A 60,786-nucleotide genomic window follows, 5' to 3' on the forward strand; every position below is an offset into this window, starting at 1 on the left:
CACTCGACTACACACTCCCTGAGTGTCTGGCTTTGGGCAATTACCTCGCGAGCCTCGGTTTACTCATCTGCAGAATGGAGTAAATGATTCTGTTACACACTTTCGGGGCTCCTATGGGAAATTAATAAAATAACGTAAAAGTCCGACGCCCTGTGCGGCCTTGTGATATGCATGAGCTCAAAGACCATGTGGGCAGACCCCGAGAAGTGCACACAACGCGCAGCGACCATGGATCAGGACCTTCAAGATGTTCTTTACAGAAGATTGGGGGAGCAATTCCCCGTGGGCAGAACAACTGGCTGTGGGGATACCTTCCCAAAGGACACACGCCCCGCCCCAACTACTACCGGCCCCTCTGTGCAACCCCGAGAATTTGGGGTCACGTAGGGGGCGCCAGGGGCTCATTTCCGAAGCTTAACCCCGCCCGAAACGGCAGAAGCCTCAAGTCTGCACGTGGGGCTCCAAAGTCTCGCGCTGGCCGGAACCTCGCCCTGTTTACCCGCGCGCCCTCGGGATCCGGCTTTCCCCCTCCCTCCCCCCGTCGGAGGCGCACACCCGGCGCGCGGACCCCACGGGCGGCGGCGGCGGCGCCAAGCCCCGCCCCCGCCCCCATTATCATTAGCAGATATTACCCTAAACACTTGCTCTTTACCTCCTTTCTCCCTCCAGGCATTGGCGAGGCGGCCTGTCAATCAGCGCTCGGGCGGCAGCCCCCCGCGCGGGGGCTCAGCTATGCCAGCCTCAGCGACAGGCGGCAGTGGCGGCGGCGGCGGCCCAGGCACAGGCACACACCCTCCCACACGCGCGTACTCGGGCAGAGCCGGCGGGCGGGAGGCGGAGGCACCCTCGGAGCCCGGCGCCCGGCGGGGAGGGGGCGTGCGACCGGGGACCGGCCCCGAGGCGCAGGATGGAGGAGGAGATGCAGCCGGCGGAGGAGGGGCCCAGCGTCCCCAAAATCTACAAGCAGCGCAGCCCCTACAGCGTCCTCAAGACGTTCCCCAGCAAGAGACCGGCGCTGGCCAAGCGCTACGACAGACCCACCCTGGTGGAGCTGCCGCACGTCCGGCCGCCGCCGCCGCCCCCGCCGCCTTTCGCGCCGCACGCCGCCGTCTCCATCAGCAGCAGCGAGCCGCCGCCGCCGCCGCAGCAGTTCCAGGCGCAGAGCACCTACCCCGCCGGGCCCGGCCGGGCAGCCGCCGCCGCGTCGTCGTCGTCTCCATCGTGCACGCCCGCCGCGTCCCAGGGCCACCTGAGGACTCCGGCGCCGCCGCCGGCGTCCCCCGCCGCCTCATCATCCTCGTCCTTCGCCGCCGTCGTCAGGTATGGCCCGGGCCCGGCGGCCGCCGCGGGCAGCAGCAGCGCGGGCAGCGACGGCGCCAGCCTGGAGCTCAGCGCAGGTACCAACTCCTGGGCGCAACTTTCCTTCCCTCTCGGCCGCGGGGAGGGGTGGGGGCCCGGGAGCCAGAAGCTGGGCATGGCGGACACCTTTTCCGCGCGCCGGACTGGCGGGAGGGTCGTGAGGGGAGAGCGGAGAGGTGGAGAGGGGCGAGTGCAGTCCGGGCCGAGAGAGAGTCGGGCGTCCGAGCGCACCCCTGAGGCCTCCACGCGCGGGCAGCAACTTCTAGAGGATTCCCCGCCGCCGCCGCCGCCGCGTGCGGAGCTTCCGACGGCGCGCGCGCCTCCTAACAGGTGGCTCCGCGCTCGGTTGCGGCTTCGCGCCCAGGAAGCCGGGCTGTGGCGGTCGGCGGCAGGGGTCTTTCGGGCGGGGGTCAGAGAAGCAGGCTTGGCGCCGAGGCCGCGCGCCGGACACCCCAGGGTGACCGCCACGGCCGCTCCCGGAGAGGCTGGGGCTGCTCTGGCGGCGCTCGGGGACGCCTTCCCTTTATCCTCGGCTGTTTCACTTTTTCCTTCCACTTCTTCATTTACCTCTCTTTCTTCTCTTGTTTTTCCTTCTCTCTCTCTTTCCTGGCCTTCTGATTATCTTTTTAACCACCTCTTTGGTGCACTATTACTCTGTCGCGGTCCACTCGGCTGGCTCTTGGGTTCTTTTTTTTTTTTTTTTTTTTTTTTCTGTGCGCTTGTGTTTCTCATGCGCGCGCTGTCTGCTCCCTCTGCCCCTCTTTCCCCACCCACCCCAGAGTCCCAAACCGTGTCAGACAGCGGGTTCCTCTGCACCAGCCACGCGGGTGGACCTGACGCTCGCCCCTTAGCGGACTTTAGGGAGGGAGACGTCCCGCCCCTCCCCCCAGCCCAGAAGATTCCCCCACCCCCACCCCGGGCTCTCGGGGCCCGCCGCTCATACCCCTTCCCCACCAGGAGGGTGGGGGCTGCACCCCGGGATCGCGAGCCTCCCGAGCATCTGTCCTGCCCCTTGAAGAAATGCCTCTCCACCGGGAGGCTGCAGGAGGTCCCCTGGGAAAAGCCAGCTCTCCTGCGGGTTAAGCTCTGGGAGGTGGGCTGGTAGAAAAGCCGTAGCCTGGGGGCCTGGCCCAAGGGCCCTCCGCGTTTATCTCGCTTATCAGAACTAAAAGTTCCTGCTCAGGCCTTTTTTGGTATTTCAGAACCCCCCAAATTCTGCATATCGGTGAGTCCAAGGCTTTTGTCCTAATGAAAATGTGAGCATTGTCTCTAAATGAGTTATAGACGCCTATGCTAATGTTATGTTGTTTGTCAATATTTTGACACATGAGGGATTGGTTTTGAGAAAGAAAATCAAATTACAGGTAATAGTGAAGACTTCCTGTTCTGTCACATGTCTCACTGATTTGGAGGTGTTTGTCGGCTTTGAGTGGGGTTCTTGTGTAGGTGTCTTATTGTTGGTGGGGTGGGTTTTTTTATTTTCAGTTGCCCTTGACCCAATATTCTCCTGTGTTTTTATATTCATTGTTAGGCTACCCACTTCCATTTTTCTCATTTTTCTTCTGTGTTCTCCCCTTCTTAGTAGTAGGTTTGTGTTCTTTCTCTCTGGGTTTGGAGTCTTATTTATACTACTTTTAGTTCATGCCCGTGTTTATTCCCTAGTTCTGCTTAATTTTTATCTTTTTTTATGTTCTTTCTCAGCAGTTTGGGTTCTTTTCCCATGTTCTGTATTTGTTTACTCCCTTGCATAACCTTAGTTCCACCATGTTTACTGGGGGAGGGTTCCCCTTTTTTATCTGCCTGTTCAGTCTTTAATCTCATCTTGCTTTCTCCTTTTAGTCTTTGCTGTCTTTCAATCTTTTATTTCCTTTTATACACTATAAATCTGCTCCCTGATTGCCATTTTCATCCATAGTTTTAACCTTGCTTTTTCCTGCTATTTTTCCTGCATTGTTTCTTTTTTCTGCACCAGCCACTTGCTGTCCTTTCCATGCTCCTTCCTACTCTGGCAGTGTCCTTGCTGTCTTTCATTCACAAAGAGTTTGTGGGTGTTGTTTTCCTTTTTCACCTTGTTGTAAATGTACTCTTTCAGTGTTTCTTCTTAGCTAATTTTGTCTCCATCCCCAGGTGGAAATCACAACATCACTGAATCTAAAAGAGTGAAAAGGGGCTTTGTTTGATACCCCTGAAACTCCCTATATTTTTTATTACCTTTTATTCTTAAAGGCTGCTTGCTTGCTTTCGTTCGTTCTTTCTTTCTTTGTTTCTTTCAGGTCATAAAGAGTAAGCTTGATAGCACCAAGGGCAGGATGCCATTTGCTTGTTGGAAAAATGGGAATTGGATAGTAGGTTTCTTCCATGCAATGAAGAAAATGGTCTGGCAGCAAAAAGAAAAAAAAAAAAAAGGCCATAGTACTAGACATCCTGAATTGTGGTCATAATATTAATCATTGATGGACAAACCCATCTCTTAACCCAGCACAGAGATGTGAGTGGCCATCAGAGGGACAGTCACCTTAAGAGCTGATTGGCTCTTTGAGGAACTAGTGGTTCCACTTTGAACCAATGAGCATGTGTGTACAGACAGACACCACTTAAGCATATTGAGGAGGGGGCTGGAGGAGGTGGTAAGTTGCTTGTTGCACCCTCACAGAAGTGTTACTGTAGCCTCGAGGGCCACCTGATAGACTGAAAATAGCCAAAACATTGATGTGATGAAATGAGTCAAGGACAGAAGAGATAAAACTGAGTGTCCAGCGTAAAGGCAGTGAAAAGATGAAAAGGTTGAAGTGAATCTTATTTCCCATTAAAAGCCATAAACCATTGAGAGGAGAAATGTGATTAAAAATAGATTTTTCAGCATTCTTATAAAATCTCATGAAGAGTATAATTTTCCTTAAAAGGGGTAATATACCATGGTTTTAAAAGCGTATTTTTCCTCTGTGGGAGGCTTAGAGTTAAAACCCACGTAGATCTTGATATGCAGCCTAAATTTGGCATCAGGAAATGGGAAATTGCATCTTTAAGCAGAGTACAATCAAAAATGAATTACAATAAATCCTATATAATTGCATAGGTCATTCTCTTTAATGAGATTTTATTAACCTGACTGTCAAGCTTTTGAGTCAGGCAGATATTTTATCTTCTTCAACTGATAAAAGTGTCAGCTATAAACCACCATATAAATATTCATAAATCTACACATCTGTGGCAGCCTATCAGCATCATTCTTTTGGACATTAAAAGCATTCTAATTACTTTCTGTCTAGCAGAGCTGAAATGCTGCCTGTTATAGTATGTGCTTGGCAGGCATGATTGCTTTTGTTTGCCATCACAAATAGCAGCATCCTATTTTATATACCGATGGTCCAGAAAATATTCAGGGATTGACTGAGCAGGATGAATATTAGGAAGCACCATCTGGTTTTGATAGCACCAAGTATATTAACTCATCTGTTAATTTTTGACACATCATTGATTTATTTATTTAGAAAAATTGCATCCTGTTTTGCTGTTTTGATGTTTGCCATTATGAAAAAAAATTGGATGGCATTTTTTTTAAGACATAGTTCATTGATTTAAGACGAGGGTGATACTTCCAAAGATGCTTTCATTTTCTAACTTCTATTTTCTATGCCTTGAAGTCTTCTCTTAAGAAGTTATATTAATGTTTTAAGGAAATCATCTATTTTGAACTAGCTGGAAATCCTTTTGGTAGATATAATGTATGGATACATGATAATAGGTCACAAAAAATTTTTTCTGCTTCTGCATTTTTAATATTAATATATTTCACCCTCCGCTGGGTTAAAATCAAAAGGTTACCACTAATCTCGATGGCTGTGATCTCCTTCATAGTAACAGAATACTCTTGGGTATGTGCTGTGATGGGCAAATTCCATTCAAGGCTTTACTTACAAAGAAGGACATTAAAGTAAGGCGCCTGTGTTTGATTGCCGAGTTCCCATCCCTCTTCTTATTCACTTATCAGATGTAGGATGGCTTAAACCACTTACATTCAGAAGAATTTCTAGAAATGAATTTTTTAATTAAAAATAATCACGGGTTCAGATTTTGGAATCAGACTAGGCAAAATTTCCAACATGATACTATCCCAACAGATTGTGCAATAGAGCAAAATAAATTACAAGTGGTCACTTTATAGTGCTTCGTGGTTGTCCTGTATGAATATTTTGTGGTGTTTAATTTTAGAGAAGTTAAGAATAAAGTAGGTAGTTTTAAAGCCCCTTTGTAAACTGTTGGTGTTCTTCCCCATCTCTTGAGTGGAGCATTCTGTAACTAGGAAAAAAAAAAAACAGTTAAAAAATTTCAAAATACATGTTCATACTTTGCTCAATTAAGAATCATGGGTCAGTGACCATTCAATTGTGTTCATATGAAAACAGAACTTTTCTCCATTTCTTAGCGATAATGAGCATTGCACAGTACTTGCATTTCTAATTATATTCTGTCTGGAAAGCTAAAGTATTGCTGGCTGCAATATGTAGTAGGTAGAAAGATTTGCTGTTTTCTGCCAAGTGTAATAGTAATATTGTTCATCATATCTTTCCGTGTATTGACGTTAAAACAGTATTTAAATATTTCAAGGTACCAAAAAGGAGAAATTCAACTTTTTATGGTCGTTATTTTTGCATCTATCAATTCTGAGAACAAATTCAGAATGAAGCATTTGTAAAAACTGAAGGCAAGAAGTGTTTTATGGTTGTAGCTATTCTCTGATACTCTGGGTACACTTTAATACATTATCTTCATAATGTAGTGTATTACATAATGATTTTTTCTCAGCATATTACAAACTTATCCTTCAATTAAGAAAACAAATCATGCTTGTCCCTAAGTCAGATTTTTTCCCTTAAAATCTATACTCTAATGTGATGTATCAATATGATTAAAGCTACTGAGTGTGTTTTAGGACATTGAACAAATATATTTGAGCAATTCTTTATAGCCACTTCTATTTTAGCCTTTCTTTGCATATTTTGTTCCTTTCATCAAGGTTATGTTAAAGGTGTATAGGCTGTAAATCAGTTAGGGCCATGCTGATTAAAATGCAAACAGTAAATACAACTTCAGGTCTAGAATGGGATTATAGGATTAAAATGAATGAAAACTGCCAGTGTGCTAGAATTGAAAATTCGTGATCAATAACATTCTTTGATTTTACTAATAAAAGAACAAAAACCCGGAAATGAAGACCACTGTGCAACATCTTAAGGCTTCCCACTTTTATGGTTCAGCTGTTTACTTTGTTTATTTGGTTTTGGTCAGTGTAAAGAATTACTACCCAAATATTTAAGGTCTTTCCCCATTACCTTTTGGTTTAAATCAGGGGCTCAGTCCTTCCCTTCCATCTGGCAGGGGGCAGAGGCATCAATTCCACTGTTTGGTGTGTAAAAGATACTTCTTATATCCATCTCCCTTTTCTCTAGTATAGCAAGTGAACTTTGTCCTGGCTGCTGCTTCAGTGAAGTTCCCAGCCCATCAATCAATTCTAGCCTGAAACTATGCCTGACATCTGGTTTTCTTCTTCAGCACTCAAAATCACTGTGTAAAAAACAGGCCTGTGCCTAATATTTGTGGGATTTAGGACAAGAGTACAGATGCAGGCCTACATACCATATATCTAAATAATTAACAAACTGTTAAATAAAATATGTTCCATCCACCTCCCCTGACAAATATACCTTAATGACCAGATCTGACTTTGGAGTTTTCAGCCAGCCCATGGCCTTCTCTCCCCACCCCCAGCTTCATCTTCTAATAGGAGGAGCCTCACATACACACGAATGGATGCCCCCGTCCAAACTTCCAGGCTCTGGCACCATGGTCTATCCTTGGGAGAATGGCTCAGGGAAGAGTCCAGCACAGGCCCTCGAAGCAGTTTAAGTAAGGAATTCCTGGATCTTGGGTACCTTACCATGGGGAAGGGAAGGGATGGAGGAGGATGATTAGGGCAGGGCCCCCTCCCTGTGTCTAAGGGTGGTACTGCTCCTAAGCATGGGAAAGCACCATGGCAAGAACAAAGTAGTCCCGTGGACTCTCAGCCTACCCAGAATGCAGCCAAAGCAATGTCCAGTGTTACAAATGAAGATCTGTATATTTATGAGAGGACCCACATGCATTCAGTAAATATTTTGTTGTTCCCATAGAAGCCCTCAAACATTTCACCATTTTTCATTTTTAAAGTTTTTTCCCCTGAGAAAAAGATAGAGCCAACATTTTCAGAGACAGTAGGTAGCTAGTTAAATTTCTATCATAAATACTTATTGGCATCTAAAATCTACAGTATTTTGTTTGTTGCCATTATTCTGGATAGGGAAGAGATGAAATGAGAGGCATCCTATAGCTGTATACAAGCCCTATAAAGTATCTCTGTATATTTATAAATAGCCCATTCTGGGTGGTAGTCCAGAAAGAAGAGGCTGCACCTCGTGATATTTGCATTTAGGGTGAATTTTCAAGACCCAAGACTGACAGAATTAAATCACATTTGCACAATTTTTGAGGTGTTTGAACCGATTGTTTTCCATTTGCTTTTTATTTTTCACTGATTGACAATTAGTATGCTTTAGAATACATTTATGTCAACTAACCAGCAGTCTGGACACATGCCATTTAAAAGATTTGGCAACCTAATGGAAGAGGCTCATGGAAGAAGCACTATTGCTTTTTACATGATACTTGTGTGGATTGGCCTAAATATTGGCCTTGACAAGAAATCCAAGTTCACAGATAAATGAAGAGAAAGAATAGTGAACACAGATGTTGGATAACACAGTTTTGGTTTTGGGCTCATCATCTTTTGCCTTATAGGCCATCCTTTGTTTTACTTTAGATGTCTAGTGAGCTCTTCAAAAAGACTTATCTTTCTTCTCCAGTTTGCATCTGGAAGCAGTGTACTCTCGTCAGGGATTGTATCAGCTGATTAATAGCAAGGGCATGAGGGCACTCCAGAAATAGAAGTAATGATTGCTGTAAGCCCTCCTATCAAGGAGGAATTGAGTCTGCGGTAGCTGGCTCGATTCGTTAGAGTAAGGATCTCAATGAAGCCAAAGGTGTGAGTTCAGACTTGTACAGGCCAGTTAATGCCACAGAGAGGGAAATCTTTCTGTGGTGCCCAAAGTCACAGTGCAGCCATTTCCCAGAATGAGGGACTGGGAATGACTCTTCAGACACCCCTCTGGTTGCAGAATGACAGGAAGCTATGCATCCTACTAAAAGTACATTCACTGTGTTACCTTGGTTTGGGATGGAGAGTAGAAATACATAATTTTAACATTTTTGAATGTTAACCTCAAAATTGAGGACCTTACTTACCCTTGTCTTTGGCTGTCCGTCTCTGATGTGTTTTTTCATGTGTTTCAGAGAGTCGTATGATCTTGGATGCCTTTGCCCAGCAATGCAGTCGAGTTCTTAGTCTCTTAAATTGTGGAGGAAAACTACTGGACTCCAACCATTCTCAATCCATGATTTCTTGTGTCAAGCAGGAAGGCTCGAGTTATACTGAGAGACAGGAACAGTGTCACGTCGGGAAAGGGGTCCACAGTCAGACGTCAGATAATGTAGACATAGACATGCAATATATGCAAAGGAAACAACAGACTTCTGCCTTTTTGAGGGTTTTCACTGACTCCCTACAAAATTACCTGCTCTCGGGGAGCTTTCCAACTCCAAACACCTCATCAGTCAGTGAGTATGGCCACCTGGCCGACGTGGATCCTCTGTCAACCTCCCCCGTGCATACACTAGGTGGCTGGACCTCCCCGGCGACATCCGAATCCCATGGTCACCCGTCCTCTTCTACACTGCCCGAGGAGGAAGAGGAGGAGGAAGAGGAAGGCTACTGTCCTAGATGCCAAGAGCTGGAGCAGGAGGTTATTTCACTGCAACAAGAAAATGAAGAGCTCAGACGGAAATTAGAGAGCATCCCAGGTACTGTGCCATATTCCTTGCAAGCTAACTGCAGATCATTCCTTCCTGGTGTCTCTGTGTGCATCCGTGCATGCACGCATGTATATGTATGGTTTTGGCCAGTGAGGTAAAAAAGTTGAAAAAACAGGCATGCACAGGGTGTCCTTATCCTTCCAGTACCACACAGAAGTTTCAGGATAAACTACTAGCCTTGTTCTATGTTTAAGTCCAATCTTAAGAGATATAGGCCTGAAGACCACCACCCTATTCAAAGATGTCTCTGTCCATATAAAAAAGATTCCAGACGTGGTGCAATAAGATTGAAATAGGCCAAGTACCGTGAGCCTGAGTTTTCTTCAAAATGTGGCCCTCTTTTTTAAAAGCGGCTTTTGTATTTTTAAAGATTTTGTTGTGTTTTATTAGTTAGTAATAAAGATGAAAGTGAACTGATACCTTCGGTGGTTGGACTTGAGTAGTACTGAACAAGTGGTCTCTTCTGTTCCATTCATTTCTTGCCATTCTTGTTAAGTTTCAATAGGTATCTTCTCTTTTTAGCATGCAAGCTCCCTGTTAAATGAGCAACTGTAAACTGAAAGGAAAAGATCAAAGACAGACCAGTAATTAAGCAGATCTCAAACTATTTGTGCCCCTGGCAAAGCAGGCATTTCCTGCCTCTTAGAGACATTAGATTTGCTGCATAGTAAAGTCATCTTTATGGCAAGATCTTCTCTGGGTGGCAAAGCCATTTTTTTTTTTACTATTTGAAAAGGTACCAATTTTGCTTATACCTTTGAATTCATTCCTGCATATCTGTGGCTTACAAAAGATAGTGAGATCGTTAGCTAGAGCAATATCTTCAAATCCTTTTAATCGTGCAGCCCACTGATAAAAAATTTTGAGAATGTATCCACCAATGTACACGCTTTTTGGTTAACTACATACATGTCCTAGTATACTAATAAAGTATATTTCAAAATAAAGCATATATAGCATGTTAAAAATTTTAAAGGCCGATACATAAATATAAATAGAAAGTATGTTCGTTTCCTAACTCAGTGTCTTTGAACTGCCCAGTTTGGCAACTGACTTAAAAATAAGGAAATATTGAAGAACATTACCTACTTGTTTATTAGTTCCCTTAGGAAGCAAAAAACAAGTGTTAAGAATTGCCAGATCAGAAATCTATTTTCTTTCTGTCCTTTCATTTAAAAGCATTACTCAAATAGACCTGAGGTTTGGTTCAGAATATTTTGCAATTAGGTTTAATGCAGTCATGTTGTGGGGGAGTCTTGTGTGCAGGAGGTGAAGTAAATTCATTCTCTCTCTGGGGCGCCTGGGTGGCTCAGTCGGTTAAGCATCTGACTTTGGCTCAGGTCATGATCTCCCGTCTCGTGGATTCAAGCCCCGCATTGGGCTCTGTGCTGACATCTCAGAGCCTGGAATCTGCTTTGTATTCTGTGTCTCCCTCTCTCTCTGCCCTCCCCCACTTGGACTGTGTGTGTCTCTCTCACTCTCTCTCAAAAATAAATACTAAAAAAATGTAAGAAAACATTTTCTCTCTTTGCAGTTGAGCGTTGGGGTTAGATAAAAGGGCCGTGGTGTCTTCTCAAGTCAGGAAGGCAGGGACCACAGGAGACACTGGGTAGAGCTCAAAGAATACAGTGGAACCATTGTTCCACTGGGTTCTCCATGGCAGAGAAAGAGGGGTATAGCTAACATGCTGGGATTTTACAGCTTTCACAATTCCATAAATTATGGTCAGTTAATTATGGGTTTGATCCGACCCAAAGGGGTGTTTTCCATCTTACTCCCCACCCTCCTCTCTGCCTTTCTGGGGGAGAAAATACTATCCTGGAGATCAGTCAATTTTAGATACTTACATCAGCCATTCAGAACTGTGGGTAAGAGTTTCAGAGCGCAGGGACAGGTGACACAAGTCCAGAGTGGTATTGTCTAATTCCCAGTCCTAAATATTTGACCTTGGTAAATATCAAGCAAATTTGGGGTTTAGTCCTCCCATTTCCCAAACTGTGCCAGGTGGAAGGGCTGTGTCGTGGATATAACTAACTCACTGCTGACCTGCCACTAATCACCGTCTTTTTCCATTTCCAGAAAGATGAAAATGCTGAAATTAATTGAGCCTTCTTGATGGTCCAGTATTGAAGGACACTTGTTGAAATTAGGGTGTGGTCACCACTGTTAGTGCAAACATTCCAGCTCTGTTGATAGTCCCCTCCATAAACTTGAATCAATAGCCATTTCATATGGAGAACCATGATTGCTATAATTCATACCGAAACTCAACTATGTAAATAAAAATCAGTTTGTCAGTTATGAACAGAGAAAACTTAGTGTAAAATTGAAGAAAGATTAGCTTATTTAACACATGTACTCATTACCTAGGGACACCTTAGTATTGGGTGTCCAGTTGAACGTGTCACTTTGCAAACCAGATAGTGATCACCTAAGAATCCACCTTTCACTCCATTAGCTACTAATTTTGTGGGGGAAATCTGTAACTTTTAGACAGTCGTTTGAAGAAAAGTGCAGCAAGTAGTACACTCTGGTTTTGCATCTAACAAGAGTATTTTGTAAGCAGTAACTCTCCTGTGGAATTTGGGATGGATTTTCCTTAAGTATCATCACTGTTTCCCAATGTCTTCAAAAGACCTCTGTTGTTCCAGAGGGCAGTGCATTTCCATGGAAGCACCTGCGACCTTCCTATAGTAGAAATTACCCTTATGTTTTGATATAACTGTATTTACAGCCAAGCAGGATGGATGAGTACAAAGGAGAAAGCATTCAGAGCGCCTGGGTGGCTTAGTCGATTAAATGTCCGACTCTTGATTTCAGCTTAGGTCATGATCTCATGGTCTGTAGGTTCAAGCCCTGAGTTGGGCTCTGTGCTGACAATGTGGAGCCTAGTTGGGATTCTGTCTCTCCCTCTCTGTCTCTGCCCCTCTCCCGGGCATGCATGCACGCTCGCTCTCTCTCAAAATAAAATAAACTTCAAAAAGACACAAAGCATTCAGAGGAAATAAAGTTAACAAGAAGATAGGGACACCTGCCCCAGGTCAGAGCTGAGACCCTGTTTTAGTTCCTTCTCTGCCACTCCAGAGTTGTGCTATTGAGTAATTTTGAGATTCCTGTTTCTTTATTTTCTTTTCCTGAAATAAAGCATTCATATCTAGGAAGGGCAACTATAAAAGAGGATGGGAAAGTGCAGACCTTTCTAAGGAAGGAAGAGTTTGGGGAAGGTGCACCTCCAGCACCACCTGGGAGGGCTGGGTAACTGTTTTATTTTTGAAACATTCCACAAAGTCCTGTTGATTAATATCAGCCACATGCAAGCAAGGGGCTTCTGGAGAATAATACTCTGACTTCCTGTCCACAGTTACTTGCAGATATAGGCGATTAAATATTTTATCCCAAGGAAAGAGCATTAGCACTTACTCTTTGGTGTTAGATGATCACACTAGAAATTAAGAAAGTCAGTTGAAAAGTTTAATTTTTTAAAGGCAAGAAAGCATAGATGGGTTAAAAGTAAAAAGCCACAGAAGAATTGATATTTAGATCAGGAATACAAAAAGTTGAGACGTTATTAAAAGAAGGAAAATGTTGGGAAAACTTCTCACTGGAGAGGGTGTCAGTTTAGAGCTGGCATGTTTGTTTGTTGGGAGAGCGCGAGCAGGGGAGGGGCAGAGGGGGGGGGGACAGAGGATCTGAAATGGGCTCTATGCTGACAGGCTGAGGGCAGTGAGCCCAATGTGGGACTCAAACTCACAAACCGCGAGGTCATGACCTGAGCCAAAATCAGATGCTTAACCAACTGAGCCACCCAGGTGCCCCCTGCATGCTTGTTTAGAAAGCATACAGTCAACACAAGATGAGAGAACTCCTAAGGGAGGATAGATACAAAATACTGTATGTCATCTAATTTAAGACCCATTGGATGCAAGATGTGCCAATATTCTATGTTCCACTAAGAAAGAAGGAAAAAACACTGTGAATCATAATTGCATCTTTGAACAAGCTCAGAGATTTTAAAACACGAAAAAAATGTGGGTCTTAGGATCATAAAATATGGTAATTTAAAAAAATAACTTCCAAAGTAAAATAATTATGACATATTAAAAACACCTTGAGATTGGGGGTGCCTGGATGGCTCAGTTGGTTAGGCGGCCAACTCTTGATTTTGGCTAAGATGATCTCAACAGTGTGTTGGATCAAGCCCCACATTGGGCTCTACCCTGACAGCAAGGAGCCTGATTGGGATTCTTTCTCTTTCTCTCCCTCTCTGTTCCTCCCCCACCTGTGCTATCTCTTTTTGTCTCTCAAAATAAAATAAGTAAACATTTTTTAAAAATACCTTGGGATGTTCTAAGTGCCAGATAGAAGTACACTATTAATGTTATCAAAGAATTTTCTACTTTTATATTTGAATGTTTATTTATTTTTGAAAGAGATAAAGCGTGCGTGTACAAGCAGGGGAGGGGCAGAGAGAGAGGGAGACAGAGAATCTGAAGCAGGCTCCAGGCTCTGAACTGTCAGCACAGAGCCCAACACAAGCTCAAACCCATGAACTGTGAGATCATGATGTGATCCTAAGTCAGACATTCAACCGACTGAGCCACCCAGGCACCCCAAGGACTTTCTACTTTTTTAAAAAATACATTTATAATTATCAATTTATCTTCATAACTCCAAACAAATATTACTATTCCTATTTTATAGGCAAAGAGGTTGAAACCTGGATAGGTGAAGTCTGTGGCAGAGCTAGGATTATTATTTTTTTTTAAGTTTATTTATTTGACTTTGAGAGAGGGAGCATGAGCAGGGGAGGGGCAGAGAGGGAGTGAGACAGGGAATCCCATGCAGCTCCACACTGTCAGCACAGAGCCCAGTGCAGGTCTCAAACTCACGAACCTGGAGATCATGACCTGAGCCGAAATCAAGAGTTGGACACTTAACTGACGAAGCCACCCAGGCGCCCCCGTGGCAGAGCTAGGATTATAATCAAAGTCTCTTGATTCTAGATCTAGTGTATTACCCTCTTCCACCCTAAAAATACAGTCGATTCTTAGTATTAATTGTAGTTATGTTCTATAAAGTCACCGTCAAGACTGAATTAGCAAATACCAAAGCGTTACCCCTAGGAAAAGTACAGAGCTATGTTCCTGAGAACCTTTAGTCACATTTTTACCAACTGATCAATGCATAACCTTATTTTATGTATGTTTTTGTCTAAAGAGACTTTAATATATAGCATTGTCAGATTAACATTGAACTCACAGCCAACAGCCCTATAACTCATGCGTGAATGAAGCTTATCTAATATGTATTTTCTCCCTAAGGCTCATCATAGCATTCCTGAACTTAGGAACTCTAGACCGCACTTCAGCTCTGTGTTTGGGGTACCTTTTAAACAGCAGAATCACCAAGAAAAAGCACAAAATATGAAAAACATGGCACGTGAAGAGAAGAACACTTGTTACCCTGTGAGCTGAAACAAACAGCCGAAGTGTTAAACCTTGTTCAGCCATAGCTGGGAATGTGTGCATTGTGCAACCCAGGTTTTCAGTGATCTGCAAAAGTCCGCAGATGACTGCTAGAGCACCAGGAAACATGGATTTGACAGTTACAAATACATTTTAGCAAGTTGGCAAATTTGAAAACATGTGCTCTGCAAATAATGAGGGTGGATTGTACTTACTCAAAAGAGTACAAACCAGAAAACTCACCTTGAATTATGCACCACTGATCCTATTAGTCCACAGTTGTCATTTTCTGAGAATATTTTAGAAAGATAAATCAGTAATGTCCGTTTTTTGGATAATTTTACAACAGTAAAAAGCCCCTGGAGTGAGTGTGTTGTGGATGTCCTGGGGCCCTCTCGGCAGCCTCCCACTTACACATGCCCAGAAGTGCCTGTGCAGGAATGTTCAGGGCGGCTTCTAGTCCTCAGAAGCCTATTGTCCACATTTAGTGTGGGGAGTTCTAAGGAGGATGAAGACCCGTGAATATATCCTGAGTAAAAACTTAGAGCAAATGATAGGAACAGAGAGGTATAAAGGATTTAGTTCTTTTACTTAGAAATTGGTAAAAGTCCTCATAACTCTTGCTATGGCCATGAGATTGAGAGAGACAGAATATGATAAAAGACAATGGGTTTGGAGTCAAACCTAGGTTTGGATTTCTGCTTCTGCTATTTGCTAGCTGTGATTTTTGGCAAATCAACCATTCTGAACCTCAGTTTCTTTCTGTACCATGAAATTAATAATACTATTAGGGGGTGCCTGGGTGGCTCAGTCGGTTGAGCGTCCGACTTTGGCTCGGGTCATGATCTCACGGATTGTGAGGTCAAGCCCCGCGTCGGGCTCTGTGCTGACAGCTGGGAGCCTGGAGCCTGCTTCAGATTCTGTGTCTCCCCTCTCTCTACCTCTCCCCTGCTCACACTCTGTGTCTCTTTCTCAAAAATAAATAAACATTAAAAAAATTTAAAAAAAATACTATTAGAATGTTGGAAGTATTAAGTTCATTAAGCAGCAGTTGGATGTCTATTAGTTCTTCCAGTAAGTGCTCAATAAATAGCAACTTTAAAAACAGAGGAGGGGAGCCTGGGTGGCACAGTTGGTTAGGCGGCAGAGACTTGGTTTCGGCTCAGGTTGTGATCTCACAGTTCGTGAGATCGAGCCCTGCATCAGGCTCTGTGCTGACAGGTGAAGCCTGCTTGGGATTCTGTCTCCCTTTTTCTCTGCCCCTCCCCTGCTCGCTCACACTCTCTCTCTCTCTCTCTCAAAATAAGTAAACATTTTTAAAAAAAGAAAGAAACACAGGGAAAGTGTTCTGTGCCTAGTAATACAGAAATTTTAAGTGTTTTTCTTAGATTGTAAGTGGTATTTTTGTTAATTTTTTTAAATGTTTATTTATTTTTGAGACAGTGTGTGAGTGGGGAAAGGGCAGAGAGAGGAAGACAGAATCTGAAGCAGGCTTTAAGCTCTGAGCTGACAGCACAGTGCCCAACACAGGGCTCAGACTCACAAACCATGAGATCATGACGTGAGCTGAAGTCAGACGCTTAACCAACTGAGCCACCCAGGGCACCCCCAGTTGTAAGTGGTATCCTTAAAAAGAGGTCAGTATGCAGTTACCCAGGTTAGAAACCTCCAATCCATCCATTACGCATGTCTCTCCCCTATGTCCTATCAGTCTCCTCTCTGGATTCCGCCTTTTGGATGCACATCAGTATGGGTTCCTCCTCTCCCCACTGTTTTCATCCGGGCCTATCTCAACATGGACTACTGCAGTAGCCACTCACCTACTCCCAGACTCCAGCCTCTCCCTGCTGAAAAGCTTCTAAAGGCTTCACCTGGTCTGTAGAGTAAATTCCAGCACTCAGTATGACACATGGGGTCTCTTTCTACCTGAATCTTTTCCTGTCCATTTTTAGAGACTAGACTCTCAGCTCCCACCATACACCAAGTATTCCAACCCCACTGGACAGTTGTGATTCCTGTGCAACCTTATGCTTCTGGTTTTCCCTTACTCCTGCTGTTCCTTCCATTTCAAGAACATATTCTTTTCCCCACTTGAGAAATTCCAACTCCTCCTTCAGTACCCAGTTCAGGTGACACTCACCTCTGTAACAAATTCTACCCCTCTCTGTTCCCAGGCAGAATTAACCACTTGCCATAATATATCATGTATATGTCTGTGAAAGTCAGTATTGGGAAGTTTTTACTGTGTGTATTTGTTTTTTCTCTTTCTATCTCTCCCTGGTGTCCCAATATGAAGAGAGGCTGGCCATCTGAGCTCCTTGAAGGCAGAGATGAAGTCAACATTATCTGTGTATCCTAAATCCTAGCCCAGTGTCAGGCATGTTGTGGCATCTACCCTCATCAGTTAAATTAGACAGAGATGGGGGGCGCCTGGGTGGCTCAACCAGTTGGGCATCTGACTTTGGCTCAGGTCATGATCTCATGGTTTGAGGGTTCAAGACCTTCGTTGGACTCTGTGCTGACAGCTCAGAGCCTGGAGCCTGTTTTCGATTCTGTGTCTCCCTCTCCACCCTTTCCCCACTCATGCTCTGTGTCTCTCTCTCAAAAATAAATAAACATTGGGGCGCCTGGGTGGCGCAGTCGGTTAAGCGTCCGACTTCAGCCAGGTCACGATCTTGCGGTCTGGGAGTTCGAGCCCCACGTCGGGCTCTGGGCTGATGGCTCAGAGCCTGGAGCCTATTTCTGATCCTGTGTCTCCCTCTCTCTCTGCCCCTCCCCCGTTCATGCTCTGTCTCTCTCTGTCCCAAAAATAAATAAACGTTGACAAAAAAATTTAAAAAAAAATAAATAAACATTAAAGAAATTTAAACAATAAATAAATAAATAAGACAGAAATGGGACATTGTCATAATCAAAAGCATAACCATGCATCTGTAAGGCTGAGTATTTTCTAAAGCTCATCGTTTATTTCTTCATATTTACAATTCAGGTGCTTCTACCTTACAGACACAATGTGAATAGGACTCTTAAAGATGATATAATCGCACAGATGGCATGGTCATCAGAGGACAGTAAATAATTTCAATCTCCCTATAAAATCACAGGTGTTGTATTTTGTAAGTCTTTAAAAACAATTATACAGCAAAGTAGATTAAATGCTTGAGAAACAAGAAGAGAAACTCTACTCTGATCAAAATTTTAACGTAATGATCTGCAATGAAAATTGGGTACCCAAGCCCAAGCACCCTTAATATGGGGGGAAAAAAACAGAATTGGAACAGTTTTCCTTGGAAGAGCCTTAAAACAAAGTCAGCAGTCAGTGAAGTAACCTTTAAGGAACTCACTAGGCTCCTACTCGTAAAATAATGATAGCTTACATTAGGCAGTATCTACTGGGTGCTTTCTGCTTTACGTGTATTATTTTAAACTTTACAGTAACTGTATACAGTAGGCAATTGTCCAGGTTTTACAGATGAGATAACAGAGCCTAAGAGAGGTTGAGTAACTTGCCCAGAATCACACAGTTCCTAGTGCCAGAGGCAGTACGTTAAGGGGAAAAAAAGTACCCATGGATGACTTTGGGACCAATTCTTCTCACACCTTCTTGTCAGCTATTATATACTAGTACTGAGAATGTGTTGAAGACCCTGTCTGTGTGGATTTAACTAACACTGGCCATGACAAAATCAAGCCATCCAAGCTAGAGGGTGTGTTTGTTTTTGAGAGTAGCACATTCATCTGGATGTCTTAGATACCCAACAGAGTATTTGTAACCTGTTTCCCTCAGTCTTTATCTGTTGACATGAAAGATGTTCCTAATTTGCTTTTTTCCTCTCAGGTTTTTTGCTCTTTCTAGGATTCTCTGGTATGCATTTTAAAATGCTGTTACGTGGTGGTGAGCACCTGGGTGGTTCAGTTGGTTAAGCATCAAGCTTCAGCTCAGGTGTGATCTCAGTGTGTGTGGGTTCGAGCCCTGCGTCAGGTTCTGTGCTGACAGCTCACAGCCTGGAGCCTGCTTCAGAATCTGTGTCTCCCTCTCTCTCTGCTCCTCCCCCACGTGCACGTGCGCTCGCTCTCTCTCTCTCTCTCTCTCTCTCTCAAAAATAAACATTAAAAAAATTAAAATGCTATTATTACATGGCTGGGGGTGGAAATTCTCAATATCGGGATACAACTAGGGACATTTGGGGTACCTTTATATTCTCCCTTCCCTTTAATAGAAGCTTTTACAGTTTTTGGTTCCTCATTTATTGTCTCATTAAACCTGCTAGGTGCATATGCCTTTCTTTTTCAGAATGTATAAGTAAATACATGAAACCTGCCCAGTGGGTCTGAGTTGGTAGCTTCTCCATCGACGGGAATGACTTGCTTAATTCACAATGTGCATGAGGAGGCAGTTGGATGTGAGGTGTCTGGGGCATAATCAGCTCCTTGAGGATCCTGCTGCTCTTTTCTTGGTGGAAGCCCTGACCCCATCTCTCATCTCTTGGAGGCCAGAGGAGCAGTGTCTGGCCAGGACTGCAGGAATCTCAAAGGAAGCAAAGGCCTCTTATTCCCCATCTCTGAGGGCCCCATGTGCTCACTGGGAAATTCCACAGTGTGTCCACAAAACTGTAGATTGACACAACAGCAGGGCAGGAGGACAGGGGGTTTTCCACGATTGCCTTCTCAGTGCCCGGTGCTTCTCTGGGAAGGCAGCATGGTATAGCTGTGGGTCAGGATAATGTTTCCTTCCGCTTTCATCCCTCTTGAATAGACACAACTATCTCTATTTTCCAGACTTTCTTTTTTTTTTTTCCACCAAAAATATTTCATTTGATTCTACAGCTTCCCTATTATAAATCTAGGCAACCCTCCAAAGAGCCCTAGCAGAGAGCAATGTTTCAAATCTGTAACAGCAGGGACATGCCCTGTGCTGGATAGGGGCCTGGAGGCCTCTGCCTTGTGAGGGTCAGGGCCAGGAGCGCACTAGGGAGGGGCTGGAGGAGGGTGTTACTCAGGGCCCAGCATCATGCCTGGTGGCTATTTCTTTTTTTTTTTTTTTACATTTATTTATTTTGAGAGAGAGACAGCACGAGGGGGGAAGGGGCAGAGAGAGGGAGAGAGAGAGAATCCCAAGCAGCCTCCATGCTGTCAGCATGGACCCTGACGTGGGGTTCAAACCCACCAAATTGCAAGATCATGACCTGAGCTGACACCAAGAATCGGACACTTAACAACTGAGTTCTCTTTCATAACTGGCTAAATAGCTTTGTCTTGTCTTCCTGGCCTTCAGTCTTGTGCCCAGATATCAACCTACAGGACCCACTTGCCTCCTACAGCCAGTAAATGAGCGTGAAATTCTGTTTTCTTCCAACATTTGAATCAGCTGGCCTTGCTCATAGCTTAGCACTGCTAGGAGATGGGAGAGTCGGCCTCCAAGCCTTTCCAGGGCTGTGTACAAACACTGCAGATAATATATAGCAAAGGAAGGGGTGGGGGGTGGATAATAATTATGTAGATACTCTTCAAACCACTTTTAAATTATAATACATGCCCACTGTAGAAATGTTTTTAAACTGGTTTTTACAAGGATGATAGTGTTAACTACCCTAATCTTGCTACTAAAATATAATCGTTTTTAATTATTATTAACACTTTGGTTTATTTCTTTTCAATCTCTTTATGTACATAATTATTCATAACATGGTTGAGGTCATGCTGAATATTCAGTTTTGTAAGCATTTTAGTGTTTCATTTAAACATTTTTTCTTAGACATCTTAATGACTAAAAAATATGGGTAAAGGATCAAAAGAAGTCTCATTCAAATCCTAATCAGTCCATGAGTATTTGCAAATTTTACTAAGACTTCCCAAATAGGGGCACCTGGGTGGCTCAGTTGGTCAAGTAACAGACTTTGGCTCAGGTCATGATTTTGCAGTTCGTGAGTTCGAGCCTCGCGTTGGACTCTGTGCTGACAGCTCAGAGCCTGGAGCCTGCTTGGGATTCTGTGTCTCCCCCCACCCCCACCCCTCCCCTGCTCACACTGTGTCTCTCTGCCTCTCAATAATAAATAAACATTAAAAAAAATTATTAAAAAAAAAAAAGACTTCCCAAATAAATCCAGAGTAATACCTTGCATGCGTCACTTGGCAAAGCAGTGACGTGTACAGCGGTGTTTGCTTCTGAGCACAAACCGGGAAGGACCCAGTGCTGCCATTGGGAGCCTCCCACTCCACGCTGGTTGCAGGAGACTTGGACACAAGTTCAGTGGCGCCACACAGTTAGTGGAAACCCGGAACTCAGCATTAGCTTCTCAGGTCCCCTGCTTTTCCCCCCACAGTCAATGCCATTAACAAAAGAGTCATTCTTAACTTGCTGTGGCGTCAGTAAAGTGGGTTAGACTTTTAACAGGCCAGTGAATTAGAGGTACTTGACAGGTTTTATTAAACTTTGGTTTAATAAAAGGCCTATTTCAAACTGATGCACGTATGCGTTCTTTTTGTTGAGTTTGTGGTTATTCGGCAAATGCTTCTCCAATTTGAAGACCATATTCGAAGGACTGCTTAGGCATGGCCTGTGACAGGTCTAAAATACACAGGTTCATAAGGATGGTTATTTAAGAATATATGGTACTTTTTTTTTGGCAAGATTCTTAAACTACTTCTACTTCCTATCATTCAGATTCTTCAAAAGGATGTTGATGTCGTTTTTTGATTTGTTATATTACAACATGATGTCACCTAAAAAACCCAAAGCTATTAGCTGTGTAGATAAAGATGATAACTTATGTTTGCGATCTTTTAAAAAAAAAACAAGGTGAGAAAAACCAAGAAGCAGTAGTGATACTTTAAACTGGGGATTTCGGTTAAATATTCATTATTTTCTTTACTGTGACAAAAAAAAAAGCTAAAGAAAACACACATCTGAGACAGATAGTGGCAATAATTCCTATAAACTGGGTTATTAACTAAGCTACCAAGACCTTTAAAGGCAATTAGTACTACTTCTGAAATGGCTCTTATATCAAATCTTAAGATGTAGGAATTATTTCTGCAGTGGTACAAAAAATGTACCATGTTGGGTTACTATCTGTTTAGTTTATGGTAATTATTCAATGAATCTATGAGCTTCAACCTCAAAAGATTAGTGCAACAGTTAATGAAATACACAATAACCAACTCTGTATTGGACCAGATGAGTAAAAACCCTGGCCAGCTGTATCCACGTTGGGAAGCAGGTCTACACTGCATGGCATTCCTGCTTGCTTGCAGAGCGAGGAATGAATCTGTCAGTAAAATTGGGCATTATATTATTAATTAAAAACTGGCAAAACATTAGTTTGCAGTACCTTGATTTTAAAAAACATCACTGAGTGCTGATGTTACAACTTGAGTCAAAGAAGTCAAGATACATATCTTCTGTGAGTGGTTCATTGATCATACTATTGACCCAAATCCATCTTAGAGTAAGTATGACTTGAAAGTTTTCAGTGAATTATGCTGAGCCTAAAAATTCTCCCCAAATCATAGCATCTGTTCTGTATTTACAAACTGAAATAACTACGGATGTCAAATGAAAGAAGATTGTTTCCTTTAGAAAATAAGTCTTTTTTTATTTAGATGTTTACATCAAAAATCTCTTCAAACTTTAAAGCTTTTGATTTCCTTGTCCCGGGGTAGCTAATGTGTAATCGTTGCCATCTCTCCCACCCAGTGCCCTGCCAGACCGTTCTGGATTATTTGAAGACTGTGCTGCAGCATCACAACCAGCTCCTGATCCCCCAGCCAGCCGACCAGCCCGCCGAGGTAGGTTCCTAGGGAAGAAGGTAGACATCATTCTGTCTGAAGTTTCCTTCAGACCAAGCTTCTCAATAGCTTCCACGGATGCGCCAGAACAGATGGCCGGCAAGACACATTTTTGACTCTCTGAGGTCTGTGGTGCTTATTACCTATGAGTCCATGTACTTTGGAGGAAGATCATGCGTGTACTTGACTCACCAAGATTCAACGCTGTACTCTTGAGAGGGGGCGGTAAAGAAATGCCAGTTTAAATGGCATAGGCAAGTCTTTTGGCATTCTTGCGGCACAGGGGCTGAAATGGGAAACACCAGCCTGCCCTTCTCTGGCAGAGCCAGTATTCCAAAAAACCTCTTGCTCTAAGGCACCTCCCACACTTCTTGATTTTTAGATGGGTGTTCACCAGACCCCGGGCTCTGAAACATGAGCATTTCTTCCTCTGGACCTTGGTAGGAGCAACCACAGCCCCTTCCAAAGTGTAGGAGAAAGGGTCTGTTCTGCTGGTAATGGCATGTCAGTTTAAACATGGTACATTTTTACAAGATTTTCAAGGCTCGGTTTTGAAATAATGTTGTTTTAATCATATAGACTTTAGAACCTAAATCCAGTGGAAGTAACAACAGCACTGTATGGTGCTGAGGTTAGAAATGTCCTAGATTGATAGCAGTATGTCAGCTCTTTTTACGTAGTTTGCTTCTTTTGGCAAGGTGAATTGTTCACTGGTGACAGCAGGCTGTGGACCTTCTCATCTCGTCTTCACACATCCTTCCATACTGTCTGTGTCTAGTTGAAATCATCTTGAAATTCCTTTCTCAAGGGGCGCCTGGGTGGCTCAGTCAGTTAAGCGTCTGACTTCGGCTCGGGTTATGATCTCATGGTTCGTGAGTTTGAGCCCCACATCAGGCTCTGTGCTGACAGCTCAGAGCCTGGATTCTGCTTCAAATTCTCTGTCTCCCCCTCCCCCATTCTCTCTCTGTCTCTCTCTCTCTCTCTCTCTCTCTCTGTCTCTCTCTCTCTCTCTCAAAAATAAATATTAAAAAATTAAAAAATTCTATCCTTGTGCTATCCACTTCATAGATCCAGCCTCACACCTGCCATTCCCACCCTGACCCCATGCCTCGCTGCCAAAGATAGACAAGAAAACACCACCCGCCACTTTTCTGCACATAAAATAGACCAGAGAATGAAAAGACACGGAAACTCACCTGTGGCATGAGACATGTTTGGCAGTCACTCCCTTTCCCTGAAGTTTGGAGGAGCTACTTCAGAGTGTCTGCCCCTTTCCTCCAGTGCCCTGTCCCTGGGGCCACCACCCTCCCGCTCTTGAATTCTGCAAAAAAGTAAGCGATACCAAGTTGAAGTCAATCCGGTGAATTCTGCTGCACTGATTCCTACCTTCTGGCACACCTGGTGCCCCCAGGAAGCCATGCCCCTGCCCCTTGTTGGGGCTACCCATCCACGCTTGTTCTTTCATCCATGCTGCCCTCCCCCTTCTGGGGCTTTGTGCCATCAGTTATTCCTTGTCTTGTGCACCGATTTACCGGGTCACTCCTCTGAGTATCAAACACCATGAAACTCGGCCTTCCCTTGATGCTCCCACACTCCCTCCATTATCATCTTTTCTTTCTCTTTCCATCACGCACTGCAGTCTCTGTCCACCCTTCCACTGTGCACCACCATGCATCAGGCTCCTTGAAGGTTGGGCCATGTCTCCAGTGCCTGTCATTGGAGGCACTTGCAGAATGGTCGCCTCATTTCTTTAGAGATTAAAACACTTGAAAGACTGGTCTGTATTTGTTACTCCATTCTTGGTTTCCAACTTGCTCTTTGCCCCCAAGAATCTGGCTGCACCTTGACTACTTACCAGAGTCCTCTGCAAGTGGCCCTGGGGACATTCCCAGCGCCAGTGCAGGGGCCCTTTTTCCAGCTCCCATTATCCCCAGGACCTCACCTTTCTGCTCCATGCTTTCTCTTGGACTCAGTGTCAGGACTGTCTTCTCCTTCCTTGTCCTTTTCATCTCCCTCTCTCACCATCCACTGCCCTTCTCCAGTCAGTTATGTTCTCTCTCTGAACACCAGCTACGTGCAGGTTAACAAGTCCCAAATCTAGATCTGGGCCACCAGTCCCCAACTCCCAGCCACTGTGTCCAACTGCTGACCAACAATGGAATGCTCTTGCACCCTCAAACTCATGGCATGGCCTCTGAATGCCCATCCCTACCCCTGTTTTCTCTGCAGTAAAGGCAGCAACAACCCCAGGCAGAAATTTCTGAGGCATTACTGATTCCTTCCTCATTCCTGACATCTGCTTGTTCCACAGCTACATTGAGTAGTGTCTCTTTTCTCTACCTCTCTCCCCACACTTTTTACCTGGAGTATGCAACATATTCTTCTCCTTTCTCCACACTAGGAAGTTAGTTTTCTAAACCAGTATTTATTCCAGAATAAATGTCACATGCTTGAAATCCTTTGTTTACTCCCTAGAATAGGGTCCACATTTCCCAACTTGACATTTCTGTTATACAGAAAAACACTTCTAAAAAGCCCACTTTCTCCAAGAAGTTCTCCCTGATTGCCATACCCTCTCTGTGCTCACAGAGCACATTGTTCCTAAAAGTAATTCAGAAGTTACTTAAATGTTAAGTAATATGTCTTCCATTTGTTTGAGTCTGTGAATGCATTAAATGAATGCTTTTTATTTTGGTTTTTTCAAAGTGATTTATAGATGAGAGTTTAATAACCTGTTGGTGGCTAATTGAAGAGACTATGCAATCAGAATTTATGAAAACATAAAAAAGGGACATATCTACATTTCCTCTGGATAGGAATATTCAAACTTTTTTATTACCCATCATCGCCATTATTATGCTGTTTTTACTGTCATTTCAGGCATGTGGGCATTTTCTCAATATTATTGATCACATTTTATTTCTATTAACTATGGTAAAGCAGTATGGTAAACCTCAGGGTTCCTGGGTGGCTCAGTTTGGTTAAGCATCTGACCTCGGCTCAGGTCATGATCTCACGGTCCATGGGTCCGAGCCCCACCTCGGGCTCTGTGCTAACAGCCCAGAGCCTGGAGCCTGCTTCAGATTCTGTGTCTCCCTCTTTCTCTGCCCCTCCCTTGCTCACATTCTCTCTCTCAAAAATAAATAAACATTAAAAAAAAATAAAACAGTATGGTAAATCTCATCCTTAAAACAGGGAGCATCTGAGTTGTTTGGGGCTGTAAATTACTTTCTTCCTGCTTTTCCTTTTTTTTTTTTTTTTTTTTTTTTTTTTAAAGAAAATTACCTCCAAATGGTATTTCTACACTTATGGAGAGCTTCATTTTTTGGAGAGCTGTTGAGCTCTTCTGTACGAGTGGATTCTTTTTAAGGATTTGAGAAAGTTCATTCCTTGGTTTCTGAGCTCCCTCATCTCCAGCACCTCTCATCTTGAAACAGACTCAACCCTGGTCTTAGGGGTGGGCTCTGAATTCAAGGACCAGGTTCCTAGTTCCACCTTTTGTCTTGTGAGACCTTGGAAAAGGATTTAACATCCTTGGCAAAACAGTTACAGGAACCCTGTCTTGCCCATGAGCTCAGACACCCAAGGGAAAGCTGTTTTTTTTTATTTATTTATTTATTTAAAAAATTTTTTTTTAATTTTTTTTTTTTTTAACATTTATTTATTTTTGGGACAGAGAGAGACAGAGCATGAATGGGGGAGGGGCAGAGAGAGAGGGAGACACAGAATCGGAAACAGGCTCCAGGCTCCGAGCCATCAGCCCAGAGCCCGACGCGGGGCTCGAACTCACGGACCGCGAGATCGTGATCTGGCTGAAGTCGGACGCTTAACCGACTGCGCCACCCAGGCGCCCCTAAAAAAATTTTTTTAACATTTATTTGTGAGACAGAGAGAGAGCATGAATGGGGGAGGGTCAGAGAGAGAGGGAGACACAGAATCCAAAGCAGGCTCCAGGCCCTGAGCCGTCAGCACAGAGTCCAACGTGGGGCTTGAACCCATGAACTGCGAGATCATGACCTGAGCCGAAGTCAGACGCCCAACCGACTGAGCCACCCAGGCGCCCCGGGAAAGCTGTTTTTAAAACTTGCACAGTATTAGAGGCTCCTGAGTGGCTCAGTTGGCTAAGCGTCCGACTTTGGTTCAGGTCATGATCTCGCGGTTCATGAGTTGGAGCCCCACATCAGGCTCTGTGCTGACAGCTCGGAGCCTGGAGCCTGCTTCAGATTCTGTGTCTCCCTCTCTCTCTGCCCCTTCCCTGCTCTCACTGTGTTACTCTCTCTTTCTGTCAAAAGTAAACAAACATTAAAAATATTTTTTAAGGGGCGCCTGGGTGGCGCAGTCGGTTAAGCGTCTGACTTCAGCCAGGTCACGATCTTGCCGTCCGTGAGTTCGAGCCCCGCGTCGGGCTCTGGGCTGATGGCTCGGAGCCTGGAGCCTGTTTCCGATTCTGTGTCTCCCTCTCTCTCTGCCCCTCCCCCGTTCATGCTCTGTCTCTCTCTGTCCCAAAAATAAATAAACGTTGAAAAAAAAAAATTAAAAAAAAAATTTTTTTTAATAATAAAAAAAACTTGCACAACATTAAATAAGTAAAAGGTTTAACAACCCACTGCTCAGTCTCCTTTTCCGAGGCTGACAGGTGTACTTACAAGGACCATCACTGAAAGGATGATCTTAAATTAAGGATTGGCAGAAGCCCTCTGTCCCTAGTACCAGCTTTTAATGGCCCCTTGTCTTTGTTGCTCTCCTTAAAGATCTTTCACTCTGCCCATTTCTATTCATCAGAAGCTCTTCACATGTCCCAGTGCCGCAGCAGTAAAAAGAGAGAGAAAGAACTCTTCATTGTAGCCACCATTCTTGAGCGTGTGCTTCATAGCAGCCACACTAGCATCTACTGCATCAGTCATTGTACAGATATTCACTGCACCTACTGTGTGTCGGACACTGTTCTCAGCCCTGAGAATAAGGCATTGAGTAAAGCACAGACTAAAAACCCCAGCCCTCATGGGCTTATCTTCAGGTGGGGAGATGGGTGGTTTCCCCACCACAAAGCTGCAAACGGGGATCATTATCCTTAGTTTGACAGACAGAGCTGAAGCTTCCATGTCGGTCACCTGAGGCCTGCCCCAGAGCCCGGCTCTGCAAGGGTACTGGCAGCACCACGTGTGAGCAGCAAAGAGGCCAAGGCCACAGAGTGCACGGGGCTAGCCTCAGTCTGTGCATCGCTGATTGTGTAAATGGTGGCGGTTATCAGTAATGTTCTTCCACAGAAATACTTTTTGACACAATCTGTGGTCTGAGGCAACCAGCCCTGGATTCCACCTTCCTCGGGCCCCACCCTGTTGTCCTGAGAGCTCCACTAATCACAACCCTGGTAAACCCTTTTCTCCCTGTGCATGGGAAGCAGGAGAATTCTCTTCCTTGCAATCTATCTCCTTCTCCATGCCGTGACCCTCTCTCTGTTCCTTGTCTTTGTGAAGGACACTGCCATTTCACCTGGGAATCACCTTGACTCTTCAGTCCCCCACACCCTGGCTCACTGGAATGGTTGCCTGCCCTCCTGGATTCTGTATCTTTCCTCCTTGCTTCTCTGTGCTACCTCAGACTCCTATCATCCCTCCATCTCTCACCCCGGGCTGTGAGAGAGCAGCCTGGGCTGAGGGGACCCTTTCTGAACCTCTGGGCTCTTGCCCATCTGTGATCATTTACAGCACCAGAGCCAAGTCTTGGTTCATGCTCCCCTATACTCAAGTCTTAAACCCACAATAATTTAGTTCTTCCCATTTTATAAACAGGGAAACTTTGGTGCAACCAGTTGAAGTCTCTTGCTCAAGAAACACAAATAACACCTGGAACCAAGATTCAGTTCAGACTGCAGCTGGTCTAAATTCAGAGTACAAACCGTGTGCCTCAGCTGCCTCCCTTATAACAAGGAACCTGAGCCACACTCCTTCTAGTTCAAGGAAGTGTGACCAGTGTGGTGATGACTTTCCCCAGGTGTGATTCCATGCAGCTTTAGGGGACGGTCTTGTCTGCACCTTTCCTCCTGGGTCCTGTGCCATTTGCCCTTCTCAGTGCTCAACTAACAGCAGTTTTTGAAATAAAACCCTATCAGACCCAAACAGTGCCAAATTTATAACCTGTAGTAAATTTGCAGAGTTGTAAAACTGAATGAGTTTTTCTTTATTTTGTACACCTTAATTACTAGGGAAGGAGTACATTAAAACTAAGATCATGGGTTAATTTGTCCTGGACTGTAGAATTTTATGGACAACCAGAACTAAAGTAATGGTTGTGTAGGTGGAATTGACTAAACATGGCTTATAAATGTTACAGAAATTCCTGTAATTAGTCCCACTGCAGCTATTGAGCCTGGGAATTTTATAGCAGACATAAATTAAGAAGATGAAAAGGAAGAAAAATTTTGAGTTGACATAGTGGCATTTGCAGAAGCTATAATTTGAGGAAACCTGGTTTGCGTTAAATTGATTTTTTTTTCTTTAGTTTTCACAATTCTCCCTTTTTTAAATTCACTTTTTAATGTCATTTCCACTGTTATGCAGTGGCTATCAGGTGTTAGGCGAATTAAGCACAAGTAATAAATACCTTATGAAAATAGACCACCAGCATCATTTCTAAAAATACTTAACCGCCAACCAAAGGATGAAGAGACCTGTTTGATCACACTCTTCAAAGTCATTTTTGCATATTTTAATAGATTGAAAAGGAAAGTTACGGGTTATATTTAAATACTGTTCCCTGTCATTGGATCTTGACACATTTTAACCTACCTGTTAAAATGCAAGTTATAAATAGCTCCTCTTTCAAAGGTGTTCATTATACCTCATTGGCTCTTGTTATAGAAAATGCAAATGTAATTTGAAAAGTGCCCGTTCTCAGTGTGAGCAATTACCTGTGCTCTTCAGTACCTGGTTCATTGTCAGCAGAGCCACTTGGTTAAAAAGCATGTTTGCCTTTGAAATGGAGATCGCCTTGGCTGGCTGGCTGGCTGGCTAAGTTAAGGTAATGAGAAAATACTTCGCTTTTCCAGGGAAGCAAGCAGCTGTTGAACAACTATCCTGTCTACATAACGAGCAAACAGTGGGACGAGGCGGTAAATTCTTCAAAGAAAGATGGGAGACGGCTCCTTCGATACCTCATCAGATTTGTTTTCACAACCGATGAGCTTAAGTACTCATGCGGCCTTGGGAAAAGGAAAAGGTCAGTGCAGTCAGGAGAGACAGGTCCTGAAAGACGCCCTCTGGATCCAGTTAAAGTAACATGCCTCCGAGGTACTGCATCCTTCCGCTCAGTGTCACCATCTGTGATCTCATTTCACTGCATTGGCTGTGGCTCCCCCGTGCAAGTGTTCAGCCTTTACTGTATTTTGGTTTTTTCCGCTGAGACCTTTCTAGGCTTCATGTGGCCCATCTACTTGGTATCGAGAAGTTCTTTAAAACACCTTCGTTTGCTTTAGCCTTGGCGTTCTCACTTAGTGGCACATAAGCATTGCATAGCACCTCATGTTTCACGCTTTAAATCTAGAGTTTCTTTGCTGCCACAGAAGGCCACCTCCAGCAAAACTGGAGCATTGGGAAATGCACGGAGGAAGGGAGGACGTGGAATTTGCCAAAAATTAGTAAAATGATATATCCCATTTCCATTTGCAGCTTGTGCCTCCCACCACCCGCCAGCTACCTCCTTAAGAGTACTTGCACCTAACTCCTTATGAAATTTATTTAGAATTAATTTCCCTTAAAATTGGGGTGCCTAAAGTATTCCTGGCCCCATCAAACTTTATTTTGTCAGCATTTTTGAAGTTTCTATATTAAAAATACTACTTAGATGCTACCATTTCCTCAGTATTAACAACTGATTACTTTGCAGCTGATCTACACTGTGGTAGGCCAGGCAGAGGGTGAGAAGGAGGAATCAAGAGCTATACAGTTGATTCAGCAGGTGCAATTAAACACAGATTTAGACAAGTAGAAACATTATAGCGCCACCAGGAACACTGATCACACATGACAGATTCACATCAAAAGGCTCAAACATTAACCTTTATAATTCACTAGTAATTTTATTGGTTGGAAAAGCTTATTCATAATTTACTTGAGACAGGGATCAAAATATTTCCTGGCGAAGAAATGACAGTGAAGAAACATCATTACTGATGAGGCCTTGTTTTCAGAAAGGACATTCCAGCATTCCCTCCCAGGATGCCCACAGTATTCGGCAACATCAGGGTGCCTAAGACATGTGTAGATTTTGTTAGCAGCTGCAATTCCTCAGTGCCTCCCCCCCAGCCCCCAGGCTTCTGATTTAGCACGTCTGGAGTAGGAGTGAGAGAGGCATGCATTGCTGGTGATTCTGGTTCAGGTGGCCCATCCTTGAGAAAACCACCAGGAATGAAAACCCCAGTGTCCCCTATGCATGGGTGAGCCAGAGCACCGCCTGTTGGCCAGTCTGAAAATTCCACCTACTCAGTGGGTGATGGAAATTTCCAGGGTCTTAGCAGACTAAGCCAGAGTTTCCTTTATTTCTCAACATCATTAGAGCTGACAGCGTTACTCACCAAGAGTGACAGAGGCATTTGTGAGATTGGGGTGCTCCTGGGAACACTGTACTCCAAGAAGTTGCCCTGGGGTTTATAAGGGGAGTCAGGACAAGAGGCCTCACAATTGTATCCCTTTCCAGAAATTCTTACTAAATGGTTTACATTTTAACCAGCAAGTCAGTGAAACTGGGGGATTAACATGCATCCCAAAGCACAGTGCTGCTGCCCTGAGCATGTTGCCTGACCACCGTGACACTGACAAAGTCCAGGTTGGCTGACCAGAATCTACATTCTCCAGCTCATGCCTCACCTTGGGACACAGCCACAGGCTTCCACCCAGCCCATGGGTGGAGAATACACAGGCAGAACGTGGTGACTGTTTGTGTCAGGGGCAGCCAATTAGAGTGTTTATATGCTTGTCCCAAAGGCTGAAATCCTAAGGCCTTCCTGTGACCCAGATGGCATCCCTTTCATAAAGGTTTAGACCTGGTGATTCCCAAGGTGGACATCCCTGTTGTGAGCAAGATTAGAACAGCCAAGGAAACCTCAGACCATTGGACACTTTGAAAACAGGGTGCTTTCTGAAATGGAACCAAACTCCAGGTTGACCCTTCCTGAAGGTGGTCTGACCTTAGAGGGAAGAGGGCCTGTGAAGATGCTTCCTATCTGTGTAACAGAGTGAACTCTGCATTTAGTTTTTAATAGTCTTTACCACAATATTAGAGAAAGTCCTGTGTCAGCAACAGACACCAAGGAGAAGGTGGAGGTTGAGAGGTGTCATAGAGCGGGCACATTCTCAGAGTTGCAAGGTCACAGTGTCCTCATTCCTTAGCTTTTAAATCCTCCTGCTGATAGGAGTGAAGAGTCTGGACAGAGACGACGGGAAACTACAACAGTTATTGAATACTTACTAAATACAGTAGGGGTGTGAGGGGGACAGAAGAGGATCAGGGAGTTAGCCTTCAGTGTTTCCCAGGCCTGCACCCAAGGATAAGCCATCTGATTCTGGCAGTTTTGGAGGATGAGTTGCTGAATAAACATTGTTATTTCCCTTGAGGAAGGTAACCAAGGCTGGGACTCCGGTGAGATGAGCGAGGTTCTCACCCCAGGAACAAAATTGAAGGGAATACCAGTGAACTCAGTGATGCCCCTGCTTCTTGGCTGAGCTAGACTCTATCTACTAAGATGGGCACAGTTCAGTTCTTGAGATTTTTGAGGTCCAAGTACTTGAAAAGCATCAGCATCTCCTAAAGGCAGATAGGGCCAGAATTGCACGCAGTAATTTTAGACGAATCCAGTCCTACAACCAGACCTATTGTCTTGTAGAGGGAGCGGTGTTGGAGAGGAAACTGTGTAAATAATAGTCACATTGGACTTAGAATCAGCTATGCAAAAATAACACAGTTTGACTTAGAACTTTTTCCAAAATGCTCACTTCAGTTTATAAGGGCTCATATTAAAATAGCCAGGTGGGAGTTATGCCTGTGGCCTGACCCCCTGAGAAAACAGGAAGAATAGGTCATTTGGAAGCCGAGTTTATTTTTGGGAGCCTTGGCTACTTTCTATGTATGTACCCTTCTAGGCATGCTGATTGCCTTCTGGTGAAATTAAGTATTTAGAAGAAATCTGATGTAAGAAATAATTTGTCAGTACATGTATGGACATTCTAATGAGAGAAATAAGCATAACCTATGATACATGTTGAGAATGTGAAAATCTGTTCTGAGCTACAATTTGGGCAGTTTCTCAGTCATTGAGATTTTGTTAATCCTGTTGCACTTGATCTGCAGATTAGTGGCAGCTTAAAGAATACCATGCCAACAATATTTGCTGTGTTTCCGGAAATAGTTAACATTCTAAAAATGTGAACAGATGCCACCATAGGTTTGAAATGTACTTCATAACTCTTACCAAGCGTGGTGTATCTCGTACATCTTACAGATCACATTTACCTTTCATTTCGATAGGAGATGTTCCTTAGGAGGATTTGTACTTTTGCACATGAGTAGAAAACTTACGTGTAGTGAGTTGAGTCTAAGGAGTGACATCATCATAGCATTACGTTGGATTTCCCATAAAGATTTCTTGTAGAGCTTCTGTAAATGTTTAAGCAGCCTGTCTGTCATTTTCTGCAAAAACCAGTTGTTTTTCTCTCTCTCTCTTTATTGTTGTGTTTATTCCCACAGAATTCATTAGGATGCACTGTACCTCCAACCCCGACTGGTGGATGCCCTCTGAGGAACAAATAAACAAAGTGTTCAGCGACGCTGTGGGTCATGCCCGGCAGGGGCGGGCAGTAGGGACTTTCCTGCACAACGGTGGCTCGTTTTATGAAGGGATCGATCACCAGGCTTCCCAGGATGAGGTCTTCAATAAAAATTCCCAGGATGGGTCTGGGGATTAGTGGACAAAATCTTTACACTGTAGTAGCTGGTCCTCCGAAGAGTTCCAGTTGTCAATGTCCTGTTATCATCACCTGAGAGTCCAAAGCATGTCCTCCTGTCAGACTTTCCACATCCCTAACCTTAACTCTCTTGACCTACTGCCACACTTCCCAAATAGAAATCCATTTTAGGGTTATTTGGGAAGTCTCTGGAACCTGCAACAGACTTTCGGGATATTATAGAAAGAAACAAACGAGATTTGGAATGATTACTAGCTAGACAGTGGAGGTAAAAAGAATAGGTGAGCTCCTGGTCAGCTGTCTGAAATCTTCAAGTAAGTGCTGCTTCCTGAGCAGAGCTGGTCCTCACAGAAGATTGAGTTAGAGTCCCTGCCCATGAGAGGAGGTAGAGACATGGAGTTATTTTAAGGGACAATGAACAAATATTCTCTTACTTTAATTCAAATTAGTTGTCTATAGTTTACAAAGACTTGAACTCATACTTCTCAGCGAAAACCTAGGTTAGGTGACATTGTATGCTGTTTCTACCTTGATAAACCCTATATTAAAAACAAGCCAGAGAAAAGGCACTGCCAGACAGTGATTAACTGGAAATCAGCTGGGTTCTTTTTCAGTTATTTTAACCCCCTAAAATTCTACCATGTTGATTAGAAAGGCACTACATGATCTCTGGGGTTTACAAACAGCAAGCTTTCATTATTATGTCAGTCAAGAAACCTCCAGGATCCAAAACCCCTTCAAATGCTTAATTTTGTAGGTTCATAGACCCACAGTTTCCACGGCCTTAACTCAGGTTCTGTTGACACATTGCCAGAGTGATGGGCTGAGCGATGAGAATTTCAATCAATTAGTTGTTTGGTGCACTGAAGAGCAAACAAGTGGTGTGACTGATGGGACTCACTGAATTGACCAGATGTTCTGGAATTGTATACACACAGCTTCGAGGCCGTTCTGACAGCTATGCAATAGGCTTGTCTGTAATTTCTCTGAAATGTGAGGGTCTCTCTGTGCTGAGTTGATCTTTACAGTTTGCACCAAACTTTTGTTACTTGTTGTCACCGATGAAAATGTTTCGTCCCAATGTTTTGTGCCTCCTTCCCACTCAGTGTTCCCTTGAGCGACAAGCTCTGGCTAAGTTAACACTAAAGCACTCCCACTTGTGTTCCCCTGTTTAATTTGTTGAGCTCCTTCTGGGAAATTAGTACTGTCTTTGAGAGCATTCCTTACCTATAAATACTGTGGAGGTGCTAGAATCTTTCTGAGGGCTTCATATTTGGATGGCAGGAGAGGCTTCCTCCATCACACAGATCTGATGGTTACATTCTTTGTAGAGTATAGGGCTACATGGGCAGAAGTTACTGCAAGTTATTAATGTCCTCTACAAACATGACTAAGGGCTTTGAAAATGGGTTGGAAATTCACTGAAAGTTTATGAGCATCCATTTATAGAGAGGAGGTTTTTGTGACCATTTTCTGTGAGACAGTAAGTAACCCTTTATGCTCAGTACTTAGCACCAGCTATATGCACGGCCCTGGAAATGGTCCTTCTTTAGCTTTTGTTATGATTCTTAGTTTCATCCATTAAAAACTTTAGTGTTTATAGAACTGGTTCTTTGTCAGATCTGTTCAGTGGTGTGGGGAGAACTAATATTTCAATCCTGTTTTGGACAAGTTAGCTAACATTTGTAAGTAAAAGAAATGATAAGGGCAAATGTGATGTTGGTTGGGAATCAGGGAACGACTGTTCTTTGGCCATCCACGGAAGAAAGAGACTTTTTGAAAAGTTTTTAGAGGTCTGAGAAGTCCACGCCTTACAAGATTCTTTGGTGAGAGGAAATCTTGGCCAGAAGAAAATTATTATCTGTATTTCCAACTTACCTTTGCTTTTTTGCATTAGGTTTCAGTTACCCTTAGTGCTGAGTTCAATGTCCTTTTTTTCCTTTAGCAATAATATTTGACTACTGCTTTAAAAAAAAACTCCAACTTGTACGTTTGTTGCAAGCTTCAGAATTCGGCATGTCTTCACATCTGCCCATCATGGTGGAGCTCTGTGTAATGCTGGTCTTGAGTGTGGGTGATGAGGAGAGCCTCTCTGCCCTCACTCTCTGTAGCCTTGCGTGTTGACGTGTTTAAAGATGAAGGACTCGCACCACTGCTGTGAGAGAGCGTGACGGGAACTTTCTGTTTGGCTGTAATTATCATCACCTGAGAAGGCTACTGGGTAGCTCTGCTTCCAAGCTACATGGTTGCTCACAGCCTTTGCTCCACAGGCACACCTGGTCTCCCTCCCTTCCCACCATCCCAGGTGGATTATTTATCAGCTGTTTTCCAGTACTTCACAGATTCCAAAGTATTGGAACTACATGTTGGCCATCTCTTACGTGCATGGGGAAACCAAGTCCCAGAAAGATGAGTGGCTTACTGACATCACACAGCCAGTTGTAATGCCTCTCCCAGGCGTGGTACCTAAGAGTATGTGCCCGGGTCAGGTGTCCCACTACATCCTTCACCCGCTAGCTGTGTTCCTTTAGCCAGATGCTGATGGTCACTTGGGCTGTGGCACAGCATCTGCTTGGATATTCTGCCATGTCCTCTCCTTCAAGTCTGGTCCATGCCACCATTTGAGCTTTAAGGCTGCTATGTTAACCTGCTTCATGGTGGTTGCCTGCATGGTCACCCGATTTGTAAATCAGGGCTTGCAAACGATGTTCACTTATTTTTGTAAGACCAATGTGGCCTCTATGGAGCCAGATTTTAAAAGCTCACCACCAAGAACTCACTGCTCTGTCTTTCTATTGATCTCTTTGAAGTCCTTAAGATGTTGCTTATTTTCTTGAGTTGGATTTTCTACATGTCTGGCAATTGGACCGATTGCTTTCATGGATAGAAACTTAGTCTCATGTCAGCTTTTGGAACCCTCCTTGAGTCATTCTGTTGTTGGTGTAAAATGGATTGAGTGAAAACAGTTCAGGATGCAGCTATGCTCCACTTCCTTGATGACAGAAGGAGGTCACAGGGCTGGCCTGACAGGAAAGACTAAACTTGGCATTTTTATCAGTACTAGCTGTAGCCCCTAATCCCAGCTATCAGAGGAGTCCTCAACAGTGACAGTGTCTTAATGTGTCTTGTGTTTTCCCAAATTAAAATCCTGTGACAAAGAGTATATGCCTACTTTTCAAACTGACCTGGAGCCCCAGAAGCAGATCTGCTGGGCTCAGGATAACCTCAGTGATCCCCATCAGAGGATGTAGGCCCGGAACCCATGGAGGGGAACTTTGTGTGAGCACTTTTACTAGAGGCACGTTTCTCACAGTGTCTTCGAGATGCGCTGTTCACAATCTCATGGTTTAACCCCCATGCTAAATGCTTTGAAGGAAATCTGTAAAGATTAAAGTTTGTACTTTTTACTTGAAAATATTACATCCAGCCCTTGACCCTGGGCATCTCTCTGTTACACCCCCAGTTTCCACCTCAGGGTTTAGGTTACTGTCACCATTTGTGTAAGGTTTCACCAGGAATGTAGGAGGGTAATGACAATGTCCGCAAAAAAATGCTGCCCTTTCCTTTGGTAACTGTTTCACAGCTGTAGAGCAAGTAAGTGAATTTATATTCTGGATCTTTCTTGGCTCTTCATCAGTTATAAATACATTGACTAAAAGATTTATCAGGATTATAGGGGTATAAAGTGTCATGATGTATTATTTGGTCTGACTACCCCACATGTCAGATGTGGATAGAATGGTTTTTAAAGTCCAGTAGCTATTCCTGTAATATCCGGAGTCTAGACGATAATCCAAACTTGGATTTCTCCATTTTCTTGCCACCTTTAATGTCTTGTCCTCCCTTCTGTTGCTCTCAGAAAATGGAGGGAGCGTCCTGCAAGATGAAACAGGCACTATTTTCAGAAAAGCAAACATACATTTGCTCTCATTTGGATTCTGTCAAACCCGTGCTCTAGAATCTAAACCCAATACCCATTCACTACCTCCTTCGTTTTTTCTTAGATTTCAGTCATTTGTTAAAATCCCATTCTTGGGTAACTTTATTTTTAGGAAATACTTAAACGTAACTTTTCTCATTCAGTGCTATGTCGTTTGACAGTGCAGATCTGTAATTTTTGACAGCTCTTACATACCAATTTCTAGAAATATAATAGAGAATGATTTTGCACATATGGTGCCAGTCTTGCTGGTGTATGTTTAATGTGGCGACACTTGCTGTAGCTGCCTGGCAAAACATGTCAACTAGAATGCTTGAGTCAGAACTCTAATGTAAATGTGTCTAAACAGCGGTATGTATCGCTATGGTATATTATTGTAAACACAGTGATGGCTTCTTTCAGTCATATAACGACTGAATGAAGATCTCTTCCCTTGGAATAACTTGGAATAATAGGAAAATGTTACCCAGCTGATGGCCCTCTGCAAAGTTACTTGCATTGGCAGCCAATGGCATTGGGTCTTTTATTTAGGTTGTTTTTTTAGAGAGTGAAGGATTGACACCAGTGTGAAGTGCAAAAGTAACGACCCGTCAGTACGTGCCTCTTGGTGTGTAAAATTCAAAACCATAACTGATAATATCTATGCATTAGAGACCACTTTTACCCTCTACAGTGTATTCAGTTGCAAGAAGCATTGAGAGAACTGGACTCTGTCCAGGTCGCCTAATGACCAGCTTGGTTAGTTTGGCTGTTGAACCACTAAATTACCAAATCTTTGTGGTAAAATGGCCACATTCATTTTCCTTATGACCATCCATAGTTGGCTGATACAAGGTGTAGGTGTTTGTGAGTCACAATTCCCCAAATTGTAATGAAAATCTATCTGCTGAGAAGACTCATTAAAAAACCTGTTCATTTTCAGAATAATTGCCACAGTATAAATGGCCACGTGGGTCTTGGCCACGTTGGAAAACTATTTAGGCTCATCCCAAACCACTAACAACAACAGCAGTAACTACAACTGATACTCATTGAGTTCTTGTGCGCCAGGTACTCACTAAGCACTTTAATGCATTCTCTCCTTTTAACCCTCCTGACCATCCTCTGAGGCTGTAAGTTCCTGTTATTATCCCAGTGTATTGATAAGGACACTGTTCAAGGTACTCAGCTAATAAGAGGATCACTTTGGGCTTAGTAATAAGCAGGGTGACTACTTCAGTTTTCTCCAGTAGTCAAAGTAAAGTTCTCAGATCCCATCAACACTTTGGGATGGATTTTGTTTAATTTATGTCATCAAGGGAAAGATGATATTTGTGTTCTTAAAAACCACCTTTAAAATACATTGATGCTTAAATAGGACCTTATAAACCATATATCCTCTGGTAACTGCCCAGGTTTCTGCATAAGACATGACTTACATAAGATTCAATGTTAAAGGCTAGAAAAAAATTTTAAGTAGTGAATAAATTAAAATTATTACTTTGTTCACATCTGCTTTGTAGATTTCCTGTACAAAAATGCAGGGATATAAAAGCAAAAATTTGAACTCAGTGAAGTGATACTCTTTGGGAACTCCTAAATGTTAGAAATGACACTGGGCATCAGTGAGCTAATGTTTCATTCACTTTTCACATTTGTTGTATTTGTAGCCTTAGATTGATGAGTCTGGTTTGGAAGAGAGGGATTTAATTTACGATTTCACTGTGAGAACTGTTGTGAAGATTTTGTAGGAAAATACAGTAATCTGTCGATTCTTTCCTGTAGTTATGGCTTTAACATCTCTTTGGCTGTGTTTAAGTTCAAGAGCCTGCCAAGGCCACGCGGGCCTGGCTTGTGTTTCTTGGGAACAGGGCATGCCAGACCGTGTGATGGGTCCTGAAACTGTTGAGGTCACTGGTCCAGCCTGCCCCTACCCAGTGTAAGCACTGCCTCTGTGTCTCTCCTCTCTGGAACTTCATGTAGCAGCCTAACACTGAGGCCAACTTGCCTTTACTCTATTTTCTATGATGAACACTTGTGGAGAAACTGTGACAAATCCATTGATCCTAATATTTTTATTGTTGGAGTCTTGTTGATTCTCTATGAATAATTTCTATTGGATTGTACTGTGTAGAATTAATACCCACTAGGGATATGTTAATAAAACTATAAATGCATAGTGTAATATAGACTAGCAAGAATTTTTTGTGAACAATTTATATAGAAAAGTAAGTTGTTTTTTAAGTGTTAGGCACATTTCTTTTAGGAACTTAAAATGTTATAAGAGTTTTTTAAACATTCAATATTTTTAATTATAAGAAACATTTGTTACTAGAGCCAATTATTTCAGGTGTTCTAATTGGAGTATTGATTTTATGACCTCATATACCTCTAGAATGCCACATGTTCTGTTGGAGATAAAATTGCACAATAAATGTCAAGTCTCTGTTAAGTGTTTCAACTTGCCTTTTGCATCTTTCTCCCAATTCATTGAAGAACGTTTTCTGGGTGGTGGTTGTTTGTTTGTTTGTTTGTTTGTTTGTTTTTGAAAAGAACATTATGCCCCCTGAAGCTAAGGCTTTTCTGCCTGTCTTGGAATGCCAAGAAAATATTACATACTTAATACCCAAATACAAGATACTCAACTTATGTCAGAGAACGGACCAAAAATCATTCAGAAAAGTCACGCAATCTAGTGAATGAAAGAGACAACTAATGACGATCTAAGAGAGGCATGGAATCCAGGAGGACTTATGCCTACTATTTTGTACATTCATACTTCAAGCACACTTATTTCCTACTCAACAGAGCCATTCTACCAAGGAGGAGAAAATCCTATAGCTGTTACTCATGACCTTTAAAAATGAACAATGTTGATTGTTTATGGTTTTTGAACAGTGATCTGAATACAAAAACAAAATAGTTACGGCTAAATAGGGTGGCATGGTTGTGGCTTCCCACTTCTAGTTATTGCATAAAATATACATCAGGCATATCAACCATTATAGAATAAATTTGAATAAATGTTATTTCATAAATCAGACTAAGTAAACGCTAAAAACACTTGTTTCATTTTAGGGGAAACACAAAGATGTGATTTTTTTTCACCATAAGATGCAACATTTCAACCAGTTGTTTTGGATGAAGCAGTAATTTGATCCAAATAATTTGGGTTTGAGTTGGAATACCAATTAAAATGGAATTTAAATTATTTCATTATTCTAAAGCATTAAAAGAGGATTATTAAGTAACAAGCTTAAAAATATGTAATCAAGGGGCACCTGGGTGGCTCAATTAAGTGTCCAACTTCAGCTCAGGTTATGGTCTCATGGTTCGTGAGTTCACCACGTCGGGGTCTGTGTTGACAGCTCAGGGCTTGGAGCCTGCCTCAGAATCTCTTGTCTCCCTCTCTGCCCCTCCCCGACTCGCGTTCGGTCTCCCTCTCTTTCTCTCCAAAATAAACATTAAAAATATGTAATCAAATATTCTCAAATATTTTGAATATTTACCCCAGACACATAGGGTAAAGCTTCAGATTTAAATACTTTAAAAAGTATTAGGAACAAATTCAGGTTGCAAGATATGAGAGTCAAGAATTAATTGTATTTCTAAACACCAGCAACAAACAACTTGAAAATGAATTTAAGAAAACAATTCTACTTACGATAATATTGGAAAGAATAATATACTGAAGAATAAATTTAACAAAATAAGTGCCAGACTTATACACTGGAAACTACAAAACATCAGTTGGAAGGAAGTTTAAAAGATCTAGATCATAATGATAATGGAGTGGAAGACTTAAGATGGCAATACTGGAAATGATCTACAGATTCAATGGAATTCCTATCCAAATCACAGAATTCTTTGCAGAAATTGACAAGCTGATCCTAAATTCATAGGGAAATGCAAGGAACCCAGGTAGCCAACATATATACATCCTTATATGTATGTTCAATTTTTAACAAAGAGCCAAGACAGTTCAATGGGGAAAGCATAGTCTTTTCAACAAATGTTGCTAGGACCACATCATCTCCTCATCAAAAAGAGGGGTACCTGACTGGCTCAGTAGAGCACGTGACTCTTGATCTGGGGGTCATGAGTTTGAGCCCCATATTGGGGATAGAGACTACCTTAAAAAAAAGAAGAATGCTGTTGGACCCCTATGTCAACACCATATGCAAAAAAAAGTCAAATTGGATCATAGACCTAAGTATAAGAGCTAAAATTATAGAACTATTAGAAGAAAACTATTAAATCTTCATGATCTTGGATTAGGGAATAGGATCTGTCCATATGTGAAACCCAAAAGCATAAGCAACATCAAAAACAATAAATTAACTGGAGTTCATTACTTTTGTGCTTCAGAGAGCACTATGAGGAATGAAAAGACAACCCACAGACTAGGAGAAAATACTTGGAAGTCATATGTGTGATAAGAGACTCGTAGTCAGAATATATAGAACTCGTAACTCAATAAATAGCCCAATTAAAGGCGGGCAAAGGATGAATACACATTCTCCAAGGAAGATGTATAAATGGCCAATAAGCACATGAAAAGAGGTTCAACATCATTAGTCGTTAGGGAAATGTAAACCAAACCACAATGAAATACCACTTCTCTAGGATGGCTACAGTGAAGATGACACACAATAACAAACGTTGGCAAGGATACAGAGATACCGAAACCTTGTCATTTTGAAGAGCAGTCCCGCAGTTGCTTGAAAAGTTACATACAGAGTTAACATGTGACCCAGCAATTCTAGTCTACACAAAAACTTGTATACAGATGTTCCCAGGAGCATTCTTTATAATGACCAAAAATGGAAACAACCCAAATGTCCATCAATTGATGAATGCATAAAATATGGTGTTAAAAAAATGTGGTGTAGCCACATGGTAGAATATTATTCAGCCATAAAAAAAGGAGTGAAATACCAATACCTACTACCATACCATATGGATGAACCTTGAAAATATGCTACAAGACACCAGGCAAAATGGCCACATTTATATGGCTCCATTTATAAAATGAAATATTCTGAATTGTCAAAATGCTAGGTAGGCCAATTTTAGAGTATGCTGATCAGTACACAGTTTACATAATTAAGGAATGGAATATATTATGATGTAATCCCTTTAAAGTTGATTATACATTCGCACAGCCTATTTATTGAAAGCCTGATGCATCTGGCACTATAAGGACCATATCCCGAGAACCAAAGGAGTACAGCCAATGGCTGGGTACCTGTTTGGAGGAAAATGACAAAAACCTATTGTGAATAATGAGAAAACCCCAAGTTCCACTGAGCAACTTGTTCCTCCAAATAGAGCTGTATACAAAAAGCTTAATCAGGCATAAAATGAGAGAAAATAAGTACTACTGAGCCTGTGTCTCTATCCCCAAGACAATTCAATTTGACTGTCTCTGCCAAAGTACATGCCAAGTCAGGGAGAGATTTATTCATATATGATTTATTATACTCCCAAATCCTTGTTGAATTACTTTTTTTCCCCTTTATTCCCCCATCTTAAAGCTGCCATTCAGACCTCTCATAGACACAGTCGTAGTGGTACATACCTGGTGTTTCAGCCTGTCCGGAAACGGCCCAGTTGATCTGAGAAGTGTTTAATAAAGACATTTGGTAAAAAGGTGTAGGCAGGATGGACTGAAATGACAAGGGAGAGTGGAGTGTCCAGACCTGGGCCCAGCAAGGTGCTGTCATTAGCCTGGAGGGGTAGGGGGAATGAGTGCTAGCACTGGAGTTAGGACCGTGTGGAGAACGCTCCCCACCAGGAAATGTGATCTCCATGTAAGAGACATGGTTAGACTTGGCAGAGCCTGTAGGGAGGGAGCTGGAGGGTCAGTATGTTGATCTCCCTCCTCTTTTCCAACTCCTTCTGCTGCTCCCCTCTAGCTGAAAGCAACTGGAAACCGGAAGGCAGGGAACCCATTCATGTCCATACAAGTTGACATGCTGGGACACCAAGCCAAGTGGAGAAAGGACACAGGGAGGACATGAGGCACATTTGATAATGGAGCTCTTTGGTCCCACCTCATCGACATCCTGAGAGTTGACTTCTTTACATAAGTGACCTTATAGTTCTCAATAAATTGGCATAGTTAATATTTATTTAGTCAGTAGGTTAAGTGTTTTACTAAAATTATCACTATATCTTCTTAATGAGTCTGAGGTAAGCTAATATTCCCATTCTACAGATGAGAAAACTGATGCTTCCCAAGGTTACAGAGCTAGTAGTGGTGAAGTGGTGAAGCCAAGGTACTAATCCAGGCAGTCCAAATCCAGGCAGTCCAACTACAGGTAAGAAGAATAGGTTTTACCTACTTCAATAAAACTCATCTTTGAAGGTAGTAGTACCTGTAGGACTTTCAAGACAGAAAAAAGTTACAACAATTAGGCTAACACAGCAACTATCTCTTGACTCTGTCCGGCTCTGGCTGGTCAAACTATAATTTATCGTTCAATATGGCCTGAGAAGTCTGCCACTTGAAATCCTGCAAAGAATGCACAGATGAACATTTGTGCAATTTCTGGGTTCCAGGCAAGTCTTGGTTCATATTTAGTACTAAAGCTCATTAGAGACACAGTCTCAATGCCTCTGCTCACAGCCCTCCCTATTCGTTGGTCTTTATGTGTTTTAGTGTGTGTGTGTAAGTTTATTTATTTTCAAGAGAGAGAGCAAGCAGGGGAGGGGCAGAGAGAAGGAGAGAGAATCCCAAGCAGGCTCCACACTGTCAACACAGAGCCTGACGCAGGGCTTGATCCCACAAACCATGAGATCATTGACCTGAGCTGAAATCAAGAGCCAGACACTCACTTGACTGAGCCATCCAGGCGCCCCGCATTGGTCCTGATGTTTAAGAAACAATGCTTCAATCGATCAATCATCAATAAGATGGAATGAAATATGTCTAGAATAGAATCTGAGTCTTTGTACTTATTAAATGTCAAATTTTAATAAATTGGCTTATGCAATAGTTTTGAAATATAGCTTTGAAATATAAACATTCATTCTCATTTCACAAAAATGTTATAGACTAGACTGATCCTGATTTTGTTTACTTTCTTTAGTTATAAAAGTCAAAATTCATCAAGGCACAAAAATATTTGAGAATACACTGATGAAAATGAAATATAACAAATAGTAGGCTGTGTGCTTGAATAGAAGCACAGGGACCAGAACATGTAACTGTAAATACGGGCACTTTTTTAAAACCTAGGGTCCTCTTCCCAACAATAAGAGACTGAAAACAGAGACTCTTCAGCCTCTGCCAGATGCTAAGGAGGAATTCAGGCCCTGGGGAGATCCGAGGAACAGAGGTATGAATGTCTTCTACTCTGTCTCTTTTTTTGTACCAGTGACAATGATTCATTCTCCTTCCTGGCAACAGAGAAGCATTTTCAATTCAACTGAAAAAAAAAAAAAAAACATAATAACGTGTTTGATTGTGGGTTGTATTGTATTTTCTATTAGCATTTTGTGCTAAATAATTACCCTTTCAGTTTCTGGTGTATTTTTGGGTAGACTGTTTTTCTGTGATTACAGAAGAATGTCAAAGCCAAAACTAGGCATATGATATATGAAATATATGATAGCTCTAGAATTGGTAAAGATTGGGGAACTCTGTCACATTGCTCTTTAGGGATATTTAATGGGGAAAATTCTCATGAATTTACAAGGAACTATAAATACTTGTTTAATAAAAAAGTGTATTTTCATTGTTTAATGAGAAAGTGTATAATCCTAGTGAAAAGTATAAAACAAGCCCTTTCCCTGAAAGGCCTAGTAATAATGATTGAGAAGTTATGGACAGAAGGAATTTCAAGATCTTCTGATTCAATAGGCAATTACCATCACTTAAGGAAAAGTAAGGCCCGGAAAATTCTAGTAATTTGCTCAAGTTCATGCAGCTGTTTCCCAGCAGTGCCTAAATGAATATCAAAATAATGCAGTCCCCTAAAACCATGTTTTCCAAATTTCTTATTGGTGTCTCCCTTTCTGCTTTGGCTGTCAGGAAGCCTAGGGTTAAAGTTGTATCTTACATCTTCCTTTAGCTCAGCTTTTCTGGTATGCTTATTCTCTACCACCATCAACCCCCTCTTTTCCCCTTCTTGTCTTTGCATTTATCTCTGAAAGTTCATTTAACAGTGCTTTATTATTAAAAGCTATTTCTATCTGAAAATAGGTGAATTCCAGATTATATTAGTATGCTTCCCAGAACATCAGTAGTGGTGTTCAATATCTAACTTCAGAAATAAGACACCTCCAGGTGCCTGGCTGGCTCAGTCGGTTCAGCATCTGACTTCGGCTCAGGTCATGATCTTGTGGTTTGTGAGTTTGAGTCCCGTGTCAGGTCTTTGCTGACAGCTCAGAGCCTGGAGCCTGCTTCGGATTCTGTGTCTCCCTCTCTCTCTGCCCCTCCCCCACTCACGCTCTGTCTCTGTCTCTCAAAAATAAATAAATTTTAGAAATTAAAAACAAGAAAAAAATAAATGACACCTCCTTTATCCCTTCCTGTCATCTATGTCCCTTGTCCCTGTCCCAAACCAACAAAAACATTTCAAACTATCTGTTCCAATTTATCCATAGAATCTATCCTCTCAACCTTGCTGCCACTTCCCCACCAAGTTTCTGTCCCCTCCTTGCCTGCAATGAGGGTGAGAATCTGATGGATAAGGAAAAGTGAGGAACTTGCCCCAGAGGGAAGGACATGGGATGTCCAGGGGACCTGCTTCCCTCCCTCTCTGGGATCCTACCTGGGAGCCTTTGAGCAGAGTAAACTCTGAACAAGTGTCTGTTGTCTGACAGGAGCTGGAAGGGGCAATAACTTCATGAGTGAGAACCAACTGTGGCTTTAAGCTACCAAGATCTCAGGATTAGATTGTTCCTGTAGCAGACTTAGTCTGTGTTGACTCCTATTACAAGAGTGATTCTAACTCTTGGGTGAGAACCACTCGAATCCTATACAAACTAGGGACTGTCTCCCTAGATGAACAGACACTAAGGATTTTCCAGGATATTCCCAAGGGTTCTTGAGTCCCCTAAAGCTTATCGGTGGTCTCCATGTTAAAAACTCTTAACCTAGAACCTTCTCCTCTGCTCAGAACCACCTTTTCCTTGATAGCTTATCTCACAGTTCTCCATTGCTTCTGATAGCACTTGTTGGCTACATAAGAAAGACTTTGAAATAAAATACACTGCTCTAAAGTGTTAAAATGAAATGCCCAAAATATTAGTCTAGAAAGAGGGTATTAGACAAATGGATGAGGCATTTTCAAGATGAAAATTACACTATTAAAAAAGCATTGTGCTACATCATTACATAAACAAAGCTGCTTTGCTCCCCACAAGACCTTGAAACCCAACGCATATACCTTCTCAAAATTCTGCCAAGCTTTAATATGGTGGGTTCTTTAATATTAAAAACTTTATATTATACTAATAAAAACATTTATAAAGAAACATTTTTGAAGGACAATTGCTCTGTGCTAGAAACAATCCTGCCCATTCTGTTAGCCGGACAAACGTGCCCATTTACATGGCGGCAGGCACACACTGCAGACGCCGCCGCCCACGCCGTTCCCTCCGTGTTCCGCCCGCCCAACCTCCCCTGTGCTCTAATCAGAAAGGCAAACGGAGTCGTTTGAGTGCCTTTACCCTGTGCGGTCATATCCGTTCAGCGAGCAGATGTTCCTCTTGCCTAGGTCCTAAGTGCCTACCCATGAAAATACTTGGGGAGAATATTTAAAACCCGGCCACTCAAATTTGTTCCTAAAATAAAGCTACTTTTACAAACCAGTAACCAGATAATGATCCAGTGCTTTTTAAAATCATTGCTTCTTGTCTCTTCCTGCTCTGGTTCTTACCCAACAACTAAACCAACAAAAACTGTCTTTAGTTCTGTCTCCCTTTCGAGCTATCGGAAGCCAAATACCCATTTTATGTTTCCTTTTCTTTTTCCTTTTTTTCTTTTTGAAGCATTTATTGTTTAGTATGTGCTAGGCACCGTGCTAGTGCTCAGTCCTGGGCCCTGCCCCTTGGGTCTCCGGTTTTATCACCAGGGAAAAGACAGACTGTGGAGCAAGAGAGCCATGATCTTGTCAGACCAACACTAGGGCTTGCAGCTGGTCACGGCTCCAGCCAATGGGCTGTGGTGGAAGAGAATCAGAAACAATCCCTGCAAGATCTGGTCTTGGCGAGACAGAAAGGGGGCCCCCTAGGCACTGAGCCGGGCTGTTTCTCCAAGGACACAGCCCACCACGAGTGCGGTAGGATCTGGGTATGCCCCTTTCGTACTGGGGTGACATCCCTCTGGTACAGCCAAGTCGTCCACACCCATTTGTAAATGGAGGGCCTGAAGCGTTTTCTTCTGAAATCCTATGGTTAAAGGCTGTGTTACAATGAAAAATTCCTAGTTGAATCTTTACTCTTAAAAATTATTGTTCTTTTAGCAGAGGGGAAAGGAAAGGATGAATAACTCAAAATAATTGCAGGCGACAGCCCTTCCTACTCAAGAGACTACTAGTACTAGAAATATCTTGTGAAAAAGAAATCGCTTGGGTCCAAGCATGCTCAAGTTGAAAGAACTGTTTTATTAGTAAACTATATTACCTACTGTCAACTTCTGGCTTGGTGGCTTTGTGATAGTTTCAAAGTCTTCCAAACGCTTGGTAAAAGAAAAAATGGCTATTCCCATTGAATTTGTGGATAACAATGAATAGCCCCAGGAATATCCCGGAAATTTGAAAGGCAAACAAGTAGCATTAGCACGGTAATAATACTCAGGGTGAGGTGGGGGGTAGCAAATAGATGATCCTTTCCACCTATCATGGCATTCTGTTGCTTCCATAGCACTTACGACAATATCATCATTAGGTATTTGTGTGATTCCTTGTTCAGTCTGTACACCTCATGACACTTTTAGCTTTACATCAGGGGACATAATTTTTTCACCTTTTCATATTTTCTGCCTAGCGCAGTAGCTGACATATTGTATGGAGTTCCAAGATATTTTTTAACATGTTAGTGTACTGTACTCCTATCCATGTATATACACAGACGATGAACACAGCAAAAAGCTTGTCAGGATTTGAAGAGATTTATGGGAAATAATTTAAGCTGTTCTACTTGCAGTCAGTGAGGTGATGCTGTACAGCAGTGTAGGCTGCTTATGCCATCCCATCCCACTCCTTCAGTTATAGAGACGCTGGCATATCCCAACCTGCGACGGAGAGTGAAGACAGATAGGAAAACACTCAAGCAATAAATAATCCTGTGTAACTCCACTGTCATTTGAAAAGTGAGAATGCATTTTAGTTACATAGGCACACAGAAATATAAATGCCAATCATATGCACAAACGGTGAGGACATAGGTTCGGTTCTCCAAATTACATGCGCAAGGAGCTAGAATGCATACACACGCACAATGCTACAATGCCATGGCATCCCGAGGACGTGCTGCGTGTGTCACTTTGGGCGAGTTATATAAAGGTCCCTGAGTTTTAGTTCCCTTATCTGTGAAATGATATCTACCTCTTTGAGTTAAAATAAGAATTAAAGCTGACATCTTATTTATGTTTTGTCTCTTCTTTGTTCCTTGTTTACAGCCTTGTTTGGATTATTATCCTATTTTATCTTCACTGTTGGCTTAGTAGCTGCGCCTCTTGGTGTGTGCACATGTGTGTTTTACTGGTTTCTCTGTGATTTACGATATACATCTTCGACTTATCATGCTCTGCCTTAAAATAAAGTCATACCACTTTGTGAATCGTGTAAGGATCATACAACAGTACCCCTCCATTTCTCTCTTCCTGTCCTTGTTGCTACCGCTGTCATATATTTTAATTCTACATTTTATGAGTTTTTAATTTGATCCCATTTTGGCCAAAGAACATATTTTATAAGATATAAATTCTTATTGACATGTGTTTTATGGCCAAGCATATGATCTTTATTGGTAAATATCCCAAGTGCCCTTCAAAAGAAGAATGTGCATTTCTGTTTTAGGGTGGAATGTTCTATAGATGTTGAATAGGTCAAGTTAGTTGTTAGTGTTGTTCACATCTTCTGTATACTTACTAGCTTTTTGGCCTCCTTCTATTGATTACTGTGAGAAGGGTGTTATGTGGGTTTATCTGTTTCTCCTTTCAGTTCTATCAATTTTTGCTTCATGTATTTTGAAGCTCTGTTTTTAGATACATAAATGCTTGGATTATTTTGACCTCTTGAAGAATTAACCACTTTATCATTATGAAATAACTTCCATTATAACTGGTAATACTTTTTATTCTAATATCTACTTTGTCTGATATTAATATGCCTATTCCAACTTTCTTTTGATTGATGTTAATGTGGTATAACTCATTCCATCCTATTACGCATATAGGTGTATAGGAATCTTGATAATTACAGTGGATTTCTTATAGGCATCATAGTGTTGGGTCTTACTTTTTTATCTTATCACACAATCTCTGCCTTTAACTGAAGTGTTTAGTTCATTTTATACTTATTGTGATTATTGATACAGTTCTGTTTAAATCTACCATTTTCTATTGATTTTTCTGTCTCATCCCTTGGTTTTTTGTTCCTTTTTTCTGCCCTGTTTTGTGTATCTTTCATGATTCCATTTTATGTCTTTTGTAAGCTCATATTAGCTGTACCTCTTTGTTTTCTTTTTTAAAGTTTGCTTTACAGATTAGAGTGTATATCTTCAATTTATCACAATCTGCCTTCAAGTACTGTAACACCTCTGCAGGTATAAGAACCTCCTAACAGTACACTATTTCTTCTCTGCTAGTATCTATGCTATTGCTGTGATATATCTTAGTTCTACATTTGACATATATATGCCCTATAATACAATATATACTTATTTTTGCTTTAAACCATCAACTATCCATTCATTTTAAAAATAAGAAAACATTTTTACTATTTACTCACTTATTTCAGTGTTTTTCATTCTATCCAGATTTCCATCTGTTTTCATTTTCCTTCTGCCTGTATAACTTGCTTTAACTTTTCTTGTAGTGGAGGCCTGCTGTTTGAAGAATTCTTACAGCTTTGTGTGTCTGAAAAGTTCTTTATTTCACATTCACTTCTGTAAGAGATCTTCCCCGAGTACAGAATTCTAGATTGAGAGGTTTTGTTTCTGTTAGCATTTTAAAGATGTCCGTCTGTTTTCTTCTGGCTTGCAAAGAAGTTCCTTTTTTTTTTTTCTTATCTTTTCTTTCTCTTTCTCTCTCTCTCTTTCTTTCTTTCTCTCCCTTTCTTTTCTTTTCTTTTCTTTTTTTCTTTCTTTCTTTCTTTCTTTCTTTCTTTCTTTCTTTCTTTCTTCTTTTTGAAAGAGAGCACCTGAGCAAGGGGGAGGAGCAGAGGGAGATTGAGAGTGACAGCACGTAGCCGGATGTGCAGCTCAATCCCATGACACTGGGATCATGAACTGAGCTGAAATCAAGAGTCCCGACACTCAACCAAGTGAGCACCCAGGGGACTCTGATGTGAATTTTCCTATATTTCTAATCTAAGAATCTTTGGACATATGTGTCCTCTGCTTTTAAGATTTTTACCAATGTTTTTTCAAGTTTGATGATGATATGCCTTGGTCTGGTTTTCTTTATATTTATTCTACTTGGGGTTTGTTCAACTTCTTGAAACTATGGGTTTATATTTTTCATCATATTTGGAAAATTTTCCTGTAATTTCTTCAAACATATTTTCTGTCCTCCCTTCTTTCTCCTCTCCTTCTGGCAGTCCAATTACAAGTTGTAGAAGGCAAAATAATGGCTCCCTAAAGAGGCCTACATCCCAGCCCCCAGCATCTGCGAATGTGTTAGGTTACATGGCAAAGGGGACCTTAAAAAGGGAGATGATCCTGTCTTATCTTGGTGGGCCCACTGTAATCGCAAAGGTCCTTAAAAGTGGAAAAGGGAGCATGAGAGAAAGAGTAGTGCGATGTGAGGCTCTGACTCACTGTTGCTGGTTTGGGGATGGAGGAAGGAGACCATGAGCCAACAACTAGAAGCTGGGAAAGGCCAAGAAAAGGATTCTTCTCCAGAGCCTCCAAAAAGAAATGCAGCTCTATCAACACCAGTGAGACCCTCATTGGACCTCTAACCTACAGGACTGTAAGATAATAAATTTGTGTTGCTTTAAGCTACTGAGTTTGTGGTAGTTTGTTACAGCAGCCATAGCAAACTAATACAAACATACAGCAGACTGATATTGTCCCACAGGGACCATGCACTCTATTTTCTTCAGTCTGGGCTGTATCTGGGATAGCGCATATTACTTCAAATTCACTCATCTTGTCTTTTGCAGTGCCAAATCTGTTATGAATTCCATCCAGTGTATTTTTCTTTTCAGATACAGTATTTTTTTATTTCTTGAAGTGTATATATACACATACACACACAGTTTATTTCTTGGATGTATCTCTTCATTTGCATCTGCCCTCGTATGTTCACGTTTTCATTTATACTCTTCAGCAAGTCTGTATATACATAATTGTCCTTAGGTCCTTGTCTGCCAATTTCTTCATCTCTGTCATTTCCAGGGCTATTTCTATTGATTGATTTTTTTTCCTTAGTTATGGGTCATCTCCTCCTACTAGGAATTATTGATTGGACGCCAACCATTGTGAATTTTATGTTTACTGTTGGATCTTGTATTCTTTTATAAAGTGTTGAATTCTGTTCTAGCATGCAATTCAGTTATTTGCAGATCAGTTTGATTCTTCTGAGGCTTGTTTGGGCTTTGCTAGGGTATGTCCAGAGAAGCCTTTACTCTAGGGTTAATTTAACCTCATAAAGATGTGACCCTTCCAAGGCCTCTGTGAAATATCCTGTATATGATAAGGTTTCTCCCTCCTGACTGACGGAAGAATGAACTATTCTAGCTTTGTGCGAACCCTGGGAATTGTAGGTCTACTGATTTCCAATTATTGTTTCCCTTGTTTTGAGGAGTTTTACCACATGCATGCAGAGGTAATTACTAAACCAAAGACTTGAAAGAATCTCATTACAGATGTGCATAGCTTTCTCTCTGTACCTCCATCCTCTATTATAATATGCATGACAGACTCTCTCTTCTTTGAACTCCAGTTTTATCTCAACTCCCCAAGATCTTCAGGCTCTGTTTGGCCTATCCATTTCTGCGCTGCAGCCTAGAAAGTGCCTGAGGCAGTAAGGTGGGGCAGTAGTCAAGACCATGTCTTTCTTTCTCTTTTCTAAGGAATCCTGCTGGGCCTCCTGTCCCGTGTCTTCAAACAGTGCCTGCCCCACATATTGTGTCTGGTTTTCCAGTCGTTTTCAGCAGAAGAGAATTTCCAGAGCAGTTAATGCTTTGGGGAGAGAAATGAACGTGTATTAAAAGAATTAAATAATACAGAAAAATGCCTAGCAAGAAGGCGTTCAATGAGTGATTATATTAATCAATGAATTATTTGAAATATTTTCAATAATAATAGTAATAATATCAGCTAAGTTTAATTATACTCTTGCCAGGCATGAAACAATATAGCATTTTACATCTGATATCTTATTTAATCCCTATGCAGTTGGATAATGCTGTTAGCACCATTTAATAGGTAAGAAAACCGAAGCAAAGGGAGTAAAGCAACTTGCCGGAGGCCACACATACAGTGCGTAGCAGAGTCAGAATCTGAACCGTAATATACCTCCAAAGCATCAGCTTGATGACCTCAAGTATAGTGCCTGTTAGCTTGCGGAAGAATACGTAGAGTGAGTCAAGATGGTAAAATAACACGACTGACTTCTGGAACCTACAAACCAGAATTTATATCTTCAAATTTTTTTTTTAAATTTTTTTTTCAACATTTATTTATTTTTGGGACAGAGCGAGACAGAGCATGAACGGGGGAGGGGCAGAGAGAGAGGGAGACACAGAATCGGAAACAGGCTCCAGGCTCCGAGCCATCAGCCCAGAGCCTGATGCGGGGCTCGAACTCACAGACCGCGAGATCGTGACCTGGCTGAAGTCGGATGCTTAACCGACTGCACCACCCAGGCGCCCCTGGAATTTATATCTTCAGGTGAGGATTATTCTCCAAATTATTAATTATCTTGAAAGGACACAAACTTATATTAACAATGTTCATAACACAGGGCCTCCCACTCAAAATGAACTGATAAGCCACAAACACAACATAAATTTTTAACCCAAATAGTGTTCCTTGCTCTTAACGGAAAATAATAACCAGCTTATCCATCCACCCATATATATACCCATATATTCACCAGTCTTGTATCCAACTAATTTTGACTGCTTCCAAAATAATCAGTTATCCTCAAAAGGTGAAGATATCCATCATTTCATCAAGCCTATTTTTAAAAATGGGTCACAAATTCTCTAGTTAACTCCAAGCCAAGTGTTGCAAACATGTCCTAAAGATGGCAGCATTGTTAGAATAATAATATAGCCTCACAAGGAATTTTTTTCAAGGAACACTTAGTTGATCTTTAATATTTATTTAAACTATTGACATTATTTTATGATCATACTTTGTTTTTTTTATTTGTTTAATATTTTTAAATTCTAGTTAATTAATATATAGCGTTATATTTGTTTCAGGAGTAGAATTTAGTGATTCATCACTTACATTTAACACCCAGTGCTCATCACAAGTGCCCTCCTTAATGCCCATCACCCACTTAGCCTGTCTCTCCACCCACCCACCAAAATGGCCATACTTTGGATACAATTCCAGATTTACTCCAAGAAATCAACTAGGTAGGAAATGCATTCCTTTATAAGACAATTCATAATGATTTTTCTTTAAAAATCATTTCAATTTTACAACCACAATAACTACCTATATTTCTCTGGAGATACATCTATTATAAAAGATCAGATATTCCTGTGCCAGTAGGCTGCATATCCAAATATTGGAAAATAATCTTAGTCCTTGATAGTCAAAGTGTGGTCCACGAGCCAGCACCTTTAGGATTACAGTAAAACCTTGGTTTGTGAGCATAATTCATTCCAGAAACATTCTAGTAATCCAAAGCATTCTTATATCAAAGCAAATTTCAAGGACCATTGGCTCAGTTGTGATCATGTGACATTCGGTATCACGTACTACTCGTACTGCAACACATCGCTCATTTATCAAGTTCAAATTTATTAGAAATGTTTGCTTATCTTGTGGAACACTCGCAGAATAGGTTACTCGCAGTCTAAGGTTTTACTGTAATTACCTATAAGCTCCCTAGGAACAGAGAATCTCAGCCCCACTCCAAACCTCCTGAATTAGAAAATCTGCATTAACAAGATTTCCGGGTGATTTGTATGCAGGCTAAAATTTAAGAAACAGCTCCAGCTGATCCTGTGAAGGGACAACATAAGTTATAATGCCAGTGAAACACTAATGAAGATAAGGAAATGTTTATCGGATGGAATAGTCAGTGATGACTATCTTTATTAAGGAGAAAGTTAATTCTACAGTTAAGTTTTAGGAATGTAAATCTTCAAGAGAACTTCAGCCAAATTCAGTTAGCCAGAGATGAATATCAAAAAATTAACTAAACCATAAAACTCCTAGAAGAAAACATGAGTACTAAGCTCCTTGACTTCAAACGTGGTGATAAGTTTTTGGATCAAACTCCAAAAGCAGAGGCACCAAAGCAAAAATGAACAAGCGAGATGACAAACTAAAACCTTCTGCACATCAGCAGAAACCATCAACGAAATGAAAAGGCAACCTACCAAGTGGAAGAAAATATTTGCAAATCACGTATCTAAGGGGCTAATATCCAAAATATATGAAGAACTCATAAAAATAGCAAAAACAAAAAACAAAAAACCACCCACATTTAAAAATAAACAGGGGATCTGAACAGACATTTTTCCAAAGAAGACATATAAATTGCCAACAGGGACATAAAAAGGTGCTCAACATCACTCCTCATTGGGGAAATGGAATCAGAATCATGAGGTGCCACCTCACACCTGTTAGAATGGCTATTATAATCCAATTAAAAAAGAAGACATGAATAGACATTTTTCCTAAAAAAGACGTACAGAGAGGGCCAACAGGCACGTGAAAAGATGCTCATCATCATTTATCATCTGGGAGATGCAAATCAAAACTATAATGAGATATCACCTCACTTGTCAGAATGGCTAAAATCAACACAGGAAACGACAGATGTTGACAAGGATGTGGAGAAAGGGGAACCCTCATGCACTGTGGGAATGCGAACTGGTGCAGCCACCATGGAAGACAGTATAACTGTTTTTTGAGGTTCCTCAAAAAATTAAAAATAGAACTACCCTATGATCCAGCAATTGCACTACTAGGTATTTACCCAAAAAAATACAAAAATACTGATTCAAAGGAATACGTGCAATCCAATGTTTATAGCAGCATTATTTGTAGTAAGTTATGGAGACAGCCCAAGTATCCATTGAATGATGAATGGATAAAGAACATGTGGTATGTATGTGTATACACACACACACACACACACACACACACAATGGAATATTATTTAGCCATAAGAAGAATGAAATCTTGTCACTTGGAATGACATGGATAGAGCTAGAGAGTATTATGCTAAGCGAATTAAGTCAGAGAAAGACAAATACCATGATTTCACTCATATGTGGAATTTAAGGAGGGAAAATGAGCAAAGGGAAGAGAGAGAGAGAGGCAAACCAAGGAACAGACTCTTAATTGTTACGATGATTACCAGAAGGGAGATGGGGGGAGGGAGGGGGAATGGGTTAAACAGGTGATGGGAATTGAGAAGTGTGTTGCGGTAAGTACCGGGTGCTGTATGGAAGTGTTGAATCACTATATTCTACACCTGAAACTAATATTACACGGTATGTTAACTAACTTTAAGGAATTTAAATTAAAAAAAAGATTATATAAGGGGCACCTGGGTGGATCAGTCAGTTAAGCATCTGACTTCAGCTCAGGTCATGATCTCATGGTTCATGGGTTCTAGCCCTGAGTTGGGCTCTGTGCTGACAGCTCGGAGCCTGGAGCCTACTTCAGATTCTGTGTATCCCACTCTCTCTGCCCCTCCCCCTCTTGCATTGTCTCTCTCTCTCAAAAAAAAATAAACATTAAAAAAAATTTTTTTAAGATTATATGAGAAATGGCTATTATCAAAAAGACAAGAAATAGTAAGTGTTGGTGGATGTGAAGAGAAGGGAACTCTTGTGCACTGTTAGTGGGAATGCAAACTGGTGCAGCCAGTACGGAAAACAGTATGGAGGTTCCTCAAAAAATTAAAAATAGAACTTCCCTACGACCCAGCAATTGCACTTCCAGGTATTTGTTCAAAGAAAACAGAAATATTGGGGCGCCTGGGTGGCGCAGTCGGTTAAGCGTCCGACTTCAGCCAGGTCACGATCTCGCGGTCCGTGAGTTCGAGCCCCGCGTCGGGCTCTGGGCTGATGGCTCAGAGCCTGGAGCCTGTTTCCGATTCTGTGTCTCCCTCTCTCTCTGCCCCTCCCCCGTCCATGCTCTGTCTCTCTCTGTCCCAAAAAATAAACGTTGAAAAAAAAAAATTAAAAAAAAAAAAAGAAAACAGAAATATTAACTCAAAAAGATATCTGCATCCCCATGTTCATTGAAGCATTATTTATAATGAAGATACCAACCTAAGTGTCTACTGATAGATGAATGGATAAAGAAAATGTGGTATATATATATATATATATACAAATGGAATATTGTTCAGCCATAAAAAGAAGGAAATCTTACCATTTGTGACAACGTGGATGGACCTCGAGGGCATTATGTGATGTGAAATAAGTCAGAGAAAGACATATACCATTATGATTTCACTTATATCTCGAATCTTAAAACACAAAAGAAGACTGGGGTGCCTGGGTGGCTCAGTCGGTTAAGCAGCCAACTTCAGCTCACCTCATGATCTCATGGTTTGTTGGTTCACAAGCCCCGTGTTGGGCTCTCTGCTCTCAGTGAAGAGCCCGCTTCAGATCCTCTGTCCCCCACTCTCTCTGCCCCTCCCTTGCGTGTGCTCTCTCTCTCTCTCTCTCTCAAAAATGAACATTAAAACAAAAGAAAACAAAACAAGAAAACAAAAGGGCTCATAGATGGAACAGATTGGTGATGGCCAGAGGCAGGAGTAGGCGTAGGAGAAATGAGTGAAGTAGGTCGAAAGGTACAGACTTCCAATTATGAAATAAGTTATGGGGAAATCATGTATAGCATAGTAACTATAGTTAATAATACTGTATTGCATATTTGCAAGTTGCTAAGAGATCAGATCTCAAAAGTTCTCATCACAAGAAAAAAATTTCGTAAGTATGTAAGGTGATGAATATTAAGTAGACATTATGGTGATCATTTTGCAATGTATACAAACATCAGGTCCTTATCCTATACACCTGAAACTAATGTTATATACCAATTATACCTCAGTAAAGTAAAAATATTAAGTAACTTGTAAAACAAATTGAATCCTTCTCATCTGAAAACACTGCTAAGCTTTGAGGGGTAGTCCTATTGCAAAACCAGGCCTGTCTTTGGGACACAGAAAGGCCCTGGGCCTCAGGGAAGTGAAAACAGCCCAGAGACCCCAGGAGAAACCTTGCAGAATAGGAGGCCATGGAACAAATGAGGTGGAAAACAGCTGTGACATCTATTTCTTTCCTTCTAGAGTTCCCAACTTTCCCATTTGGAATAAACTGAGAAATTCTGCGTCAGATAGAACTTCCTGTAAAAATTTTAAATTGCTTCAATCTGAGTTTAACAGCCACCCCCCTTTCATGTCTTACTAAATCATCTTAAGGTTACATCTGGAGTTCACTAAGAAAAAGTACAATAAAGACGGGTTTTAGAGGTTTCTCAGATTTATTTAATATTTCGACCGAGAGCAGATAGATAAATCACAACTCAGAACTCCAGCAAGAAACAATACCTTGAAGCTACACTCACCAGGAAGCAAGTTAAATATACTGAACCACCAGAGACATGACACATACCATTTCAAAACAGGCATGAGACTCTTACCTATTATGATTCTCCAGATCCAGCAGAAATGTAGCCAAGTAGAATTCACTCAACATTGAAGGCTGGAGACCATCCGCACTAGCATTCGAGAAAAGGGTTCTCAGGAATGAAAATGCACTCTGTTACTATTTAAGATGTGTTAGCCTAATTAGACACAGCTATCAACTGAAAACAACAGCCATATTTTTGTACCCATTCTAGCCCTCTTACCTAGAACACTCTGCAGTGAGCTCTTTCTGTGCCTGGCCTTAAAGGGCACTGCCTCAAGGAGGCTTTCCTATCCCCATGACCTGGGTAGTTATGAGGTAGTACGGTGCCTACTGACACAGGGCACCCAAAAAATATTTGTTGAAACACACACACACACACACACACACACACACACACACACACAAAACAAGCCAAGCTCATAAATATAGAAAACAGATTGGTGGTTGCCAGCAGTGGGGATGGGGTGGGGGGTGGGAGAAATGAGTGAAGGGGTCAAAAGGTATAAACTTTCAGTTATAAAATTGATAAGTTATGATGAAGTAATTACAGCATGGAGACTACAGTTGACAATATTTGCAAGTTGTTCAGAGAACAGCTCTTAAAAGTTACCACAGGAAAAAACTTTCTTTGGCAACTATGTAAGGTGATAGGCTTGTGCAAGGTATACAAATGTCAAATCATCATGTACACTCGAAACTATTATACAGTCGACCCTCCAACAACAGGAGTTTGAACTGTGCAGGTCCACTTAAAATGCAGATTTTTTTAGACCACAGTACTGTAAATGTATTCTCTCTTCTTTACGATTTTCTCAGTGCTTTTTTTTTTCTCTAGCTTACATTGTGAGAATACAGTACGTAATACATATAAGATACAAAATTTGTGTCAATCAACTGTTTATGTTCTCAGTAAGGTTTCCAGTCAACAGTAGGCTATTGGTAGTTAAGTTCTGGGGAGTAGTCAAAAGATACAATTATATGAGTTTTCGACTGTGTGGGGATTGGTGCTCCCAATCCCTGCGTTGGGCAAAGGTCAACTGTTATACCCCCAAAGAAAAAAGTATTTGTTAACTGTATACAGTAATCGAAGACTCAGTTTTTAGCATTTCTTTTTCAGGTTTCCAACAGAACAATTGCCCTCGTCTTCTCTGACAAACACACCGTTTCCACTGTGACCCACAGTGAGATCTGAGAGTATTTCAGGTACATAAACCAAGAGTTCAGCACACCACCATATTGATTTACAACAGTATACGCCCCTATTACTAGAGGTGGAAATCCCAGTGGGAAACTTCTGAAGTCTAATGGTATTAAACCCAAGTTCAAAAATAGAAATGAGCTTAAGACTTTTCCATTTAAAACTGTGGGTTCTCACCTCCTTTTAAAAGGAAATATTAAAATTAAAATTCTTTTTAAATTTTTATATGTTTAGTTTTGAGAGAGCAGGGGAGGGGCAGAGAGAGAGGGGGCAGAGGATCTGAAGCAGACTCCGGGCTGACAGCAGAGAACTCGATGCGGGGCTGGAAGCCAGGAACCACAAGATCATGAGCTGAGCTGAAGTCAGACGCTTAACTGACTGAGCCACCCAGGCGCCCCTAAAATTAAAATTCTAACTCAAGGATTCTCACATCTTAGTTTTTTAAATTGTTATTATTAAAGTATAATAAACATACAGTGTTTTATTAGTTTCAGGTGTACAATATGATTCAACCATTGTAGCTATACATTACTCAGTGCTCATCAAGATAAGTGTACCCTTAATTCTTTTCACATATTTCACCCCTCCCCCCACCAACCTCCCCTCTGGCAACCACCAGTTTGTTCTCTGTATATAACAGTATGTTTTTGGCCTCTTGTTTATTAATTTATTTCTTAAATTCCACAGATGAGTGAAATCGTATGGTGTTTGTCTTTCTCTGACTTATTTCACTTATCATAATACCCTCTAGGTCCATCCATGTAGTTGCAAAGGGCAAGATTTCATTCTTTTTCTATTATATATATGAGACACTTGAACATCCGTTATCTCAAGAAGATTAAAGAATTGTGCTTTTAAATTATCTTTTTATTATAAAAGACAGGCTCCTTGTAGGAAATCTGTAAATGACAAAAACAGAAAAGGAAAAATCACCTATGTATGAACACTGTTAGTATTTAGTGTATTTCCTTTCAGTCCTTTTTCTATGTACCCAAAATTGGAACTGTCCTAAATATAGTCATGTATCCTGTTTTTATTTTTTCACTAAAAAATGAGTCCTTAGCACTTCCTAAAATTTACAAAATACTTGCTCATAAAAATATTTTTAGTG

At 41.8% G+C, this 60,786-nt stretch overlaps 1 protein-coding gene across 2 annotated transcripts; it reads left to right on the forward strand.

The window, feature by feature from the left end:
* The first annotated feature begins 789 nt into the window (after positions 1-789).
* BEND4 (BEN domain containing 4) lies at positions 790-39,906 on the forward strand. 2 transcript variants are annotated; one of them, XM_043572759.1, is made up of 6 exons: positions 790-1,397; positions 7,129-7,266; positions 8,746-9,312; positions 22,486-22,577; positions 29,626-29,866; positions 33,318-39,906. In XM_043572759.1, the coding sequence occupies exons 1-6, from the start codon at positions 908-910 to the stop codon at positions 33,533-33,535; spliced, it is 1,746 nt and encodes a 581-aa protein (XP_043428694.1). In that variant the 5' UTR covers positions 790-907; the 3' UTR covers positions 33,536-39,906. The 2 variants fall into 2 exon arrangements, with proteins under 2 accessions (XP_043428694.1, XP_043428695.1); XM_043572760.1 differs by having other exon boundaries at positions 29,626-29,795; positions 33,318-33,396.
* The last annotated feature ends 20,880 nt before the right edge of the window (positions 39,907-60,786 follow it).

This window comes from Prionailurus bengalensis, chromosome B1 (assembly GCF_016509475.1).
Source record: "Prionailurus bengalensis isolate Pbe53 chromosome B1, Fcat_Pben_1.1_paternal_pri, whole genome shotgun sequence".
Taxonomy (NCBI): Eukaryota; Metazoa; Chordata; class Mammalia; order Carnivora; family Felidae; genus Prionailurus; species Prionailurus bengalensis.

Excerpts from the sequence above, each read along its gene's own strand:
- BEND4 (XM_043572759.1), top strand. The coding sequence starts at position 908 with ATGGAGGAGGAGATGCAGCCGGCGGAGGAGGGGCCCAGCGTCCCCAAA. Across the intron at positions 9,313-22,485 it reads GAAATTAGAGAGCATCCCAG|TGCCCTGCCAGACCGTTCTG; the intron begins GTACTGTGCCAT and ends TCTCCCACCCAG. Across the intron at positions 29,867-33,317 it reads TAAAGTAACATGCCTCCGAG|AATTCATTAGGATGCACTGT; the intron begins GTACTGCATCCT and ends TTATTCCCACAG.